General features: G+C 40.1%; 3 protein-coding genes across 3 annotated transcripts; all 3 read right to left on the reverse strand.

The window, feature by feature from the left end:
* Positions 1-16,906: 16,906 nt before the first annotated feature.
* On the reverse strand, positions 16,907-17,638 carry LOC139354095 (uncharacterized). Its single transcript, XM_070998360.1, has one exon. It carries the CDS (start codon positions 17,636-17,638, stop codon positions 16,907-16,909), a length of 732 nt encoding a protein of 243 aa, XP_070854461.1.
* Positions 17,639-18,425: 787 nt separating this feature from the next.
* On the reverse strand, positions 18,426-22,090 carry LOC139354096 (uncharacterized). Its single transcript, XM_070998361.1, has 2 exons — positions 18,580-22,090; positions 18,426-18,463 (listed from the first exon to the last, which is right to left on the reverse strand). Exons 1-2 carry the CDS (start codon positions 22,088-22,090, stop codon positions 18,426-18,428), a joined length of 3,549 nt encoding a protein of 1,182 aa, XP_070854462.1.
* Positions 22,091-40,225: 18,135 nt separating this feature from the next.
* On the reverse strand, positions 40,226-41,557 carry LOC139354097 (uncharacterized). The gene is made up of 2 exons (XM_070998362.1): positions 41,478-41,557; positions 40,226-40,994 (listed from the first exon to the last, which is right to left on the reverse strand). Exons 1-2 carry the CDS (start codon positions 41,555-41,557, stop codon positions 40,226-40,228), a joined length of 849 nt encoding a protein of 282 aa, XP_070854463.1.
* Between the last annotated feature and the right edge of the window lie 30,532 nt (positions 41,558-72,089).

Below are 72,089 nucleotides of genomic sequence, written 5' to 3' on the forward strand. Positions count from 1 at the left end.
AATATTACCGTTTTTATGTCATTGATTTTGATTTTGCAAAGGTCTACGGAAATGGGCCTTCTTTCCATCTTTAAAAGCCCATAACTTGGTCAAATGAACTCGGATTTCGATATGGCATACCTTTATGGGCTTGTGGAATGATTATGTTGTTATCTGCATTAAAATATATAGCTTTAAAGGTAGTAAAAAATATGACCGTTTTTATGTCATTGATTTTTATTTTGCGAAGGTTTACTAAAATGGGCCTTCTTTCCATTTTTGAAAGCCCATAACTTGGTCAAATGAACTCGGATTTCGATACGGCATACCTTTATGGGCTTGTGGAATGACTATGTTTTTATCTGCTTTAAAATATACTCTTTAGAGGTAGTAAAAAATATGACCGTTTTTTATGTAATTGATTTTAATTTTGCGAAGGCTAACAGAAATGAGCCTTCTTTCCATCTTTAAGGGGTTATAATACCTTTTTGAGCGAAAAAATTGGGGGAACTTTGGATTTTTTTTCAGGTGTGTAGCAATTATTTTATGACACTGATGTTATTATTTATGGATAATACATGTTTTTATCGAAACAACAAGCGTTTGTTCTTGAAAAAATATAAATAATTTAATTTAATATAACTTTAAAGGTAGTAAAAAATATGACCGTTTTTATGTCATTAACCGTTTATGTCATTGATTTTGATTTTGCAAAGGTTTTACGGAAAAGGGCCTTCTGTCCATCTTGTTATCTGCATTAAAATATATAACTTTAAAGGTAGTAAAAAATATGACCGTTTTTATGTCATTGATTTTTATTTTGCGAAGGTTTACTGAAATGGGCCTTCTGTCCATTTTTAAAAGCCCATAACTTGGTCAAGTGAACTCGAACTTTGATATGGCATACCTCTTTGTGCTTGTGGTATGATTATACCCGTTACTCGTAGAGTAAAAGGGTATACTAGATTCGTCGGAAAGTATGTAACAGGCAGAAGGAAGCGTTTCCGACCCCATAAAGTATATATATTCTTGATCAGGATCACTAGCCGAGTCGATCTAGCCATGTCCGTCTGTCCGTCTGTCCGTCTGTCCGTCTGACCGTCTGTCCGTCTGTCCGTCTGTCTGTCCGGATGAACGCTGAGATCTCGGAAACTATGAGAGCTAGGCTGTTGAGATTTGGCGTACAGATTCCTGAGCTTCTTACGCAGCGCAAGTTTGTTTCAGTAGACTGCCACGCCCACTATAACGCCCACAAACCGCCCAAAACTGTAACTCCTACGCTCCTATGCTAGATAGAAAATTTTAACTGAAATGTATTGTTCTCATCAATACCTATCAATTGACTTAAAAAAAAGTTTGCCACGCCCACTTAAACGCCCACAAACCGCGAAAACCTGTGACGCCCACAATTTGCATGCTAGATAAAAAATTTTAACTGAAATGTATTGGTGTCGTCAATACCTATCAATTGACTTTAAAAAAAGTTTGCCACGCCTACTTAAACGCCCACAAACCGCGAAAACCTGTGACGCCCACAATTTGCATGCTAGATAAAAAATTTTAACTGAAATGTATTGGTGTCGTCAATACCTATCGATTGATCCAAAAATAAATTTGCCACGCCCACTCTAACGCCCATAACGCTTAAATCTGTCTACCGCCGGTAGGTGGCGCATTTTAATCTCGCTTTGCTGCTTGCATATCTCCATTTCCCTTTGAGTAACGGGTATCTGATAGTCGAGGTACTCGACTATAGCGTTCTTCCTTGTTATACCCGTTACTCGTAGAGTAAAAGGGTATACTAGATTCGTCGGAAAGTATGTAACAGGCAGAAGGAAGCGTTTCCGACCCCATAAAGTATATATATTCTTGATCAGGATCACTAGCCGAGTCGATCTAGCCATGTCCGTCTGTCCGTCTGTCCGTCTGTCCGTCTGTCCGTCTGTCCGTCTGTCCGTCTGTCCGTCTGTCTGTCCGGATGAACGCTGAGATCTCGCAAACTATGAGAGCTAGGCTATTGAGATTTGGCGTACAGATTCCTGAGCTTCTTACGCAGCGCAAGTTTGTTTCAGTAGACTGCCACGCCCACTCTAACGCCCACAAACAGCCCAAAACTGTAACTCCTACAGTTTTGATGCTAGATAGAAAATTTTAACTGAAATGTATTGTTCTCATCAATACCTATCGATTGACCTAAAAAAAAGTTTGCCACGCCCACTTAAACGCCCACAAGCCGCGAAAACCTGTGACGCCCACAATTTGCATGCTAGATAAAAAATTTTAACTGATATGTATTGGTGTCGTCAATACCTATCGATTGATCCAAAAATAAATTTGCCACGCCCACTCTAACGCCCATAAAGCTTAAATCTGTCTACCGCCGGTAGGTGGCGCATTCTCCATTTCCCTTTGAGTAACGGGTATCTGATAGTCGAGGTACTCGACTATAGCGTTCTTCCTTGTTTTTTATTATACCCGTTACTCGTAGAGTAAAAGGGTATACTAGATTCGTCGGAAAGTATGTAACAGGCAGAAGGAAGCGTTTCCGACCCCATAAAGTATATGTATATATTCTTGATCAGGATCACTAGCCGAGTCGATCTAGCCATGTCCGTCTGTCCGTCTGTCCGTCTGTCCGGATGAACGCTGAGATCTCGGAAACTATGGGAGCTAGGCTATTGAGATTTGGCGTGCAGATTCCTGAGCTTCCTACGCAGCGCAAGTTTGTTTCAGTAGACTGCCACGCCCACTCTAACGCCCACAAACCGCCCAAAACTGTGGCTTCTACAGTTTTCATGCTAGATAGAAAATTTTAACTGAAATGTAATGTTCTCATCAATACCTATCGATTGACCCAAAAAAAAGTTTGCCACGCCCACTTTAACGCCCACAAACCGCAAAACCCTGTGACGCCCACAATTTTCATGCTAGATAAACATTTTTAACTGAAATGTATTGGTCTCGTCAATACCTATCGATTGATCCAAAAAAAAATTTGCCACGCCCACTCTAACGCCCATAACGCTTAAATCTGTATACCGCCGGTAGGTGGCGCATTCTAATCTCGCTTTGCTGCTTGCATATCTCCATTTAGCTGAGTAACGGGTATCTGATAGTCGAGGTACTCGACTATAGCGTTCTCCCTTGTTTTTATTTTAAAGTTATATATTTTAATGCAGATAACAACATAATCACTCCACAAGCCCATTAAGGTGTGCCTTTTCGAAATCCGAGTTCATTTGACCAAGTTATGGGAATTTAAAGATTGAAAAAAGGCCCATTTCAGTAAAACTTCGCAAAACTAAAATCAATGACATAAAAACGGTCATATTTCTTACTACCTTTAAAGTTATATACTCTTAAGCCGATAACAACATAATCATTCCACAAGCCCATTAGGGCATGCCTTATCGAAATCCGAGTTCATTTGACCAAGTTATGGGCTTTTAAAGATTGAAAAAAGGCCCATTTCAGTAAACCTTCGCAAAACTAAAATCAATGACATAAAATCGGTCATATTTCTTACTTTACCTTTAAAGTTATATATATTACAGCAGATAACTACATAAACATTCCACAAGCCCATAAAGGGCTTTGACCATGTTATGGGCTTTAAAGATGGAAAGAAGGCCCATTTCTGTAAGCCTTCGCAAAATAAAAATCAATGACATAAAAACGGTCATATTTTGTACTACCTTTAAAGTTATATATTTTAATGCAGATAATAACATAATCATTCCACAAGTTTTTTAAAGTTATATACTTTAAAGCTGATAACAATATAATCACTCCAAAAGCCCATTAAGGTATGCCTTATCGAAATCCGAGTTCATTTGACCAAGTTATGGGCTTTTAAAGATTGAAAGAAGGCCCATTTCAGTAAAACTTCGCAAAACTAATATCAATGACATAAAAACGGTCATATTTCTTACTACCTTTAAAGTTATATATATTAAAGCAGACAACAACATAATAATTCCACAAGACCATAAAGGTATGCTATATCGAAATCCGAGTTCATTTGACCAAGTTATGGGCTTTTAAAAAGGAAAGAAGGCCCATTTCAGTAAACCTTCGCAAAATAATAATCAATGACATAGAAACGGTCAGATTTTTACTACCTTTAAAGTTATGTATTTTAATGCAGATAACAACATAATCACTCCACAAGTTCATAAAGGTATGCCATATCGAAGTCTGAGTTCATTTGACCAAGTTATGGGATTTTAAAGATGGAAAGAAGGCCCATTTCAGTAAACCTTCGAAAAAAAAATCAATGACATAAAAACGATCATAGTTTTAACTACCTTTAAAGTTATATATCTTAATGCAGATAACAACATAATAATTCCACAAGCTCCTAAAGGTATTCCATATCAAAATCCGAGTTCATTTGACCAAGTTATGGGATTTTAAAGATGGAAAGAAGGCCCATTTCAGTAAACCATATAATAAAAAAATCAATGACATAAAACGGTCATATTTTGTACTACCTTGAAAGTTATATATCTTAATGCAAATAACAACATAATCATACCACAAGCCCATAAAGGTATGCCATATCGAAATCCGAATTCATTTGACCAAGATATGGGCTTTTAAAGATGGAATGAGTAAACCTTCGCAAAATTAAAATCATTGACATAAAAACGGTTATATTTTGTACTACCTTTAAAGCTATATATTTAGTACAAATTAGAAAAAAATCATAGCACAAGCTCAAAAAGGTATGCCATATTAATGTCCGAGATTATTTGACCAAGTTATGGGCTTTTAAAAATGGAAAGAAGGCCCATTTCAGTAAGCCTTCGCAAAACTAAAATCAATGACATAAAAACGGTCATATTTTTTACTACCTTTAAAGTTATATATTTTTATGCAGATTAGAACAAAATCATTCCACAGGCCCAAAAAGGTATGCCATATCGAAATCCGAGTTCATATGACCAAGTTATGGGCTTTTAAAAATGGAAAGAAGGCCCATTTCAGTAAACATTCGCAAAATAAAAATCTATGACATCGATTTAGCGTCGCTTGTGACCGGTGGTGTTTATCTTGTGCTCTGTGATTTTTGTCAATTTGTCATTAATATCTGTGTTACTGGTGCCTTGATTTGTGTCTTAGTCCAACATAACCAGCCGTGCTTGTGTTTTAAATCGTCTAATCGTTTAATTGTCTATTTTATTGTTGCAATTTTAACAAAACCTAACTCTGTTTTTAACCTGTGCATTTTGTTATTGTAACTTCTGTAAGCTGCGGTGCATTTGTTTCAATAGCTTTTGTTGTTGTTTCCCATAATCTGTAATCTCTCTCTCTTGTAATCTCTCTCCCGTTTCTTGTCGTCGCAACTGTTGTCGTGTATATTTTGTTTGTGTTTCGCAAGCCACGCTCAGTCGACAGCCACTCTGTCGCGCTCTCTCGCTTTCGCAGTCTCTTCGCGCTCTTATACTTTTGTGTTTTTGTGTGTCTACATTTTTATTGTTTGATCCCAGTGTCAAATTAAGTGAGGTATTTATAATTCTTTTGATTCTTTGGTTTTATAAACAACTTTTTTTCTTAAATTTAAATACGTAAAAATGGCTCTTTTTTGTTCCAAGAAAGATTGTGAGTTTGGATCGTCACCTAATGATGTTTTTATTTACTGTCGTCTCTGCAATACAGTCATTCATCCAAAATGTACTGGACTTGTTGGCAGAGTAAAAGATTTTATTGATCTGCGTGTTGGTTTTTCGTGGACTTGTGCCTCTTGCGTTGAAATAGACCGTGATTTGGATGGCTATGTTGCGCTGACCAATGATCGTTTTATGAAACTTTTTGATAAGCTTATGAGCGTAGTTGCTGATTTTAAAGAGTTTAAGGCGGACCTTGATAATAAAAAAATGTCAGTAGGGTCACCTAAACGCAAAAAGACCGCTCTTTCAAAATCTGCTCCCGTAAAGGCATCAGTTCCAAATCCCAACTTAGCTCCAAATATTTGTACCCGATCGGTAACGGCAGCTATGTCGGCATCTACTGGGTCTGGGGGACCTAAAGTTTCTCTGACAGCAGTACCCATGGGTACCAAAAGCTCTGAAGGAGTTCCTGTTTCTGCTAGTCAGCCTAAGGGGTCAAACCCTATGCAGCTTTTTGTGCCTACTGGTGAAGTTAGCTCTATAGGAGTCCCTAGTCTTGATAATCAGACGAACGATGTTCAGATTGCTAATGGTGGAAGAAAGAGCCTCTCGGTTGTTCCATATAGGAAGCAATTATTTGTGTCTCGTTTAACACCTGAAACCACATCTGCAGATGTTTTGGAATTTATACAACAGGAATTCCCATCTCAAAACATCACAGTGGAGGAGTTTAAATTTCCATATGTTCGTATGATATCTTCATTTAAAATATCTGCTCCTCCGGAAGTATTTAATGTACTAAATTCTAAAAGTTCTTGGCTTAATGATGAATTGGTCATTAAAGAATTTGTTCCAAACAGACGGAGAACTAATAATAGGCCTTCCACGACTGTACCTGCGCCAAAAAACTGAGCAGCTTATTTTTGGCCTATCAAAATGTTAGGGGACTCAATATGAAACTACCTAAGCTTTATGCTGACTCCTCTCCCTTTTCTGAAGACATTCTGGCCTTTACTGAGACTTGGCTGAAACCGGAGATATCAGACTCCGAAGTTCTGTCTAAAAATTTTAATACGTATAGAACTGATCGCTGTCCTCGTAGGGGGGTGGGGTGCTGGTTGCCGTTACCTCTACTTTATCATCGGAGAGAATATACTTTCTTAATCCCAATGACATAGAATTCGTTGGTGTTAAAGTTTCTTTGAAATCTTTTTCTATTTATGTAACTTCTTCTTATATTCCACCTGGATCCGACTTAACAATTTATGAGCAACATTTGTCTGCAATAAAAACTGTTTTATCTCATCTTTCCGAAAGGGATCTTTTAATTGTTTTGTGTGATTTCAATCTCCCTGACATTTCTTGGTCCCTTTCCACTGACTCACTTGTCTCTACCCCTTTATCTGACCATGACTTCGTTGACGGTCTGTTAGAATTATCATTACAGCAAGTTAGCTTTATACGTAATTCACTAAACAGACAATTAGATCTAGTATTTGTTTTAGATCCGTCTGAAGTCACTGTATCTAGAATTGACCCACTAGTTGTGCCTGAAGACCAGTATCATCCCACATTAGAACTTACAATTTGTCTTCCCAGCGTTGATACCCTCTCTCCTTCACTTTCTCCAAATAAATGTAGATGCTTTCGTAAATGTGACTTTAGTAAACTCAACAACTTGATTTCACAATATAACTGGACAAATTTATATAATTGCTTGGATATTGAAAGTGCTACGGAACTATTTTATAGTGTCCTAAACTCTTTTTTCAGTGAATGTGTTCCTGACAGATTTCCTCCTAAGTTAGACAGGCCACCTTGGTTTACCAATCAGTTGCAAAGACTTAGAAACCTAAAAACAAACTTCTATAAAAAGTACAAAAAGTCGGGTAGGCCATCCGATTTTTCAAGATATGTGGTGGCTCGTACTAATTTTAATGTACTTAACAGTCATTGCTATTCCATGTATTTGAACCGATGTAAATTTGAATTTTCAAAGGATCCGAGGCAATTTTATAACTTTGTCAATGCTAAGCGAAAGTCTTCAGGCGTGCCATCATCCGCACGATTAAACTCTATTGAGGCATCTACGGATCCCGAAATTGCAGATTTATTTGCTGAATTCTTCCAATCTACTTATAGTTCTGTTTCATGGTCTAATTCTAGCTACCCTAATCACTTAAACAGGGCAAATTGTATTTTTTCTCCTGTAATCACCGAGAGTTCTCTCTTAAGGGATTTAGAAACTATAACGCCAACCTATTCTCCGGGGCCAGATGGACTCCCTGGGTGTGTTCTTAAGTTTTGTGCCCGAACTATTTGTAAACCCATTCTTAAACTTTTTAATTTGTCTATCTCATCATCTGTTTTTCCTACTATCTGGAAAGATTCTTTTATTATTCCACTCCACAAAAAGGGTGCGAAGGTTAATGTTCAGAACTATAGAGGAATCTCCAAATTGTCTGCAATTCCTAAAACATTTGAACGCATTATTACCTCTCAGTTGCAACATTTGTGCTCCTCTTTAATATCGCCGTGTCAACATGGTTTTGTTAAGCGTAGATCGACCACCACTAACCTGCTCGAATTGACATCTTTTGTACTAGATGGATTTAACAAAAAATTGCAGACGGACGTTATATATACAGATTTTAGTAAAGCCTTTGACTCTGTTAACCACTCTCTTCTTTTATTCAAATTAGATCAGCTTGGGTTTCCGAATAATCTGTTAACTTGGATTTCAAGTTATTTGAATGGTAGATCTCAGAGGGTTTTATTCAAAAACGCTGTTTCCAAGATGATCAACGTGACATCTGTAGTGCCTCAGGGCAGTCATTTAGGCCCTTTGCTGTTTACTATCTTTATAAATGTTCTTCCTTCTATCGGATATCACTCTCGTGTACTAATGTATGCTGATGATGTCAATGTTTGTTTTTCATATTATAATATTGAATCTGGTTTGCAGTCAGACATAAATAGATTCCAGGAATGGTGTCAGTACAACCTTTTGAATTTAAACTATCTTAAATGCAACGGTTTGACTTTTTATAGGGGTACGCCAACGTTCATGAGTTACTCTCTTCAGAACATGTCCTTGGACCGAATATACTCAGTAAACGATTTAGGTGTTCTCCTAGATCCTTAACTTAAATTTGACTCCCACATAACCTCTACTGTAAATAAAGCTATGAGTGTTCTTGGGTTTATAAAGCGTTGGTCTAAAGAATTTGATGATCCATACACTACCAAATTATTATTTACCTCACTTGTCCGACCTAATTTAGAATACTGTTCTTCCGTTTGGAGTCCTTAGTATCAAGTGCACATTGACCGTATAGAGTCCGTAAAGAAACAATTTCTTCTTTTTGCCTTACGTGGTTTGAACTGGGATCAAAACGTCCGGTTGCCTTCTTACTCGAGTAGATTGCTATTAATTAATTTGCCTACTCTAGTAAGCCGTAGAATTATGCTTGGTACTATTTTTATGAATAATCTTATCAGAGGCGATATTGATTCTGTAGATTTGGTAAGCCGCCTAAGTTTCAATGTTCCTGTTAGACTAATGCGAAACTACCATCCTATTAACTTGCCACGATGTTCATCTAATTTTAGTCAGCATGAGCCCTTTCGCGTTCTTTCTAATAATTATAACAACCTGTGTCATTTAATTTGTTCCTCAACTTCTATCCCTGTACTAAAAACTAAAATCTTAGCTCATTTGCTTTAATCTTGTTGATCTATGTTTTGTCCTGTCTTTATTTGTTCTATGTACCTTCCTCGCGAACCGTATTTGCCCGAAATAAAAATGGGCCCGCGCGTAACAAGCACGTGCTTGGTGTCGTTTGGGCCACTTGTTTGTACTGCTCTTAGTGCATATAAAAAAAACGGTCATATTTTGTACTATCTTTAAAGTTATATATTTTAATGCAGATAATAACATAATCATTCCACAAGTTATTTAAAGTTATATATTTTAATGCAGATAACAACATAATCACTCCACAAGCCCATTAAGGTGTGCCTTATCGAAAGCCGAGTTTATTTGACCAAGTGATGGGCTTTTAAAGATTGAAAGAAGGCCCATTTCAGTAAAACTTCGCAAAACTAAAATCAATGACATAAAAACGGTCATATTTCTTACTACCTTTAAAGTTATATACTCTTAAGCCGATAACAACATAATCATTCCACAAGCCCATGAAGGTATGCCATATCGAAATCCGAGTTCCTTTGACCAAGTTACGGGCTTTTAAAAATGGAAAGAAGGCCCATTTTAGTAAGCCTTCGCAAAATTAAAATCAATGACATAAAAACGGTCATATTTTTTACTACCTTTAAAGCTATATATTTTAAAGCAGATAACAACATAATCATTCCACAAGCCCATGAAGGTATGCCATATCGAAATCCGAGTTCATTTGACCAAGTTACGGGCTTTTAAAAATGGAAAGAAGGCCCATTTCAGTAAGCCTTCGCAAAACTAATATCAATGACATAAAAACGGTTATATTTTTTACTAGCTTTAAAGCTATTATTTTAATATATATATTAAAGCTATATATTTTAAAGCAGACAACAACATAATAATTCCACAAGACCATAAAGGTATGCCATATCGAAATCCGAGTTCATTTGACCAAGTTATGGGCTTTTAAAAAGGAAAGAAGGCCCTTTTTAGTAAACCTTCGCAATATTAAAATCAATGACATAAAATCGGTCATATTTTGTACTACCTTTAAAGTTATATATTTTAATACAAATTAGAATAAAATAATTCCACAAGCCCAAAAAAGGTATGCCGTATAAAAATCCAAATTCATTTGACCAAGTTATGGGCTTTTTAAAATGGAAAGAAGGCCTATTTCAGTAAACATTCGCAAAATTAAAATCAATGACATAAAATCGGTCATATATCTTACTACCTTTAAAGTTATAAGCTTTAAAGCCGATAGCAATATAATCATTCCACAAGCCCATTAAGGTATGCCTTATTGAAATCTGAGTTCATTTGACCAAGTTATGGGCTTTTAAAGATGGAAAGAAGGCCCATTTCAGTAAACCTTCGCAAAACTAAAATCAATGACATAAAAACGGTCAAATTTCTTACTTCCTTTAAAGTTATATATATTACAGAAGATAACAACATAATCATTCCACAAGCCCATGAAGGTATGCCATATCGAAATCCGAGTTCATTTCACCAAGTTATGGGCTTTAAAGATGGAAAGAAGGCCCATATCAGTAAACCTTCGCAAAACTAAAATCAATGACAGTTTTAGGTACTGTTTTTTATTACCTTTAAAGCTATATATTTTAATGCAGATAACAATATAATCATTCCACAAGCCCATGAAGGTATGCCATATCGAAATCCGAGTTCCTTTGACCAAGTTACGGGCTTTTAAAAATGGAAAGAAGGCCCATTTCAGTAAGCCTTCGCAAAATTAAAATCAATGACATAAAAACGGTCATATTTTTTACTACCTTTAAAGCTATATATTTTAAAGCAGATAACAACATAATCATTCCACAAGCCCATGAAGGTATGCCATATCGAAATCCGAGTTCATTTGACCAAGTTACGGGCTTTTAAAAATGGAAAGAAGGCCCATTTCAGTAAGCCTTCGCAAAACTAATATCAATGACATAAAAACGGTTATATTTTTTACTAGCTTTAAAGCTATATATTTTAAAGCAGACAACAACATAATAATTCCACAAGACCATAAAGGTATGCTATATCGAAATCCGAGTTCATTTGACCAAGTTATGGGCTTTTAAAAAGGAAAGAAGGCCCATTTCAGTAAACCTTCGCAAAATAAAAATCAATGACATAGAAACGGTCAAAGTTTTTATACCCGTTACTCGTAGAGTAAAAGGGTATACTAGATTCGTCGGAAAGTATGTAACAGGCAGAAGGAAGCGTTTCCGACCCCATAAAGTATATATATTCTTAATCAGGATCACTAGCCGAGTCGATCTAGCCATGTCCGTCTGTCCGTCTGTCCGGATGAACGCTGAGATCTCGGAAACTATGAGATTTGGCGTGCAGATTCCTGAGCTTCCTACGCAGCGCAAGTTTGTTTCAGTAGACTGCCACGCCCACTCTAACGCCCACAAACCGCCCAAAACTGTGGCTCCTACAGTTTTCATGCTAGATAGAAAATTTTAACTGAAATGTAATGTTCTCATCAATACCTATCGATTGACCCAAAAAAAAATTTGCCACGCCCACTTTAACGCCCACAAACCGCAAAACCCTGTGACGCCCACAATTTTCATGCTAGATAAAAATTTTTAACTGAAATGTATTGGTCTCGTCAATACCTATCGATTGATCCAAAAAAAAATTTGCCACGCCCACTCTAACGCCCATAACGCTTAAATCTGTATACCGCCGGTAGGTGGCGCATTTTAATCTCGCTTTGCTGCTTGCATATCTCCATTTAGCTGAGTAACGGGTATCTGATAGTCGAGGTACTCGACTATAGCGTTCTCCCTTGTTACTACCTTTAAAGTTATGTATTTTAATGCAGATAACAACATAATCACTCCACAAGCCCATAAAGGTATGCCATATCGAAGTCTGAGTTCATTTGACCAAGTTATGGGCTTTTAAAAATGGAATGAAGGCCCATTTCAGTAAACCTTCGCAAAATTAAAAACAATGACATAAAAACGGTCATATTTTTTACTACCTTTAAAGTTATATATTTTAATGCAGATAACAACATAATCATTCCACAAGCCCATAAAGGTATGCCATATCGAAAGCCGAGTTCATTTGACCAAATTATTGGCTTTTAAAGATGGAAAGAAGGCCCATTTCAGTAAACCTTCGCAAAATTAAAATCAATGACATAAAAACGGCCATATTTTTTATTATTTTTTATTTTTATTTTAAAGTTATATATTTTAATGCAGATAACAACATAACCATTCCACAAGCCCATAATGGTATGCCACATCCAAGTTTTGGGCTTTTAAAGATGGAAAGAAGGCCCGTTTCAGTAAACCAACGAAAAAAAAAATCAATGACATAAAAACGATCATAGTTTTAACTACCTTTAAAGTTATATATCTTAATGCAGATGACAACATAATAATTCCACAAGCCTTTAAAGGTATTCCATATCGAAATCCGAGTTCATTTGACCAAGTTATGGGATTTTAAAGATGGAAAGAAGGCCCATTTCAGTAAACCATCGTAATAAAAAAATCAATGACATAAAAACGGTCATATTTTGTACTACCTTTAAAGTTATATATCTGAATGCAAATAACAACATAATCATTCCACAAGCTCAAAAAGGTATGCCATATTAATGTCCGAGTTTATTTGACCAAGTTATGGGCTTTTAAAAATGGAAAGAAGGCCCATTTCAGTAAACATTCGCAAAATAAAAATCAATGACATAAAAACGGTCATATTTTGTACTACCTTTAAAGTTATATATTTTAATGCAGATAATAACATAATCATTCCACAAGTTATTTAAAGTTATATATTTTAATGCAGATAACAACATAATCACTCCACAAGCCCATTAAAGCATGCCTTATCGAAATCTGAGTTCATTTGACAAAGTTATGGGCTTTTAAAAATGGAAAGAAGGCCCATTTCAGTAAACCTTCGCAAAACTAAAATCAATGACATAAAAACGGTCAATTTTCTTTCTTCCTTTAAAGTTATATATATTACAGAAGATAACTACATAATCATTCCACAAGCCCATAAAGGTGTGCCTTATCGAAATCCGAGTTCATTTGACCAAGTTATGGGAATTTAATGATTGAAAGAAGGCCCATTTCAGTAAAACTTCGCAAAACTAAAATCAATGACATAAAAACGGTCATATTTCTTACTACCTTTAAAGTTATATACTCTTAAGCCGATAACAACATAATCATTCCACAAGCCCATTAAGGCATGCCTTATCGAAATCCGAGTTCATTTGACCAAGTTATGGGCTTTTAAAGATTGAAAGAAGGCCCATTTCAGTAAAACTTCGCAAAACTAAAATCAATGACATAAAAACGGTCATATTTCTTACTACCTTTAAAGTTATATACTCTTAAGCCGATAACAACATAATCATTCCACAAGCCCATAAAGGTATGCCATATCGAGATCCGAGTTCATTTGACCAAGTAATGGGCTTTTAAAAATGGAATGAAGGCCCATTTCAGTAAACATTCGCAAAATAAAAATCAATAACATAAAAACGGTCATATTTTATACTACCTTTAAAGTTATATATTATATTGCAGATAATATCATAATCATTCCACAAGTTATTTAAAGTTATATATTTTAATGCAGATGACAACATAATCACTCCACAAGCCCATTAAGGTGTGCCTTATCGAAATCCGAGTTCATTTGACCAAGTTATGGGCTTTTAAAGATGGAAAGAAGGCCCATTTCAGTAAACCGTCGCAAAACTAAAAACAATGACATAAAAACGGTCATATTTCCTACTACCTTTAAAGTTATATATATTAAAGCAGATAACTACATAATCATTCCACAAGCCCATAGAGGTGTGCCATATCGAAATCAGTGTTCATGTGACCAAGTTATGGGCTTTAAAGATGGAAAGAGGGCCCATTTCATCTAAATTTTATTGGTACAATATATATATCAAAATGGTTACTAATAGAACAGCCTATCCGATTCTACGGAAGCTGGGGGGAATACAGGCAGGAGATCCACAGATAAGTCTCCCAGACAAGATAGAACTCATCCGACAAGAAGTGACCCAAGGATTAAACCAAACTCATGAACGTGCGGAAAATGCATATAACAGAGTTTTCCGTAGGACAAGTTGTCTATAAAAAGAACTACAGGCAGAGTAACAAAGCTGACGGATATAATGTCAAGCTTGGTCCGAATCGAATTCGCTGTGTTGTACTCCAGTGTAAGGGCAAAGCGCTTTATGAGCTGGGCAATGCAGTGGGGAAAAGTGTCGGGGTATTCCATGCTAAAGACCTGTATGTCGCCTGAACCTCTGAACGTAATCCGACGACTCCAAAAGGCGATAAACTCAGAGCCGCGGGATTGCATGAATTGATAGAAGCTCCCGATCACATGATGGGTAGAACAGTCATCAGAACTACCCCGATTCTGCTATGAAAGCCACAACCAGGGTCCGACCAGTCACCAGACATGATGCAGTCCTCTAACATGTACAACCAAGCCATCCGAGCTGCCCGCCGGCTTCGTCGGCTACAGGTTAGGTACGGGGACCAGGCATCATATCTGGCGCTAATCGTCGAGTGGATGATCGGGCTCTCATAGCACGAACGAGAACTATATAGAGCGAGAGATCCGGAACCTCGATCAGGATGACGATCAGAACCAGTTGCTCCGAGTCCAGGAGCACCTCCAACGGAATCAAACACGCATCGCCCGGATACAACGGAAACGTCGAAAATGAGCAGGCGCATGAACGGCGCGGTCCGACGGCTTTACCTCCGAAGTCCTCAATTTGGTATCCCGGCGAGGCAAGAAATAGCAGCCATCATGAAATTGTAGTATTGTAAATCATTATATTTAATATCAAATGTTAAACAAATAAAAAAAAAAACAAACCACAAAAAAATAAATTCTTATACTTTTACTTTGTTCTTCGGGAAATGGGAAAACTTTTCACATTTCACAATACAGCTAAGTAGCCCCCGGTCAAAAACCGTGGTTACGGCACACACAGCAAATTTGTTCTCAACTTTTTTTTAGCTTTTACACACTTGTGCATTTTATTTATATTATTCTTATTTAACCATATTATATATCAATATGAGCCATATTTATATTTATGTATGTAAGTATGTTTCCGTGCGATACCAGAAAGCTTTTCTTTTTCAGCAATAAATGTTTTTAATAAAAAAAAAATATAATAATCTTAATAATAATCTTAATAAATAGATACAATAATTAAATAATAAAATAATAAAGCTCGACTAAGTAGTGGGTCGAAGCCACACGTAAATGGGCGCCTAGAGGAAAAAAAGCAGAAGAAGGAGATTAAAGGAATGGAAGTACGAAGATTTATTTTGTGAAGTTTTTCCATGAGTAGCCGCATCGATCTATTCGAGCCTGTTACGTACGCCCTACCCACACATAGATTTACGCCGAAACGACTGTCTTAAGTTGAGGGTAGGGGCCGCTAATGGCTAACCACACTCAGATTGATAAGGGCAAAACAGAAATACAATTCGACAACTCACGGGTGTCGCGTGGCCAGAACAACGACCACGATCGACCTGCTCGTAACCGTACTTCAGTAAGGTGGTAAAGTGCACCAGCCGACCGTTGACTCCTAGGATAGGGGAAATGGAGAAACAGTACCTATAGGTGGGAACACCTAGTTAATTCATTCAATATGGGGGTTAGCGAAAGCTCTAGTCCGGTATAAAAGACCCCAGCCAAACAGATAAGACAGAAAGAAATTGTTCAGATCTCCCTGACAGTGGTCTAGAAGTACAACTCCCATCAACACAGACCACGACTGGAATAAGGCTGGTGTCCAGAAGGATGTCTTGACCGTTTCCCTAGGATCAACTTCACCCAGGAGAACGTCCTAATTACCGGTCCTGCAATCGACCACATTCTGAAGGAAGTCAACCTGCAATTCTAAAGGACGAAAAGAACTAGTGAACAAAGTGTATGGCCTAAGGACCCCAAGATGGGCAGCAAACCGTCCAAAGTGGCTGGCAGCACCGCCAATGTGATTAACACCATAGGGATCGTTGACTACAAGGATGATATTCAAGATGTCAACAAGACCATGAAGCTCATCGTTGGAATACTCCTGGTTCTGGAGATCCTTAAGCCAGAACAACGACCACGATCGAGCTGCTCGTAACCGTACTTCAGTAAGGTGGCAAAGTGCACCAGCCGGCCGTTGACTCCTAAGTAGGGGAAATGGAGAAACAGTACCCATAGGTGGGAACACCTAGTTAATTCATCCGATATGGGGGTTAGCGAAAGCTCTAGTCCGGTATAAAAGACCCCAGCCAAACAGATAATGTTACAGCCGACCCCTTAATGAAAGCTTCTAACAGCACTGCTTTATAATCCGATGACTTTTATTAGTTAAATCAAATTACAAAATCAAAATTAAATCAAGAGCTTTAAAAAATCTTCCTCTCCTATTGAGGATCGCACTGTAACTGTATGGTCTTTCGATTGTCGGCGAGATGTTGATTGGTGTCGGATCCAACCGATGAATTTATGTAAATTAATCGACGTTTCAAAATGTACTGGGGCGGTAACATTCCCCCCCACGTAAACAGCTATGGGGTGTTTACATTTACTTAGAAGCAACGTCCAGTACAGCTATTTTGGTTGCTGGCCGTACCATAATACCATGTTGAGTCTTAATAGTAGCAGATCGAACTTGACCATCTTTGGCTGTGACGACCTCTGTAATTCGTCCTTTGGGCCAAAGGTTCCTGGGTAGATTTTCGTCCACTACGATTACGACGTCGCCAACTGCCAGAGGATGTCGTTTGGGAAACCATTTGGATCGCTTGGTGATTATTGGCATGTATTCCTTCACCCACCTCCTCCAGAAAAGATCGGCTAGTTCGTTTGCCTGGCGCCAACGTTGTCTTGGGCTTGACTCGCTTGTCAGTGGAGGCTTGAAGCCGTCTGCGGATCCTAGCAATAAATGGTTGGGAGTAAGTGCATCATCGTCTTCTGCCTCCAAGGAAACGAAGGTCAGTGGACGGGAGTTTATTACGTACTCTGCACTTATAAGAGCATTTTTGAGACTTTCGTCGTTGTAATTGGCGTTTGGGGAAATGGATTTGAGTACCATTTTAATCGATCGAATTAAACGTTCCCATGCCCCGCCCATGTGTGGTGCGGCAGGTGGATTGAAGCGCCATTTAATTTTGTCATATTTTATAACGAGCTTGTCGAACTCAACATTTTTTAGCTCCTCTTTGACAATCTTTTCGGTTGCTTTGAAATTTGTTCCATTGTCAGAAAATATTTCCTTGGGCGTCCCGCGTCGCGACATAAAGTTTGCCAGACACATTATGCAAGAGCTAGTGTCAAGGCTGTGGGCTATCTCTATATGAACTGCGCGCAGAGTGAGGCATGTAAATATAACACCCCACCGTTTTTCTTTGTGTCGGCCTACGTTAACGAGAATTGGACCGAAGAAATCCACTCCAGTGTATGTAAAGGGCCTCTCGAAGCTCGCGACTCTAGCTGGCGGTAGTGGTGCCATCTGAGGTGGTTCCGGGATCGCCGAATTATTTTTGCATCTTTGGCACGCTTTCCGTACGGATTTGTAAATAACACGTAACTGGGGAATAAAATATACGCTGCGGATTAGATTAATTGTTCCCTCGTGAAGCATGTGATGGTTTGTTTCGTGAAATTCCTTTACTATAAGTTGAGTGATGTGGTGGCGCTTTGGCAAGACAATTTGGTCTCGGCTTTGATTTATTGTGTCTGAACGGCCTTGAGTACGCATTATTCCATCACTATCTATGTAAATATTCAGTCCAATCAATACGCTGGGCTTACTTATGAATCCGTTTGATTGAAGAGTCTCGAGTTCCGATTTGAAATGATCTTGTTGTGCTTTCCTGAAGAGTAGGTTTTTGGCCGTCGTCAGTTGTTCGAGCGTAAGAATTTTTTGGAGTTTCTCAGCTTTGCATCTAGCTCGTAGAATGTCCAAGTATAACAGAAAAGTAGCCGTTGCTCGGTATAAGCGCTTCCAATCAGAAAAGCGCTCAACGTATAATGGTACCACTACTATGCTTTCTTTTCTGATTATCAAGACCGTTTTTTTAATCTCATCATGGTCGACTTTGTTAGAAGGGCACAAAGTGGGCTGTTTTGGCCACTGGTCCTTTGAATGTTGAAGAAATGATGGGCCGTTAATCCATTCCTGTGAGTTTGGTTTGCTGATAAACTTTGTCGCCATGTCTGCTACGTTAAGCTTTGTTGGTACCCAATGCCACTGACCAGCGTTTGTGGTCTCCAGGATTTCTCCTACGCGATGCATTACAAAAGAGTAAAAATTACGCGGGTCCATCGTCAGCCAGGAAAGTACTGTCCTTGAATCGGTCCAGTAAGTGTGTTGATCGACGCTTATGTTGCGAATGCTCCGCACTTTGTAGGATAGACGTGCGCCGATTACGGCAGCAAGTAGTTCCATGCGGGGTATGGAAAGTGGCTTGAGGGGAGCCACCTTACTTTTTGCTGCGATCAGTGAGACGGTGATATCATCCCCTTTTCCTATCCGAAAGTAACACACGGCGGCATATCCGTACTCACTGGCGTCCACGAAAGTATGTAGTTCAACAAAATCTGCCATACAAAGTAAGGGCGAGTAATGGCGCGGTACTTGAACAGTTGTAGCTTGGGGTAGCAAGTCTTTCCATTTCGTCCAAAAACTCAGCTGAGGTCCTGGTAAGATGTCGTCCCAGCCTATGCCTGTGCGCCAAATTTCCTGAAGGAGCATTTTGAGGCCAATAGTGTAGCAGGATAAGAATCCTAATGGATCAAATATGGACATCAACACTTGCAGTACCTCGCGTTTGGTTGGCAAGGCTTCTTCCGAAAGGACGTTTCTTTTCATTCGTGCAAATCTGAAAACATATTTAAACATGTCAGTTGCTGGTTCCCAAAACATACCGAGGACCTTTTCTGGATCTCCGAGTTCCTTTGGCGACTGTAGATCGAGGGAATCACCCTGCAAATGTTTCAAGACTTCGGGTGAATTAGAAGCCCAGTTCCTTATATTGAAACCTCCAGCTGCGTGTATGTCTCGGACCTTTAGGGTAACCTCGATTGCTTCAGTTTCGTCGCCTAGGCTATCTATGTAGTCGTCGACGTAGTGTGCCTTGGTAATGGCTTCGAACGCACGCGGGCTTTGCAGCTTGTATTCCTCCGCGTTCTTGTCGCGAACATAATGAGCAATGCATGGCGCACAGGATATTCCGAATGTCATAGATCTCATTACAAAGGTTCTGATTGCTTGCGTTTCGTTGTTATACCATACAAAACGTTGAGCGTGCGCATCTGATTCCAGGATTCGAATTTGGTGGAACATTTCAGCAATGTCGCCACAAACAGCTATCTTACCGACTCGAAACGCCATTAATACTTCGGTAAGTGGATGTAGTAAATCGGGGCCGGTATACATGAAGTCGTTGAGTGACTTCCCGTGGGACTTAGCAGCCGCATCCCAGACGAGACGGACCTTTTGAGGTTTATTAGGATTGTGGGTTATAAATATTGGAAGGTACCACACGCGTTCGGGCTGTTCAAGGAGTTCGGCACTAGACAGTTCGGATGCATACCCCTTTTCGAGTAGATTATTTATTTGCATCTCAATTTTGCCAAAAAGTTCAGGTTCTCGGTTTATCTTAGCCTTTAGACATTTTAGCCGTTTCATTGCGTTGTTATAGCTTTCCGGAAGAGTTGGATTATTCTCGCGCCATAGAAGTCCTACTTGATAATGTCCTTCATTCTTTGAACAAGTTTTATCCAATATTTCCAGGGCTTTCTCGTCATCCACGGAACGAAACGTCTTTGGAGTAACAGTTTCAACGCAAAAACTTTCTTTAATGCTCTTTTCAATCTCATCCCAGTTGCACTGGCAGTGGTGCATGGAAAATGCAGTTTTGGAGCTTGTGGAGCCTTGCAGTCCCCAGCCGAGAATACACTTAGACGCAATGGGATCATTCCATTTTCCTTCTCTGAGCCTTCGTGGTACAGCGAGCTTCCAGTTGTTGGTTCCAATAAGAATCATTGGTTCGGCATTCGAATAAGATTGTAGGGGTATTCCATCTAGATGTGGAAACTTGATGCGCAATTCATGTACGTTCACCGTCTGTTTTGGCAAGCCTAGGTTTTTCACAGTATGGACATTATTTAGCCAATATGTTTTAGTGGCGCCTGCCCCGGCGACTCGAATATTGCAGCGTACGGAATTGCCCTCTCTTCTGGTGGTTTGATTGGTCCACTGCATACAGATCGGTTCGGGGGTGCCACTTATGTTTAAACGCTTAAAGAAGGATTCGTCTATAAGTGTGACCGAAGAGCCTTCGTCCAGGAAAGCAAAGGTGTCAACTTTAATATTGTCACCTTGGACATATATTGGCACGATACGAAAATATTGTTCAACTTCTGCTGACTTGACTTGGTGAGACGTGACAACGTTGATATTGGGCTTGCCTTTGTGAAGTAAGGGATGATGCCTTGACTCACATCCTCCAACACCGCATGCATTAGTAAAAGAGCATCTACGGCCATGAACTTTCAGGCACTTAAAACAGAGCCTGTTGTCGCGAACAACTTGTTGCCTTTCTTCGTAAGTGAGATTTTTGAATTGTTCACATTGAGCGACTGGATGCTGTGCGCTTTGGCATACGAAGCAAGGTGAGTTCTCGGATCGGTAGGAATTGTGTGGGTGCTCCTCCGATTCCGCATGTTGCGGCTGTACATCGTTGTAGCTGGTATGAGTATGTACATTATTCGTCCTTGAGTATGAGGTTGAAACGACTGTGGAGGCTGCTTCTGCGATCTTATACAACCAATCGCTAAATGCTTTTACATTTGCTATGGATCCATCTTTTGGGTGCATTGCCCAGTTCAGCTTATATTGATTTGGAAGTTTGTCAACCAACTCGCGAACAAGCATAGGGTTGTTTAGATGTGCATCTAGTTGACAGGCCTCCATGGTAGCACAGATGTTGCGAACAGCAAGGGCGTAGTCGATAAGTGAATCCAGCCTGTCCTTGTTTACTGAAACTCGTTTAGCTTTGTCAATTAGGCGATCCAGAATTTGATCTGGACGACCAAAGAATGTTTTCAATGTGCTTATAACCTCGGGAACCATGGTTGGCAACAAAAGCTTGTCTCGGACTAGATCGTACGCTTTCCCTTTAAGACATTTTTGAAGTCGAAGCATATTTTCGACGTTTGAAAAGCCGGCAGCAGAAGTGCTGTTTTCAAAGGCGCTTATAAAGGTGGGCCACTCGTCTGGGTTTCCGTTAAATGTAGGTAAATCAGCTGGTAGTATTTGTCGAGCTGATAATTGAACGCTGCTGGGGCCCATTGTCGTGGGTGTCCATGTCATGTTGGGATCATGTTGGCGCGACAAAATATTATATTTTTGTTCAATATATCTCTGCTCAGCTTCTCGTTTTTCCTCTAGCATCTGTAACATAAGAACGTTAGTTGACGTGTTTATACCGGGTGTTTCTTGTAAACTCATTTTCGGCTCTTTTTGCAATCCCTGCGCGGCGGAGCCTTGATGTGCAGTTGTATTGGTCTTCACGATGTCGGTATCACCCTTCTCGCAAGGAGGGCAGGCCCAGCCTTTAAGGTTATTTGCGCTTTCTTCACGCACACAAGAGAAATGGTACCAGGTCTTGCAATTATCACATTGAACCCATATTATGTCTTTCCTGGGTCGATCTTTTTTGCAAGCACCGCATATCGTGGTATCATCTCCCCGTGGAAGCATTTTTAATTGTTCGCGAAATTGATTTCGGTTGTGAGCTTCTCTGCCTGTTGGGGGAAAATTTATTTGCTTTCGCAAGCTATGCCCCTACTCACAGCCTTAGTTGGCAGAAAGGCAAACCGTGGAATCAGAATATAGTTTTGTTCTTTTTGGTTTTTTTTACCACGAAACACTAACACCGATACGCGGAGTGTCTTCGCAAGAATCTATTTGTCAGTTTCTGTCTTCGGTTGGTGTGTATACACTGATTATAAATGTCGCAGTTGATTTAAAGTTCGTGTCACGATTATTGTTAATGTACGGGACTGCGGAACTTTATTGTTCTTAAGACGCAGTCGAGTACCAATTAATAGTTAACCCGATGTTGGAACTAGATTAGGTTTAATATTGTTACTACGGAACTTTATTGTTCAGACGCAGCAACTTGTGGTGTTTTGTTTCTTTGTACTCTCGTATATTTAGATTTTTTAAAGAATGTTACAGCCGACCCCTTAATGAAAGCTTCTAACAGCACTGCTTTATAATCCGATGACTTTTATTAGTTAAATCAAATTACAAAATCAAAGTTAAATCAAGAGCTTTAAAAAATCTTCCTCTCCTATTGAGGATCGCACTGTAACTGTATGGTCTTTCGATTGTCGGCGAGATGTTGATTGGTGTCGGATCCAACCGATGAATTTATGTAAATTAATCGACGTTTCAAAATGTACTGGGGCGGTAACAGATAAGACAGACAGAAATTGTTCTGATCTCCCTGACAGTCTAGAAGTACAACTCCCATCAACACAAGGTATTATCAAATACTCTGTACGCCTTACAAACATGATTTGTATAAATACCATCGTTTAAAAATTATGGGAAAGTTTTTTTTTTAGGATTTTTTTTATTTCTTCAAAAAGGATTTCGGCCAATACTTTAAACTGTATTGTCCTTAAGATTCCTCAAGTTTGGACAGCATTGAATTTTGTACGTTCGTATCCATCCGCTACTTTGGGGTCATGGAATCATTTAGAAACTTGAACTCTACGCCTTTTGGGAAAGTATATTAAATATATGATTGATGTTTAAGTCAAAAACTTCTGATGTGAAACAAAAACATCTCTTAACGATATATATAACGATATATATATATAAAAGTTAAATCATGTACACGAAAAAATCGAAAGGTATTGTGTCTTTGACTAAGTCGATCTTCAGCTTCATCAAAATTGTACAGCTTCTTGCCTACACGGGCTATTCTATTGAAGCATGGCGAATAAGACAAAGTTAGAAAGTGTATTTACTTAGTGGATTGTATAGTACAAATTCATCACAAAAGTATATATCAAAACATATGTACACTGGTCGGCATAAGTATTTTGACGAATCAAAAGTTAAATATACTCATAATTTGAAGTTACTTCTTGTAAACTTTGGCATCACTGGAAAGGTAATTTAAATGCCGTTTGAATGATACAATTCTTTTCTTAACCCATTCAGTACTTATTGAAAAGGACGAATTTGTGTGAAAATCGACTTTTTCTTTCGCCATTCCCACTCTTACTGTGTCTCCTACAATTTTATTGCTAGAATAAAAGAATTTTTAACTGACATTTTCGTTTCTCATCAATACCTATCGATTGACCTAAAAAAAGTTGCCACGCCCACTTTAACGCCCACAAGCCGCACACAAACCTCAAAAAATTGAAAATATAAACTCGGATATCCCGGAAACTATCAAAGATTTCAGATTCAGATTTCGTAATTTTGTACGCAGCGCAAGTTACGCGAATATGCCACGCCCACAAACCACCCAAGCCTGATGCGCCCACAGTTTTCATGATAGATAAAAAAATTGTAACTGAAATGTATTAGTCTCGTCAATACCTATCGATTGATCCAAAAAATGTTATCCATGCCCACTCTAACGCCCACAAACCGCCTAAGCCTTTGGCACCCCAAATCGCGGGTAGGTGGCGCGTTTCAATTTTGCATTGCTTTAGCTGAGTAACGGGTATCTGATAGTCGAGGTACTCGACTATAGCGTCCTTCCTTGTTTTGATTTGGTTTTATAGTGATACATCGAACGTGTTTTGAGAAAAATGGTATGGCACCGCCCATTTTTTACATGTTAGAATGGTCTTCGAAATCCTGGATGTTAAAACTTAAATAGTTATGCTATTGTAACATCTTCTTCGGTGTCAAGTTTCACATCCTTGAACTCAAGTGGATCGTCTTAAGTATCGTCGGAATGGTCTGCAGAGCTTCTTAAGGGACTGTCGAGCAATTCTAACACTTTAGTTGGAAGACGAATTCTGTGTTGTACTTTTATACGATGAGCTAGATTTACCCATGATATGATCGGATCTCTGGTATTCAAAGATCTTTTGAATACGTCCTTCAAAGTGTTGCTTCGACTGCTTTTCCTCGCATAATTCAGCGTATCCGATTTATAGATTTTACCTCATGTTCACGCCAAAAGGGCGTTTAATTTCAGGAGGCAGTGTCGAGCGGCAGTTTTATCCAGATGTCTACATCTCGCGCGCTCGCACTGCCGTCCGCTCTCCCTCTCCATCTCTCCCCTAAGTCTCCGCTCTGCTCTGGAGCGCTTAAGTTAAGTTAGGCTTCAATTATTTCATCGATCAAGCCGCACCACCCCAGCATTTTGGTCCAGTTCGAGCCGGATTTCAAAATCTTTGGACTTTCCTCTCCTGGAGTTTCCTTTGATTTTGTCCCAGCAGGCTTGAAACACTCCAGATAAGTTCCGCTTACTATAATTGCCGGTCATACAGCCAGTTTTTCGAACCCTATTTCGACTAACTTTCTGTGTGATATATTGTCTAAATCCAAAAGAGATTAATCCGACGCAACGGCATTTAATATATGTATTTCAATTCCGTTACTTGTGCCCGACAATATTCCAGTTTCCTTTGCCCACAGTTGCACACTTGAAGCAATTCCAGTAAATATTTCAGTGCTACTATTCAACGAAAATATTTGTCAAATACATTTTTAATTCTAATCGTGTGTAAAATATAACTCAGCCGCAGTAAAAAATTCCCGGTCATAAAATGACCGCGTGTGTATATTTACATAAATATTCTAATACAGTCCACTCTAACTACTCTTTCTAATACAGTCCACTCCAACTACTTTTCTCGACCTACAAATACGGCTAAACTATTTCCAATATTAAGAACAAAGTTACAAATTCCACAAATTTACTCCAGCAAATCGTTTGCAATTTAGTTGTGCAGGTGACAAACAAACGCAGCGACATACAAACATAAGCGAAGTCTTTCCCATTCCCGCAACGTTATTCTGCTACTCGCAATCCACATATGTACGCACATACATACGTATATCGATACCTTCGCCAGTGCACAGTGGGTCAAGAGCTCACAATAAATGTTCCTTCCAAACATACAATATTAAAGTCCGTAATTTTTTACATAAGTCCGACCATCCGATATAATAAATATTTATTGACTCTGCCTATCCGACAGTGTGACCGTACATATTTACAATCTTGATTGGTTCCTAAATTCCAATTGGATTTAAGCCCGTTTCCTTACTGAACTAAAATTCTAAATTATTTTACGTCATGGCAACATCAGTAAGATCCGCTTTAACCCGATTTATGGCCACAGTTGACTATCTGATCCACTTTGAGGCCACTGTGAACGCTCCAGGTGCCCCTACCCCATCGTTATCCGCCTATAAAATCCGTCGCGATCACCTCAATTCCTTGTGGCAAACGGTAAAGGCAGCATACGACATATGCTCCGACTGCATTATAGCTGCAGGCGAGAGCGCCGCAGACACAAAATCCATACTAAAGTCCAAATATTACCAAACGTACTCCACTTACGAAATATTTGCCGCGCAGCTGATGGAACAAATCCAAAAGGGCTCCTCCCAAATACCTCAAGCTCCAGTAACTCCGTCCCAAAATTTCACGTCTTATGGCTGTCGGCTCCCTCCTATCGACACAGAGGTTTTCTCTGGCGATTATCTTCGCTGGCCGACTTTCCGGGACCTTTTCACGGCAATATACATAGACAATCCGAGTCTAACGCCCGTTGAAAAATTATTCCACTTAAATTCAAAAACAAGTGGCGAAGCTCATTCCATAGTTTCAAGATCCCCACTCACCAATGATGGCTTTCGCTCAGCCTGGAATAACCTAACTGAGCGTTTCGAAAATAAGCGATTGCAGGTGAACAGTCACCTGAAAACACTTTTCAATGTGCAATCCATAGTACAGGATTCGGGAGCAGCCTTAAAGGAACTTCAACGCACTTTTCAAGGTTGCTTAACTTCCTTAAAATTTTCCGGTGTTAATATTGAGAATTGGGACCCTATCCTGGTTTATATGTGCTCGACAAAACTACCAAAGCTCACTCTCTCATTATGGGAGCAATCCATCCAAAATAAAGCCGAAATTCCTACGTGGCTTGAGCTTGATGCATATTTGACGGAGCGTCATCTAACTCTTGAGGCCGTCGATAGCTTCCGATCTGCCAATTTCCACCACGTCCAGTCCACAGACATAAATCGAGTGGCAGAATTTCGAAAAATAAATTCCTTCAACACAAGGGTAGTTCCGATACCCAAAGGCTGTGATCTGTGTTCGAAGAAAAACCACCCCGTGCGTATATGTCCACGCTTTCTACAAATGACGGTAAACGATCGCCTAGCCTATATTCAAAGGAAGCAGTTGTGCTCCAATTGCTTTGCAAGCAGCCATCAATTCCGGGATTGCACAAGCGCTCACAACTGTCTCACTTGCCAAGATCGGCATCACACATTGCTGCATCGAAACAGCGGCCCTACTATTCCGACGATTCCATCCGACCCTCCAAGGCCAGTATCCGCCTCAGTTCCACACATCATTTCGTCCTATTCAGCGCAAGTTTCCGTACAAAAAGTCCCTCCTAAGAATACTCCATCCGAATATTGGGTTCCATATCCCGCCTTGGATGGCAGACGTACTCGTGGTATTAAATCCTACCAATGCCAAAAGATCCATCCTCTACGGAAGTGCCACCACTTTCTACGGCTAAGCCCCCAGAATCGGCTTCAGGAAGTACATATCCAGAAGTACTGCTCCAATTGCTTGGCTCACAATCATTCCAAGGACTCCTGCCGCAGTGGTCATCACTGCCACAAGTGTGGAAAGGACCACCACACTCTCCTACATACGGACGACCGATCTATACTTCCAAAATATTCCTGAGCCTACTATCCTGAGGTTCTTGCTACGGGTGTCCTCGCAAGGGGTGGAGAATGTTCACGCCAAAAGGGCGTTTAATTTCAGGAGGCAGTGTCGAGCGGCAGTTTTATCCAGATGTCTACATCTCGCGCGCTCGCACTGGCGTCCGCTCTCCCTCTCCATCTCTCCCCTAAGTCTCCGCTCTGCTCTGGAGCGCTTAAGTTAAGTTAGGCTTAAGCAGTTCTTGTTTCAAAGTGATACAATAAACATCTACGCCCGTCGCGTAAAAACCCCAAAATACTCCCGTGTTTTTTGGGTACCACTCAATCTTGGGGCTTCAATTATTTCATCGATCAAGCCGCACCGCCCCAACACCTCATTAAAAGTTGTTTTTGCTTAAGCCATCAAACAGGGCAACAAAAAGACAAATTTATATACAAAGTGTTCGCAGATAAGAAGTGATGAAAAAATTACAGTGTGCTAGATAAACAAAAAAAACGAGTCATAAACCTTAAAGCCAATGCGCACCGCCTACAACCCAATTTATTCAACTTATTTTTTTGATATGTATTAAGGGAACCAAAATGCAAATTATTAACTGGTGAGAGTATGACCTTCAAAATTGCTTACAAAATAAGTCCTCCTTAATGTGCATGTTATTACAAGAATCAGTTCTTCAGAGCAGGTATAACCTGAGTTATTGCCTTAATAAAAATATAATCTTTATTTTGCGGTTTAAGAATGCTCCCGAAGTGTAGTAGAACTATAGGTGTTTGGTTTTTTAAAATACGATTAATTAAACAATGCTTAGTATATAAACAAAATTGAGATTATTTCATTTCCAATCAAGCGGGATAAGAAATTAATTTGTAATACATATCACTGGAAGGCAGTCCACTTAGTGACGAATCGCACCGGGGTTGTGAGGAACACGACTACCTATATAGTATATATAATTGGAAATGTGCTATGAAAGTCCGATTGAAGCAACTAACACGTCGATCGAAAGGTATTGTGACTTAGTCAAAATGGTACAGCTTCTTGCTCACGCGGTCTATTGTATTGCAGCGTGCAGAATGAGAAAAACTTAGAATGTATACTTATTCAGTGGATCGTATTACGTCACGAAGGTTGATATCAGAACTTTTGTATGTTGAAAGTAGGTAGAATATAATTTACTTGCGTATAACTTAAAAACATTTATTTTTATTTTTTATTCAATAAGTTACAACTTTTCCTTAATAACGACTTTTAACTGTTCACACTTTTCACAATTATTCTTTTATGGAACCGATCTTCTCGGATGCAAAAGCGGACTGCTTGGCCAAGGGCCGATTATCTGATAAACAAACCTTGGATTAAGAGAATTGGGGAACTCATTAAGAGTTGGGCAAGGGTTGGACTCAAGAGAGTCGGGAAATCGGATGATTAAATTCTCTGCTCGATTGCTAAACTGATTAAGCTGCAGTTTTGGGGCTCGCCGGGTGTTGACTGGATGCTTGTGTTTATATTAGCTGGACCCAGCTAAGTTTATGGTAAGAGAACAGCGACGCAATTGAGTCTTAATAATGAGCTTCGAATGAAGTAATGGAGCTAATTGGGATTCTGTGGGAACGCTGAGTAAGGGGTCCCCAGCTAATAATTGTTTATAAGAAATTGTTTACGATTTGGGAAAGGCGGCTGGGCGCTCGAACTGGAAGGCGTTCTCAGCTAAGAATTGTATATGAATAGTTTGTTTATAAATTGGGTAAGGAGGCTGGGATCATGAGCTGGATAACTCTCCCCTTTCTAAATGGAATGTTCCCGATTCATTGGACGTGACGGATAAACTGAATTTAGATAATTTGTCAATTCGACTATAATTTCATCCTCAGTGGTATTTTCATTTTCGGACGTGTTATTTTCCGGGGTTTATTTTAACATGAATTTGCAGTGGTTTGAAAATTAGATATTTTTAGAATTTAAATACAAGCGTGATAATTACATATATTAAAGTTAATATGATCAGTATTAACGTAATTGGAATTTGAGTTTGTTTACTTTGAATAAAAGGGTTTAATATGTTAATGTTATCAAATGAAAGTTCCGAATAATTTGACATAAGATATTCGGATACTAAAAAATCATTATACTGTTTAGTAGTGATATATTCTATTATCTTATGGTCCAGATTAGAGTAGGGTATATTATTTATTGTAGTAGTACTATTAAAAGTAATTAAAAATGACCCATTTAAATGAGTATCATTAACAGTATTATAACCATTTATAAAAATGGGTCCTTCTTGGATTACATCAATTTCTTTATTATATTCCCTGATTTTATTACAAAGGGATTTTTCTCCATTTAGTAGCCTAATAAAACAAGTACTTTCTGGGCTTAAAGTGCCATACTTATTAAATATTTCTGTCTTAAAATTAGAAATTACATAGTACCTATTGTTACATTTTGCGACATGATTATCAATTAATAGTTTTCCATCATTGTGTGAGATGGATCTTGCGTTATACACTTCGCAACGGTTTGTTATGATGGGGTATTTTATATATATCACAATTATTTCTTGGTGTATGGCGATTTTAAATTTTGGTATATCTAATATATCAGTAATTACTACAGGTCTCTGTTCGTGTTTATATATTTCTTGGATTTCTTCAGCGTTCAGAATTTTAGTGTTGAAGACATCTATTTTTGCTAAAGTAATTGTATCCATTAAATTCATCAGATCGTAAGTGAGCAAGCAGAGACGGTGTTTTCTGAATGAAAATTCTTGATTTGAAATAATTGTTTGAAGATTCTTAGATAGGGTTTTTATTTCTTTAAATAATTTAGAGTTAATAACAAATTGATTGTTATTATTTTGGATTAAATCATCAATTTTATTTTGCACCGTTATCAAATCATCATGATCGGGAGTCCCTGCTATCTATTTCCAAAGGGTGCCTAATTCATTAATTCCTCGTTTTGCCCTACTTGGTAAAATTTGTGAGAGGAGCATTTTAATAATATCTAAATCATAGGAAATTTCCCACTGTAAATTATTATTTTTGTTTATGTGTGTTGATTCGAGTTTGATTATGTATTTATATAAACTTAAATTAGTTATATGAAATAGGTCAGCGTATGAATCATAAATAAGAATGTCTTTTGTATCCTTGTAGAGGAAAAAATCATGGTTCGTGTAATCCATTATTTCGGAATTGGTGGCTGCTACTAATAATAATAATACAAATATTATTGAATTCATTTTCTGTAATTTAAGACAAACCCTGTTTAAGATTTGATGTTATCTTTATGAATCGTACGATTTCTATTGTTTTTGATAACCTTATTATGTAAATTTTCCTTAGCTACTTGTTTTTTATATCTAGAGTTAAGCCTATTCCTTTCCCAGTGTTTTTTCTCTTAAATGACTTACCTTACGAGTTAGTCTTTTTCCTTTCTACCTTTGTTGTGAGAATTTAACATTTTCTCTTTTGCCTGTTTTAATAACTGTGGAATAGTATCATGTTCGATTTTATTGTATAAAATATCATATGGTCGTTGGTTGGTAATGGAATGTATAGTCATGTTATATTTCTGAGCTGCTCTAATTATAACTTCAGAATAATCAACTAAGTTAAGTTCATCTTTGATGCAACAAGCAATTTCAGTAAGGGTTGAATGAGCCCTTTCTATTTGTCCATTGGACGTACTATGGCGAGGATCTGCGAAATATAAATTAATACCGCATCTTTGTGCGAAGGATTTAAATTGTGTTGATGAAAAACTAGGCTCGATATCCATCATTAAAGTTTTAGCAAGTGGAAAATGTTGCAATATTTATGAAATTTTGGTTTCTATGTTGAGTTTATTTTGAATCTCCTTTACAACTAAGTATTTTGAATATGAATCATTACAAGTAATGAACATTAAATTCTGAGCGTAAAAAATGTCGATATGCAAATTTTCTCCTTCTTTATTTGGGATGGGTGCTTGACCAATAGGAATTAGTACTTGTTGCTATTACAAATTGTACAGTTCTTTATGTACTCCTGGAGTTTTTTGTTCAAATTTGGCCAATAGTATAGTCTGTTAATTTGCTTGTAATTTTCGTCCAGTCCCCTGTGTGCTCTACGATGAGTTTCTTCTATTATTAATGCTCTGTCTACATCTTGGACGAATATATTTGTATATAGGAATTTATTCGTGCAATTTTCTTTAAGTGGGTTTTGAATTTTGTATAAGTCTTCTATTGTTATGTTAGGAGGGATATATTCCCTTAAGATTGATACCAAATTTTCAGGGGTATCAAATTCTATTATATGTCTGGTATTTCCGAATATATTGACCATCTCATGTATTGTATACCTCCCCGTTGCTATTAGCAATTGTTGCTTAAACTGGTTTAAGGGTTTGCGGGTTTCTTGTATAACATTCTCAAAACTACTCTCTGCAGAATGCTGAGTGTTTTGATCTGAGACCGACTCGTTACTGTCCGTTAGGTTGTTAATTTGAATTCTTGATAGGGCGTCAGCAACTACATTGGTAGATCCTGGTTTATAAATTATTTTGGGAGAGTAACTTTAAATGAATGAGTACCATCTTTTCATCTCGATGTTTGGATTATTTTGAGAGATCGAGAAAGACAGTGGTTGATGATCTGTATAGATTTCTATGTTGTGTGACGATCCTGCCTGACGGCTAGACCGCCACAATATATATATATAAGAAATAGATATATAAGTTTGGCATTGTTATTATTAGTACGTAAGAGATATAAAATGAAGGTTTATGATTTAGTAAGTGGAAAGCGAACATATGGATTTTTGGGTGCAGAACCAAAATAGGACAAATTTGGTTCCGCACCATCCGCCCGAGGTGGCAACCGTAGGGAAAAATACTAGAAAATAGAGAAAATATCAAACCGAGCTGGCAAGGCAAAGGGAAAAGGGATGAGAGGGCCACACGGCGGTTTCCGGGCTCTCTCTGCTCTGGTACCTCGAGGCGAACAGTCGCGCACGCGGACGAAAGAAAAAAAAGAAACACGTGGAAAAAAGAAAGCTCGGTCGGCAGGAAGTAAGGTTAGTGAATCAGTGTAATCGGCGCAGTGAAACCCAGGAACAATTAACCACGATAAATAAAACTGAGTGAACTTATACGAAAGGAAAAGACTAGCCGTGTTGATATACATATTGGGTTTTGCCCCCCCTCGCACCCCTTTGTTCACCGAGTGATTCAGGCTACTAACGATCGATGACCCAATTGGAAGCGGTCCCGATCTTATGAATTTCCTCCACTAACCCCCCCCACGAGATGGTAGACCTCTTCGTGTCCTATCAACCCCCACGAGGTGGTAGACCCCTTCGTATCCTATCAACCCCCACGAGGTGGTAGACCCCTTCGTGTCTTATCAACCCCCCACGAAGTGGTAGATCCCTTCGTGTCCTATTAACTCCCACAGCGGAATGACAGAACTTTCCGACTTTGACTAACCAAACTTGCTTCTAGCCGGCCAACCACGACAGAATCTGGCTGCGGCCTCGCCCAAAGGTCCAGCCCGTGGAATTTTCGGCCTCGCGGGCCTCGAACCTCGGCCACGTTTCAATAAAACCCGGCTGCGGCCTAGCCCGAAGGTCCAGCCCGTGGGATTTTCCGTCTTGAAAGGACTTGGAATTCTGATGTTGCCGTAACCTCATAGGTCCTGGAATATCCCCCGCCCCCCTTGTAGCGGATAGACTCGGAATCTCCGGGGTATTTGATCAAATATCATCGTTCGCTCCGCAAATATTACTTTCTAGCCCTATGTCTCAGTGACCTTACAAATTTTTTGTAAAAGGACCTCTGGATTCGACTGAGACATATATCCTGGCCAGAGAGCATCCTTACAGTTGTTAACGCCGTGTAAATAGTTTCGCAAATTTTTAAATGCCCAAACTATTTCTAAAAGTTCTTTCTTATTGGTTGCATATACTTGCTCGGCTTTAGTTAAAGTTTTTGAAATAAAGGTTAATGGTTTTCCTTCCTGAGAAGGAACAGAACCAATAACTAGATCGGACGCATCGGTCGTTAAAGTGAATTTTTTGTTATAATCAGGTTGTACGATTTCGATTTGTGCAATTAAATTTTCTTTGAGCTCGTTAAAAGCTCTTACAGCTGAATCATCTAACTGTATGGAAGTTTTACGGCAAATTTTTTAGGATATTTTACCATTTTGACCTTCTAAATACTTTGTCAGAGGTTTTGCAATTTTTGCGTAGTTTTGCACAAATTTTCTGTAATAGCCGGTTTGGCCTAGGAAGTTTCTAAGCTCTCGAATGTTTTTTGGAATTGGATATTTTAAAATTGTAGATATTTTTTCGGGGTCTGTTTTGATTACATTGTGGGAAACAACGTAGCCAATAAATGTGGTTTCTAATTTGAAGAACTTTGATTTTTCAAGTGAAATTTTCATATTTGCGTTCAGCAATATATTAATTATGACGATTAAGTACTTGTAGTGTTGTTCTATTGTTTTAGAAAATATAATAATGTCATCCATATATACATGACATGTTTTTCCTTCTTGTTCTCTCAAAATGTCATCCATTGCACGTTGGAATATTCTGGGAGCGTTCGTTAGCCCAAATGGCATTCTCAAGAATTCATATTTTCCGTTATTTATAGAAAATGAAGTTTTTTCAATGTCTGTTTCTTTCGAGAGAATCTGGTGAAACCCAGACTCCAAGTCGATCGTGGAAAAGTATTTAGCTTTTCTAAGGTTTGACAAAATCACCGAAGGATATTGCATTGGATTCCTGTCCGGAATGGTGTTTTCATTTAGTTTTTTATAGTCTATAGCTAATCTGAGTTTTGCGGTACCATCTTCATTAAAACCCTTTTTTAGTACCACTAAAACAGGAGAATTATAAGGGCTCTTGCTTGGTCTTATAATTCCTTCTTTTAACATGCGATTAACTTCAGAGTTTACGAAATCTGAAGCCGATAGAGCATACGGATACTGCTTGCTATAAATAGCTATGTCGTTTTCGGCGTTTATTTCACCGCGAATATCAGTCCTAAAAGAGACTTGCATGTTTATCTTCGAGTGCTCATTATTGATAATATTTATTATCTCATTTTCCAAATCCATTTTTTGGTTTGGAGTTGATTCACTCATGTTGTTTACTTCATTGTTGTCGGATAATTTAACAACGGCGGGTTCAGGATTTTTGAATCCCAAACTTGTTTTGCTTTGATTTGCCTTCAGACTCAGTTCTGATTTTGACCTTTTCATCAAAGTATTTTCGTATACTAAATTCCTTTAATGGAAGAATTGTTTTTTCTTCAGATAAGGAAAGTTGGTTAAAAGAACTGTCCTTATCATCAATCAATATTGCTTTTTTGCCCCCATATCTTATTACTCCTTTTTCTGTGTCTATTGCAGCTCCTATTTTTGTTAATAGGTTATAGCCTATTAGAACGTCCGATTTTAACCCATCGATTTCATAAAATGAGAAACGCATATCAAAGATCGTTACCATGTGATAATATTTAATTATTGAATATCCACTGACCGTATATACTCTTTTATATATAGGAAGCTCGTTTTTGTTTTTATATATCCCTGTTCTGAAATAGCAAGAGGTTGCTCCTGTGTCAATTAAAATTTTAAGTTTTTTATTTATCTTGCTCCGGATTCTCGCCTAAAAAATGGTCCTCTTCGATATTATTTAATCGCATAGTTTTAGTTGCCGGTTTGTTAACCGTACCTGTTGGTTCTCTTTTGTTCTGTCGATTATTTTGCTGAGTAGTTTGTGTCTCTGGCTTTTTATTTTGATTCCACCTATTCTGATTATAGTTGTTGTTGCTTTAATTGTTATAAGCCTGATTGTACTTTGGCCTATTCTGAATCTGTAAAGATTAATCTACTTCCATCGGTTCTGGCTTGTTTTGTTGAGCTTTATTGGAATTCCATTGATTATGGGAAATATATTGAGGATTAAACTGTCTGCCCTGATTCCAATTATGATTTTTATTCTGATTAAAATTGCTTCTATTCTGGCTATCGGGTTGGTTAAATCTTAAGTTGTTAGTATTCCTCTGATTGCCTGGGATTTTTATTTGAGTTTTGATACCCGAATAAGTTTGACTCATAAGTCTTGCGCTGTAATGATGTGAAATAGTTTGCGAATTGGGCCCTCAAATTAAAGCTTTTTAGTTCTTGTACTATTACCATAGCGTTCGGTAAGTCTGAAGGTTTCATAGAAAATATTACGTCTGAGATATGGCGGTCGGGGCCAGTAATGAATACTCTTAGTGCTGTCTTTTTGTGTTTTTCATTCATTTCAGCAGTAAATGGTTTATTTCTGCACAGAGAAAATTCTGACGTTCTAATCTGAGTTGAAAATGTTCTTAACAATAGAACGACATTTTTAAGTTGAAAATGTTTTTATTTTGCTCCAACCAAGTTGAATTGGCGGTATTTAAATAAATTGTATGTACAAATAAACTATTAGTTCAGTCCTTAGTGTATACTTATCAAAAAGTTGTTAAATAAACTCAATTTAACTTTTCTCTTCTCACCATTTCGTTTTTATATTGATACCAAAATGTACTTACACGGTTTTTAAGAACGAATGTTCTCAATTCAAGCGTATTTGTCTTCTTCTCCTTTAAATTCCCTGACTGATTTGATAATTTATTTATTTATTTATTTATATATTTACTTATCGCCAATGGATTAATCCTTATCTGGCTACATACGATTACCTTAAATCTATTATTAAAAATTACTTAAAAAATATTCCCTAAGGGCTTGCCTTAGCATACCTCTATTGGCCCCCCAGCTGAATCTTATGCTACAAGGCAAAAAATTAAACAATCTAAAAGCCCTTAGTAGTGGCTCATTGCGAGCATAATTAGTCCTGACAGCATGGTCCAGGAATGGAACCATGGTACGGAGATTCCTGGCAGGAACATTAAAATTGATGCATCCCAACAGGCAAGGACAATCAATATTTCCTACTATCAGATCGTTCAGAAAGAGAAGGCCAGCAGTTGCACGGCGATCCTTCAAGGAACAAGTGTGAAGCAGGGAACACTGACTATCATAGGGCGGTGCCGGTTCAGTAAAATGCAAGGATTGCAATGCAAACTTCAAAAATTTTTTCTGCAACCTCTCAATCCTATTGATCTGGACACTTCCCGAGGGATTCCAAATGAAGGAAGCATATTCAACCCTAGAACGGACAAAGGCAGAGTATACAGACAATCTGGAATACGGATCTTTGAATAATAAAGTGTTTCGCTTAACAAAGCCGAACACTGCATAAGCCTTTGGTAATATAAAATTCAGGTGCTCATTAAACAGAAATTTGTCATCAAATAATACCCCCAGATCAACTATTTCATTCAAAGCAGAGAGAGGGTGGTTATTGATGTGATAAGTGGATGGAATGGTTAAAGAAAGTTTCGCATAACGAACGATGTGGCATTTGTTAAGGTTTAAAGGCAAACTATTCTTGGAACACCAACTACCGATACTATCTAGGTCAGATTGAAGCAATATCGAATTATTTACGTTACTGACGGTCCTATAAATCTTTAGGTCATCCGCATATAAAAGAAAGCTAGAAAAATGGATACAGGCCCAAATGTCATTTATAAAAATAATGAAAAGTAAAAAGCCAAGGGAGCTACCCTGAGGAAGTCCAGATGTCGCTTTATAAGGATGGGATAATGCACCACCTACTTCAACATGATAGCCTCGGTTATCCAAATACGATGCTATCCAGTTAAAAAAAGAGGAGTGAAAGCCAAGTTTGGAAAGTTAAGCCTTTGGGGCAGAGTGACAAACCTTGTCAAAAGCTTTGGCAAAATATGTGTAAGTCGTGTCCATCTGCAATTGATCCTTAAATGCATTTATACAGTGATTGGTAAAGACAACCAAGTTGGTCGTCGTAGATCGACCGGGCATGAAGCCATGTTGATTAGGTTCGATGTATTTATTTATTTAACAAATTAAGCTAAGCATACGATGACTAACTTAATTGCAAAATTACCGAGCACTGGCTGCGGTGGCCTTCGACTCTGGTTGTGATTCATTTGTTCTATGTATTTTTTATGGTTTTATTTATATATATATATACATTTGTTTTTCAAATATTAACATAACTTTTATATTGAAACCATTGCTTTTTTAATGAATTCGTGCATTTTTTTAATGTTTTCTGCGGATGGGCATTCTAAGGTTTGTGTAGGTTGCTGGGGCCCAAAGAAGTATGATCTGAGGCTAGACAGATCAGGGCAATCATTTAGTAGGTGGACAATGGTTTGAAGTCCACCGCAGAGACTACAAATTGGATTCTTTTGGCCTTTTAATAGGTGCTCGTGTGTTTGTTTAGTGTGTCCTATTCGAAGCCGGTTAAAAGTGATGCACTGGGGTCTACCGGTCGCAGCTGGGAATAAAACTCCTGTACCTATGGTTGAAACTATTCCATTCCAACATTTTTTGGTTTCCAAGTGGTTATATATAAGATTATGTATATCCTTGCAATTAATGGGAGTAAAGATGAAGCGTCTACAACCGCGAATAAGGTTGATTCCGATGTTTTGGATCCGTCGGTATACAGTCAATGTTTTCCCCCGAGGCGCTCTTTTTCGCTTTGAAATCGGGTGCGATTGAATTTTCATGATATGTGTGGCTGCGCACCAGCCGAAGAACGGGAGACCGTAGTCTATTTTGGAGAGCACTAATGCTCTGGTTATGTTTATAAGAGTATTAATATGTACATGAGAATACTTAGAGCTAAGAAATTTAATTATATTTAGGCGAGATTCTAGCTGTTTTCGTAATATTAAGCAGTGTGTTTTAAATGTAAACCTAGAGTCGAAGGTAGTCTAAAACTTTCAGATTCTCCGTATAGCTTATACTTTTGTTCCTGAATACAATTTCGGGAAAGTTACAATTGTGCTTACGACATATATGTAGGACCTGGCATTTTTCAATGGAGAGTGAAGCCCCGGATGAAGTACCCAATTGCTCCAGCTCTTCCAAAACTTCAGAGAAAGTTTCCTTGGCAGAATCGAGATCTTTTTTTTTGGTAGAAAAAAAGGCATCGTCCGCATACAGCGAGATGGATATACCTTTATGCCTGTTAAAGAAAAGGTGTAAAGGTGATTTGCTCAAAGGCAAACATAAAGAGCAACACCGATAAAGGGGAACCCTGAGGTATACCGTTGTGGAGCTTGTGTAGTTTAGAGGTTGAGTTGTTAACTCGGACCCTAAAAGTTGTATTGGTCATAAAGGCTTTGATAAGGTTATAAAGCCTTGGACCAACACCCCAGAGTTTAAGTTGGTGTAACACTGAATGTAACCCTACGCGGTCGAAAGCCTTTTCAAAATCCGTAGCCAGAACGGATACCTGATTTTTTGTAGAAAGGGCCTTCGACGTGAAGTGTGGAAATCTCTGTAGAGCGTCCATGGTAGAGTGGCTCCTTTTAAATGCCACTTGGTAGTGAGAGATTCGGTTTTTTTGGGTGATAAAGCACATGGGTCTGCGAGCTAGGACCTTTTCCTTAAGAAAAGCACTGCATACGATATTCTGTCGTACATTTTTTGCACATGAGTCTGCGAGCTATCATTTTTTCTATTATTTTCCCAAGGCAGGAGAGGAGAGAGATGGGACGGAAACTATTTGTGCTGTGGTCAGATTTCTTTGGCTTCGGGATAGGGGTTACTGTGGCTGATTTCCAGACGTGTGGGTAGGAACCAGTGACAAGAGTGAGGTTGAAAATTTCAAGGACCTTTTCCTTAAGAAAAGCACTGCGTACGATATTCTGTCGTACCCAGGACATTTCCCTTTGGAAGTTCGAATGGCAAGTTTCATTTCCAAGAGACTGAATTTTTGCTCAAGTTGCTTCGCAGCATTGCATAATGAGTTTGATTGGTATGTGCTGTTTACGTAGCTTTGTTTTTGATCGACGTAATTCCGAGAGAAATTACAGTCTGCAGAGTTATTTGACCAGGTATTACCAAATTCCTCAGCTATTTGACACTCACTGGTAACCAATCCAGCTACGGTTTTTAGGCACTTTATGCTTTGCCACGCCCATTGGATACAGGCGAACATTAGAAGGGGACCCGTAAACTGATTTCTTATATTTAAAATGTCGGTGCTGGTAAAAGCCTGAGAAGGGGGAATGTATATATTTATGATAGTAAGACTGAGTTGAAGGGCCGTGCTAAGAATATTTGTGTTTATTTCTTTGTAGGTGTGAGGAATATGCCGCTTTACGAGCACACCAATACCGTGCTTGCTTGTGGTATTTTGTGAAAGGTTGTGAAAATAGCCAACATAGGTTTTTGGGCAGTTGAAGTTTTGGAAGTTATGGGGCAAGTGGGTTTCTTGCAGGCATAAAACATCGGGGGAGAGGTCGTTTAGGATTAGTGTAAGCTCATTGTAGTTGTTGAAAATACCATTTATGTTCCATTGATGAATTTTGAGAGGCATAGAGGATAAAAAGATTATGTTTTAAGTTTACCATTTCATATCATAGTTAGATGTTTTAAAAGTCTTGATCCATAGAAGAATCAGACTCGCTTATTGTGTTTTTTGTTTGGGATTCAGAGTGATCTGAATCTAAGGGATATTTAGGGGAACTTAATTGATCTGTTTTATTTAGAAAGTCTCGTACTTCTTTATTGAGAGCTCGGGACTGCTTGATCAAATCATACGATTTTCGGGTGGAGGTTGTGGGTGGAGAGGAGGAGGTGCGGGAAGGAATTGAAGGTCTGGTGGAAGGGGAGGAGGAGGAAGAGGGGGAGGGGGAGGGTGCCGGAACGGCAGAAATTTCTTGCGCTTTGGATGCTGCTGCGGTTGTCTGGTTGCTAATGGTCTGATTGTTTTGTTGGAGCGTTGCTGTTGTCTTTGGTCTTGTCGATGGTTGTTGTGGGGCGACGACAGTCGCGAAGGTGGCCGAAGTTATTTTTGGCGATAAGGTTTGTTGTTGCTGCTTGTGGATGATTTTGGCTTCGCGCAGGGTGAAGAGGCAGGGTGCTTATCAGCGCAGTTTGCGCACTCAGTTCTGGTGCATGTTGTAGGTGCGTGAGGGGGGAGGTTACAGGTACAGCACATGGCAGTGTTTTTACAGAATTTTGGCGTATGTCCAAGTTTTTGGCAGTTTTTGCACCTCATTGGATTGGGTATATATTCCCTAACCTTTACTGTGTGCCAACAAATGTCCTGTTTGCTCGGAAGGTTGTATAAATCGAAGGTTACCAAGATCACGCCAGTGGGCTTGATGACTCCTTCATTTGTCCGGGTGAATTTAAATACGTCATGTACGTTCTGGGATTTCAATTCGGCCTTTATCTCAGCTTCGGGAATGTTGATTAAGTAAGGCGCATAGGGTATCCCCTTAACAAAGTTAAGTGCTTCGTGGTACTTAGCTACAATTTCGCAAATACCGTGTAGACGATCGGTTTTTAGAAATTTTTCGGCTACATCTTTGGTCTTAACCAGAATCAGCAGATTCCCGTCTCTGAGGGTGGAAATGGAGATTATCTCTTTGCTGATGATGTTGAGTGCTCGATGAACAGCGAAACAGGAGAACTCGGAAATTGTTTTGGTTGAGTTTTTTGCGGTTATGATGATGAACTTTGAGTTATTTTGCACGGTTTCTGGAAGTTCTGGGAATTCCTCGGAAAACTTTTGATATGGTCGTTTTTTCTTTTTTGTTTTTGAGCTTTCACTGAGGATTGGGGGGCCCGGGGTGCATGGTAACTATTTGCTTGCTGTTTGGTGGAGTTCGGGTGTTCGTTAGAGATAAAAAAAATTTGATCGTAACTCGCACGAATAGAACTGCCGGGAGAAAAGTTACAGACGTCCGCACTCGATGAGAGGTAGTCGGCGACTGAGGTTCGATGTAAGACCTTATTAAGAAGATAATTTTTTGAAAATTATTCTTTCGAACAACTTAGCTATGTTGCTGATCTAAGCAATTGGCCTATAACTAGAAATATCAAGTTTACTTCCTCCTTTATGGACCGGCATGACTCTAGAAATTTTTCATCTAACTGGTAGTCTTCCTTGAGACACGGAAGAAGAGAACAGAATTTGCAGGGGTAGGTAAAGACTGGCAATACAATTCTTAAGGAAGAATGAAGAAATTCCATTAAAGTCTAGACTTGGGGAATCATCAAAATAACTAATTGCTTCAGAAATGTCATCATACGATATGTCCAGGCTTCCAATGTTGCAAATGTCTGCAACATTTAAAGTTTCCAGGTCATACCAATAATCGGAAGGTTCCATGTTTGAGGAAAAAAAGGCGGCAAAAAAATTTGCGATATCGGCCTCAGTGGAAGCAACAACATCACCATAAGACATTGTTGAAGGTATAGACGAATGTGATTTTTTTGAACTGACAAAGCGCCAAAACGCCTTAGGGTTGGCCTTCAAACTTTGCTGAACTTCACAAATGTATTGGCTATATAGAAATTTATTAAGAAACTCAAACTCACGTTTGTGCATCCTATATCTTTCACCATCGGCCAGGTTATGTGTTTTAGAAAATTTTTTGTAGTATTTGTTTCTAAGGATTTTGATTTTTTGCAGTCCCTTAGTATACCAAGGAAGCCTGCTGTCAAGAATATTTCTAATCGTTGAATGGAAGGTTTTATAATTAGTTTCTATGCAAGGGTTCGATAGCAAGGCACCCCAATTTAAGGATAGCATGCAATCCCTTAGGGAACTCAAACTAGGGGGATCAAATATATATCTAGGATTAGAATCATTGAATGGCAGAAAGCTGTAAAATTTGATGTTTAAGCACAAGGGCTTGTGATGTACAACACAATTTGAAATCGTAAATTCAGCCAGAGTTACGTTAGAGTGAACAATAGAATTAATGAAGATTAAATCAAGAAGCTTATGTAAATCATTGAAAACATTATTAATTTGGGTGAGGCCCATACTAAAGCAGTTATCAATGACAATTATTTCATGTGAATAATGAACATTTCCGGGCACCATAGCAGATGCTTGTGTGTCCCACGTCCAGAAAACAGAGCTGAGGTTGAAGTCTCCTGCCACACATATGCCATCAGAGTCCTCCAAGTTGGCATGGATGTTAGAGATGTTGTCTAAGTGAGCCTGGTAAAGCCCAGAATCACTGCCAGGTGGAACATTGGAAGCCACAATCGATATCTTCCCGGATGAGCCAGACACCGTCACCGCCAATTGGTCCAGAAGGGAGTCATCGTTAAGGAGTCGATTTAGAGTGCAACAGAACTTACGGCTAACAGCCACGATGACACCACCTTCTCTTTCGCACTGCATTCTGCCGAAGTCTCTATCTTTACGAAAAACTTGAAATAATTTAGGATCGAAGAATTCATTCGAACTAAAGTTAGAATTTAGACAAGTCTCAACCAGTATGATAATGTCATAGTCAGTGTTGGAAGTATTCATAAAGACAGACTGCGTTTTAGTTCTCATGCCAGATATATTTTGAAAGTATATTTTCAGGCCATTATTTCCTGACTGATGGCTGTTTGAGTTTACTGCAAGCCCCTAGCAGGCTGCCAGTCAGCGCATATTGTTGAAGAGGAATTCTCAACATCCAAATTAGATGTCGGCCTCGCATGATCATAAGTACTATTAAGTACCTTGCGCAACGTATCCGTACGTATTTTTATAGGCAGGTTGAGATCGTCGTTCCATGGAATAAGAGTGCAGTCGAATTAGGAATATGTAAATACTTTTTTTACGGACGCATGCCTGTTCTGTAACGGCCATCCAAAGAGCGTAGAAGAAATTGCATCAATAGAGAGAGGCGGTGAAGAGCACAGTGAAGAATGTATCCGACTACTCATAAAAGAGAGCGCTATCCCAAAAGGCGCGCTGAGCTCATTAGTATCAGAATCCGAAGATAGCAGCATCCGATGTTGGTTTAACTCCAGCGGCGAATATGTAGAGAACATATTTTCAATGAGCGGGTTCCAACCTAATGAAGAGTAAGAATCCAGCCGATGTTCTAGGTACTTCGGGAGAGAGGCGCAAGATGATGAGAGCGCAACTCCGAAGAGCGCGCCGATATTAGAGCCAGGCGGACGGCGAATGTCGCGCAAAGCGGACAACAAAAGCTCCGGCTGATGTTGTTGATGTAGCGTCAGGAGAGCAACGGAAAATGATGTGAGCGCAAGTCCGAGGAGCGCTCCGATATTAGAGCCAGGCGGACGGCGAATGTCGTGCAAAGCGGACAACAAAAGCTGCAGCTGATGTTGTTGATGGTGCAATGGGAGAAAGGCGCAAGATGATGAGAGTGCAACTGCAAGGAGCACATCGATATTAGAACCAGGCGGACGGCGAATGTCGCGCAAAGCGGACAACAAAAGCTCCAGCTAATGTTGTTGATGGTGCAACGGGAGAGAGGCGCAAGATGATGAGAGCGCAGGCGGACAGCGAATGTAGCGCAAAGCGGAAAACAAAAGCTCCGGCTGATGTTGTTGATGGTGCGTTAGGAGAGAGACAGAAGATGATGAGGGCGCAGTGAGAAATTCAAGAAACTGTCGATGCTGTTGCGAAAGCGACTCCGACAAATGAGGAAAGGCTTGCAGAGGATGTCCCGCAAAAATATCGACGCCAGCGGCGTCGAACACTAGGGGTTTTAGATAAGATTCTATCCCCTACCACAATGGCCCGTTCTCTGTGAATAAATCTTTTGACCTTAACTGAGTTCGGCCAGAAATCGTTTTTGAAGACTGAATCGTATACCAAGCTTGAAATTTACAAACTTTAAGGTTGTAACGTCAACATCTTTTTTTTTACAAGTTTTACAACAATGAGAGAACTAGCATGCACCTTAAGCTTGGTGGGCACATATTTTAAGACAGCATTCGGCTCTGTATCAGTTGCAAACTTTTCGACATGCAAAAATTTCTTGGTCGGCAAAACATGAAGATCTTCGGCATTAGGAGCCACTCCAACAACATGTTTATTGAGCTTGTTGTTCTTCCTTCTCTTCTTATTTCGAATCTGTATGAAATTTCCTCTCTCAAAATCCAGAGCATGATTAGAAGGGTCAACGACCGCCGAAGTCGTAGCAGCAGCACCCGCATATGACTGGGGAGCTGCAGCTACGTTGGTAGGCCTCGGTAGACGAGGTTTGGGATTAACAGAGTAAATTCTGAGTCAATGCATCACCTTTAGGGGGGAATGCCTCCAAGAATTTGTAATGAAGGCCCTGATATAAGCGCTTCAGGGCTTTCAATTTATCATCAAATTCGTCAATTTTAGAATGCGAATCATTCGCAATCACACAGCTATCACATTGCCACAGTATGTTTGGATTCAATATAAGTTTGAGCACTTCGTCCGGTAGGGCTACGCAAGAAGTATGATAGGCGCGACGGCACAAAGAAGAACAGCGAACAGCGTCCGAAGCGCGGAGCTGGGCCAATGTAACATCGGTATTGCTTTTGGTACAGCGGGGAAGTAACATAGCGAGAATTTTAAGCACGTCTGAACGCAAAGAAAGCTAGATGACGACTGAATTTCAAAGGAAGTTTCACATTTAATATTTGGGTCAATGACTTCTACTTGAAAATCATCAACCTTCTTTATATATTGATTTAGTGGTTCTTTTAAACTCACGATCTTATTCCTTAAGGGATTCAACTCATTATTGACAATATGTGCAATTCAATCGCACACTTGGTTATTAGCTTGGCCGGTAGAAGCCATTGCACGTTGGGGTAGAGGGATGGTGAGAATTCTTTCAAAATCGTTAATTACAGCTGTGTTCATTGATATAGCAGTGCACACGACCTGCACGTTTAAAATCGAAAAACACTATTATAAACACATCATTAAAAAAACAGAACTAAAATACAACAGGTATAAATATTTATTTTTAAATAATTTAGCTGTTTTTACCTGTTGGGTACTTCAATATTTTAGCAAATAAGGATAATAACAAAAAAGAAAGACTGAATTATGGTGTTCATTGAAATAGCAGTCTTAAAAGAAAAATATGATAAAATTCAACATGGCTCATTAATAACTTAATCCTACTAAATATCGATTTGATTACGACCAAATATTTTGTTGTATGGCCTTTATTGGCTATTACAGGCTAACACCTACGCGGCTTGGAGTCCACCAAGTCCTTGCAACGTTTGCGGGAAATCTGACCCCATCCCTCCTGCACAACTTGCCAAAGCTGGGGCTAAGAGGTCGGGGGTTTCTTGACAACAAAACGCTTATGTCCCTCGATAAGTTCTCAATCGGATTTAAATCCGGAGACTGTGCTGGACACGGCATTACGTCAATTTGTTTTTGGCTAAATGTTGGTGTGGCCAATATGTTGGTGTGTTTAGGATCATTGTCCTGCTGAAATGTCCATATTAAGGACATTTGATCTTCAGTATACGACAGAATGACGTTTCTCAGTATATTTACGTAAACATGTTGGTCCTTTGGTGGACTTCTAGCATTCAAATTTTCATCGAACAGACTTCGGAGAATACCATCCCTGATTCCCAAGCTCACATCCGCTTTTATAGTCCTTCAGGATGAATAAAGATAAGTTTTGCTGAAGCGCACTTTGCGAACGTCCTCTATAATTGTGGTTTTCCCTATCGCATAACGTTTTTCGGGCTTCGGATCATAGCTTATCGCATTGTAACTCATATTGGCTGTACAATTTCAGGGACTTTGAATGTATTGATACGTTTTGCCCTCCTTTCTAAGCTCAATCAATTTTTCCTTTCTCCCTTGAAGCAATGAGGTCCTCTACCCATTAAATCTAATTTTTTTCTATAGTTATAGTGTATTATGGTTCAATTTATAATAATGGTCTTCATTAAAAACCTATTATTACCACAAATTACAAACATTTTCGGGACTTTTCCTGAAAGAAAATCAAAAACTGCTATTTTAGTGAACAGCCGAAATGTTGTGTCCGTGTGCAAAAATATGAAAGAAACCCATAAAGAGACCAAATCTAATGGGGTTTTAGCTTGTTTTGTATCTCTATGATCCATTCTACAAACGAAATGTACTAGCGATTAACTAACGAAAAGGACTATGCAATAAACCGTTATATAGTTTCGCTTCTGTCGCACTGCTATTTTAATAAACACAGCTGTAGGTCTTCCACCTTGTTTGATTTTATTAAAATTTTTTGCTTATAGTACTTCAATAAAATATAAAAAAATAAACAGTATACGCTCACTAACTGTCTTATTTTCTTCATGGGTTTAATATGATGTCTTCTGTTTTCCTTGATGATCCTGCTGGGGTCGTCCTTCTTGGTTGTTGTAGCGAGGGATTGCCCTCAGCTCCTCCTTCGGTTTGTTTTCTGGTCGTCACTGTTTAGCGAGGGATTGCCCTCAGCTCTTCCTTCTTGTTGGATTTTGAATTTAGATTTGTAATTGTTTTTGAATTTTGTTTCTCAGTCGATATTTTTTGTATCAGCTTTCACTTTCACAGTTTTTAAATTTTTGTTTATTGTTTGTTTTTTGTTAAACAGAATGTTTATTATGTCGATTATTATTTCATTTATTAATTTTTTTCTTTACTTTCAACGTGACCATTTTGCCGGTTGGTAAGGTTTTTATTATTATTATTATTATTATTATTATTATTATTACTATTTATTGTTTAGACATCCTAGCGCTAAAATTTCTAAAACTTATAAATTACTGCGCTAGTCACAACTGGTCAACATATTTAAATTTGGACAAAATTGGTTCTTAAGTCTAATGACATACATTATTACATTAATTGTTGAACATTTAGAATGACAAATAGTTAAATCAAAATTTAAAAAAAAATGAGGAAAAGGTTTTGTGGATAAGTTGCAATGTTAAGATAGGATATGATACCTTGTAGCAGACTAGAACTGCTATTTTTTAGGTGTGAGAGAAGTTTTGTCTTAAATAGTGCTGCGCTCCTAGTTTCTTTTATGTAGTTGGGAAGCTCGTTCAACGTTCTAATTGTATTTATAAAAAATTGTCTATTTGAAAGCATATAATATTCTTTGTTCTTGTATTTCTGGAGAATTGTAATTTTTCAAGTTAGTATGATGGCTCTCTGGTGTATATAACTTTGTGTAAAAAGTCTACTTTTTATATAATCTGCAAAGCTTATATCAAATATCTTGCAAGCAAATTGAGTTACATGGTCAGATCTATGCAAATTAATTTATTATTTATAAAACGCGCAATACTATTGTACGCTATTTTCAGCTTATGTTGACTTGCTACATCACAATTTGCATAGATCTCTAGACCATATAAGAGTGTGGGTATTATACAAGACTTCGCAACTAGAAGACGCACACTAACAGGTAAGGAACACTTAACTAGAGACAAGGATCTTATTAGTCCGTATGTTTTGCTACAGCTTTGTTTACGTGGTTATTCCAGTTCAAGGTTTTATTAAATGTGATACCCAAATTATTGGCGGTTAATCATTAGGGGGGATAGTTCAATATTGCATAATTTCTTCTTAAAAATGATTAACCACTTTGATTTTAACGCATTAATGGCAAAACCGTTGTTTCTTGCCCATTCTATTTCTTTTGCAAGCTCCATTCTACAAATATCTAAACACTCACTAATTCTGTTTAAGGGACGACTAACATACATTTGAACATCATCAGCATATAAATGGACATTACATGTCCACAGAACAGACGGAAGATCATTTACATATAGTGTGAATAATAGTGGTCCAAGAACCGAACCCTGGGGTACACCACGCTTCAGATAGGCAAACGAAGAACAAATATTTGACGATACAACATATTGGCGACGATTTTTAAGATACGAACTTAAAAGTTTTAAAAGTATTGGAGAAGAAATACAAATTTTTGAGTTTTGAGCACAGGATTTCATGATTTACTGTGTCGAACGCTTTGCTGTAGTCCAGCAATAGTAAGAAGGTGACATACAAGTTGTCCGTCTGTTGTTTCTAAATCTAGATTGATGGTCTGTATTTATTTGTGATGCGACAATATTTTCAAACACCTTCGAGAGGTACGGAAGAATAGATATCGGCCGGTATTCTTTGTTTGATTTAGGTATTGGGATAATTTTGACGGTTTTCCAGCAATCCGGGAACGTAGAGCCGTGGTAAGAGACGTGTTAAATGTGTGCATAAGGTAAGGGATAAGTTTGGGAAGTAGAATTTTTATAAATTTAGGATGAATGTCGTCAGGTCTAATTGCGTTAGACTTAATTTTAAGAATATTATCTAAAACATCACATTGGTCAACACACATAAATCGAAAACTAGTATCACAGATGTTTTCAGGTACTGAATTCAGGTACGTGTTGGTTGTGACCTCAGGAACTTGGCATTCTGCTAATTTAAGGTTGAGTTCATCTATGTCAACATCTAGTTCCTGTGATGTCTTTTGTTTACCTATCCCTAGAGCTTAAATCTGTTTAAGAAGAGGTTGAGTTTTAAATTTTTGGCTAAAAAAGTTTGATTTTGCAGAGTTGATTAGTTTGGTAACCATTTTTGTATCTTTTCCACTTCTGGTATGCTTCATTACGTTTTATAATTGCCAATTTTATATTATTGTTAAACCATGGTTCTTCGGACGGTCGAACTGTTTTACTTTTAACTGGGACAAAACTATCGTATAAGTATCTAATATTAAGTTGTAGAAAGTTAAGTTGACGATCAACTGTTGGAAGACTGTAATATTGTTTCATCGAATGCTTCGTTCAACAGTATATCGTTAATATTCTTAAAATCACGGTAAGATATTGTATGGTACCTGTAGTTAAGGTCAAAGTTACAGGTCAGGTATTTAAGGTCATGTTTTGAAAAGGACGGAACGATTAGCTGATCATACAAATATATTTTATTAACATCACTCACAAAAAACAAATTTAATAATTTGTTACGTGTTCTGATGAAGTGGGTTGGAAATGAAAGATTTACTGGTTTCAGACCTAGCGATTCCATGTTGCTGGTAAGGTGAGATTCCCTCAGAATATCACTATTAAAATCGCCTGCAAGGATTACATCTGTGAAGTTTACTGTAATGTCTGTCAGAATATTTATTAGATCATCATAATATGGTTGCAATGCGGACGATAAATGCAGCCAATTAAGAGATTTTTCTCCATAATCGGGTTATGTATTTCAAGAAAATTATATTCTATTGCACTGTTTATTGTGTGTTGGCAATTAATTTTGGCTTTTAATTTGTTGTTTACATATATAGCAACTCCTCCCCCATGACTAACACGATCAGAACGGTACACATTATATCCATCACACGATATTAGCACATCACATAGACTCTTGGCAAAACATGTTTCAGACACGCATACAACATCAATTTCCGAATTTACAAACATGTACCTACTCTTCAATTTTCTTTGGCAGACTTTGGGCATTTATATGTCAAATCTGGAGACAAGGTCTCTGCTTTTCCAGGATTCACAGAAGGGCATGACTATTTGCTGTTGAATTATTCAGGTTTTTTTCCATTGTGAATAGTTTTAAATTGCAAAGTAAAAAAACAAGGACTGCACACCAGACAATACATTAGGCAAACTACTAAATCAACAATGCGACTGATCCTAAACATATGACTAACAGGAGTTAAAGATATTAAACTAATTTGAAATCCTAATATAGAGATAGAAAATATTTTAATTACGAAATTAATTATTCTCTAAAGCGGCATCTCTGCTTGAGTTGATTTCGCCCAATTCACTACTCAGATCAGAAAGCTCGTTAGAGCTTTGCACGTAGTAAGCCCCTCCTCCGTCTATAGGCTTAACAAATACGGCGCTTTTGTTTTTCAGCTGCGATTTGGTTGTTTGTCGGTGCACTCCAATCGCCCTTAGCAGCGCATCTTTTTCGCGCACGTGATCTATTTTTGTTTGAGTTTCTTTGGCGCGGTCGGCCTCGAAAAGTAGACCTAACTCGCGGAGGAAGGGGTCAGATGTAGTGAGAAACAAATTCGGTTGAAAAGGGTGTTCAAATTTTCGCCCTCGACTTGCGGTACACCATGCCAGCGCAGGTTGCGTGCAACATCCGCGACCTCCTGTGCATTGCACTTAGCTGCCAGTTGAGCATCCAGTTCACACACTTGTTGTTTCAGTGTATTCACCTCTGTTTCCTCGGTTTCCAGCTCTCGCACTCGTTTCGTAAGGTTGTGTATTTCTGTGTTCATTGCAACGAATTTTTGCCTGTAGAGTGTTGAGAAAGCGGGCCTCGCTCTCTCGATACTCTCTACCCAGTGACTCCCTTTGCTCCGCAAATTTATCGTCGATCAGCTGCAACAGTTCCATGTTAATTTCCTTCCGTTGACTCGTGAATTTTGCATCAATTTGTTGCAGCAATTGTGTGTCCGATGTGCGAGCTACCTTGATTTCGGCATTTGACTTTTCACTCCTTAGTCGCTTTGTTGTTTTCATAAATTTTGAGTTTGAGTGATTTGTGTAAATATTTTTTTTTTTTTTTTTGTGTTAGTGGTGGTTTTAAGCCAACTCGGAGCTGAGCTAGCTTGCCGAAGTCTGGAACTCTAACCCAGTAAGAACTCCACCCCCTCCCCGCTTCCCCGGCAGTACTGCCGTTAGGTATTACTTCGCCAGGGGGGGAATGCCCTTAGGGCTCTCTAGGATTCTATCCTATTGGAATTTCGCAGTCTTTCTGCGATGCGCAGTTTTTTAAGTACTATTGTGGCCATGTTGCATACCGCAGACCAATTTACTTCTGATTCAAGCATAATGTACACCAGGTTACAAGCGGCTGGCGTCCTCCCAACCCCTATGCTCAGATCTCTTCGTTCATTTTCAAATCTCGGACAGACAAAAAACACATGTTCTGCGTCTTCATTATCCGACTAGCAAAGTGGGCAGTGCGGATAACGTTCATGCTTAAACCTATTCAGATAGTATTTAAAGCATCCATGTCCCGTCAACAGTTGCGTTAAGTACATACGTTAACTTTCAGTGAACGGTCGTGTTTTTGTCTTGCGCTCCGAATTTTTGTTCTTTTTGTCCATAAACCATCGGGGTTTAATTCATATTTTCATACGTCTATATAACTTTTTATGTCCCTAACAACATTCTTTCGCTTCGCGAGTGCATAGTGATTGTTTTGTGTTTAAATTAACAAAATTAGTTTGCACGTCTAATCTCTGTGCAGTGTTTGTTGTTATTGTTTTTTTCTAATTGCCTTCTTCTTTTCTTCCAAACGCTGTTTGGAGCGGTAAGTGTCTAAACGGTAGTTACCCGCTCTCCCGCACTCCCGCTTATAACTTTGTTTTTGGAACATCTAAAACTTACGCTCCCCCAGCTTACTTACTCCCGCTCATTCTCTCCCGCTCTCTAACTCTCTCTTTTACTTGCGTAGCTTTATTCTCTTGGCACTGTGGTTCGGAATATCGCGATAATGGCTGTCTGCAATTTAAAGAAATGCAAGTCGTTAATTTCGGCTGGACAACAGAGCATTCCGTGCCATTCGTGTGAGAATATTTTTCATGCAAAATGCCTTGGCTATTCGGGCCTGGTACGCGATGCAATCGACATGAGAAGTGGCTTGCGCTACTATTGTGATGAATGCATTGCTTATGAAACCCAGGCACTCTCTATAAGGCGGCTTACAAAAAGCACTGTTACGGAATTAATCCGGAACAGCCGTAAAAATACGGATCTGCTTGTGGCGCTTGAGTCGCAGCTCACTAGCCGTATGCTATCTGAGCCCGATTCTCCTAAGCGTAAAAAGATCGCGGTCGATAGACAACCCACGGTAGCCGCTAGTGTAACTCTCTCTGGCGATCTGGGGTCTGCAGCACAGCAGTCGATCTCAGCCGCCGCACAAATGGTACTGAGATCGAAAGCTAAAAAAGATTCGGTTTCCGAATGCAAAGGACGCGAGGTTTTGCCGCATGAGACGCCCGAAAAATCTGCTATAAACAATACTTTAATAATTCCAACGCCGCATGTTGACTTAACGTCCGGAGTACCGAATGAAACTGGTAGTGCAGCCGTAAATGCCGTAGTACCAAAACCTGTCACATGCGTGGTACCTAAAACAGTCACCTGTGTATCGCAGCGGAAACAAATTTTTGTTTCTCGGCTAAATCCTGACCTTTCATCGCTGGACATTACGGCCTATATCCGTAACAAAGTTCAGATTGATGATCTAAAGGTTGAACGATTTAATTTTCCATATGCTAGGGAAGTATCATCTTTTAAGATCGGTGTTCCCTGTGCTCATTTTGCAACTATGTGCTTAGCCAATTTTTGGCCTGTTGGCATTTTTGTTAAGGAGTACGAAGCTAAAAAAAAGAAAATTCGTTCAAAGGAAGTTGGAAATCCCTTTAAAGAGCCATCTACATCTACATCCTCATCTATCTCAAAAAACTAGATTCTTTTCTTCAGCTTTATTATCAGAATACAAGAGGTTTACAAAGTAAGTTGACCAAATTGTATACTGATAGTTGTTCCTTGTCTTCCCATGTTATTGTTTTTACTGAAACCTGGTTAAAACCGGAAGTTCTAAGTTCCGAAGTTTTTCCAAGTAAGTACACAACTTACAGGCTTGATCGTCCGTCCCGACGTGGAGGTGGAGTTTTAATTGCAGTTGACGCAGAATTAACGTCTGAAGTAATAACGTCCGAAGAAATAAATGACATTGAATTTCTGTGTATAAAACTATCCCTTCCGGGTATTTCTATATACATAACATGTTCATATATTCCGCCATCATCGGAATTCTCGACATATGCGAATCATCTGTCCGCTATCCAGTTTATTTTAAGTAAACTATCAGATAGGGATCAGTTAATAGTTTTAGGTGACTTTAATATACCTAGGGCGAAATGGTCCACCGTCGAAACCTCAAATATATTGTTACCTTCAACGCAGCATGATTTTCTTGACGGTTTGCTTGATATTTCATTGTCTCAAGTAAATCATGTATTAAATTTCTTAGGACGATTACTGGATCTATGCTTTGTTTCCAGTCCAGATTGTGTCTGCATAGCTAGAACCTCTGCAATTACTTTACCAGAAGACCCTTATCACCCAACGCTAGAGCTGACTATTGACACGGGTACAAAAGTGTATGAAGTATCTGAAAAAATAGCTAAACGCATCCCCTGCTTTCGTAAAGCGAACTTTGCACTCATTAATAGCCTTATAGCTTGCTCGGATTGGTCCAATCTGTACTTAAGTACTAATATAAATGAAGCGGTTAATATATTTTATAACATATTAAACGAAGTTTCTGATACATGCGTTCCTACGTATTATCCTAAAATTTCAAACCAACCTCCGTGGTTTAACAAAGAGCTGGCACGACTTAAAAATGTAAAGTCTAGACTCTACAAAAAGTTTAGAGCTTCAGGTTCACAAGCTGCCTTTTCCCGATACTTAAATGCTCGGTCTGATTTCATCGTGCTTAACGCCCAGTGTTATAAAAACTATTTAGCTCGTTGCAAAACCCAGTTTACACTGGATCCAAAACAGTTTTATAATTTTGTTAACACAAAGCGTAAATCTTCTAGTTACCCATCATCACTTAAATTTGAAAATTCGGCTGCTAGCACTAATCAAGCCATAGCCGATCTTTTTGCACAGTTTTTTCAAACCACCTATTCAACATCAAGTCCTCCAGATCAGTCTTACCCATATGTCATTCCTAAATCAAACCCTATTTGTTGTCCTGTTATAAGTAAAAGCTCACTTCTTTTAGAATTGCAAAGGGTCAAACCAGTCAACTCTCCGGGTCCTGACGGAGTCCCTGGATGTGTGCTTAGGTATTGCGCTGAGACTTTGTGTAGACCATTGCACAAACTGTTTACTTTGTCTTTAGAAACATTCGATTTCCCACACAGATGGAAGAAATCGTTTGTTATCCCGCTTTATAAAAAAGGGAGTAAATAAAACGCATGTAATTACAGAGGTATTTCAAAGCTATCAGCTATACCGAAGCTCTTTGAGAACATTATTACGCCTCATTTACAACACAGTTGTAGGTCCCTTATTTCCTCTTGTCAACACGGATTTATAAAACGTAGGTCAACGACAGCCAACCTTTTGGAGTTTACTTCATTTGTTATAGGAGGTTTTAGAAAGAATCGTCAGACTGATGTGGTCTACACTGATTTTAGTAAGGCGTTTGATTCTGTAAGTCACCCGATTTTAGTCCGGAAATTGGACCTTTTAGGGTTTTCAGGTGATCTTCTTAGGTGGATTTTAAGTTATTTGAATGATAGGACTCAAAGGGTCATTTTTAAAAACACTTTGTCATCCCTAATCCGAGTTACTTCCGGTGTACCACAAGGAAGTCATCTTGGTCCGCTCCTGTTTACATTATTTATAAATGACCTTCCATTAGTCTTAACGAAGTCACGGGTTCTTATGTACGCAGATGACGTTAAGTTGTGCCTGCAATATGATGACCCCGCACAAAGTTTAGCTTTACAATCGGATCTAAATGCATTTCAAACATGGTGCATGGATAATGAATTGAATTTAAATGGTTCTAAGTGTAAACTAATGACCTTTTTTCGTGTCAGCCCCCACTACTCAACGTATACTTTGAGTGGTTGTGCGTTAGATAGGATAACGCATGCTGACGACCTTGGAGTCTACATGGATCCCAGACTTAAATTTTCCGATCACATTACTACTATGGTAAATAAAGCCAGGGGCGTGCTTGCATTTATCAAAAGGTGGTCGAAGGAATTCGATGATCCCTATGTCACAAAGACCTTGTTCATTTCATTAGTCCGACCAATTCTTGAGTACTGCGCTCCTGTTTGGAGTCCCCAATATGGGGTGCATATAGACCGGATTGAGTCTGTGCAAAAAAACTTCTTAATATTTGCCTTACGGAGACTTAACTGGGATACAAGCCTAATACTACCATCCTACTCTAGTAGACTACTTCTAATTAACTTACCATCGTTAACTAACCGTAGAACTATGCTTGGTATTACGTTTATTAGAAATCTTATTCATGGTGATGTAGAGAGTCCCGAGTTACTGGGTCGCCTGCATTTTAATGTGCCAAATAGATTCACTAGAAACTATATTCCTTTAGTATTAAATCACTGTATCTCTAATTACGCAATGCATGAACCTTTTAGAGTACTTTGCAATGATTATAATAGACTATATCATCTAATATCTACTACTGACTCACTTCCTATCTTTAAATCAATAATACTATCCTCCCTAGTAACTAATTAGTTTTACTTGATGTATTTTGTCTATTCGTATATTGACCTGTATTTTTAATTGTCTATTGTTACATTGTCTTTTTCTTTGTCCGCGATTATGTTTACTCGCCCAAAACGGTGATGGGCTCCGCGCGTAACAAGCTTTGCTTGGTGTCGTAGGGCCACTTGTTTGTACTGACCATAGTGCATCAAGGTCCAAAAAAAAAAAAAAAAAGTTGAAGTCCACATGTCCATGCTTACGTCCCAGCCATCTCTGCAGCTCTGGGATAAGCTTATACAATGGTGAGTTCTCTGCACCTTTTCCGTAGGGATTCTGCAGTTGCGACCCCTGTGCTGCCTGCGCGGATGTTAGCTGATTCCACAGCCAGCAGATCAATCGGTATGCCTCCCGATATTACCAGTGCCGCGTCATGGGATACCATGCGGAACGCACTGCATACCCTTAGGGCACACAATCTCTGCACGGGGTCGCCTTCTTGCATATAACTTCCATTTTTTGTGGCTCGAGCCCATATGGGAGCAGCGTACATCAGCGTAGATGTGACAGCACTAACCAGTAATCTACGTCCTGGTTGCCTTGGTCCCCGAGTGTTCGCCATAATTCGCGAGATCGCGGCCGTGGTCCTACTTGCCTTGCCACTAGCGTACGCTAGATGTTCTTTGAAAGAAAGCCGGTGGTCGAGCATGACGCCCAAGTATTTTAGGCTTGGACGCGATGTAATTGTGGCTTCTCCAATTTTGATAGTAGCCGCCTCCACTTTCTGCCTGCTACTTATCAGGACTGCTTCAGTCCTGTGCGCTGCCATGCGCTTGCTCGTTTCCCCGCTTCGTTGCAAATTCTTTCCGCATCTGGTAGTTTCTTTGCCGTAACCACTATGGCCACGTCATCCGCGAAACCAATAAGTCGTGCCCCTTCGGGCATCGTGATCCTAAGTATCCCGTCGTACGTGACATTCCATAACAAAGGACCTAGGACTGATCCTTGGGGAACTCCCCCGGTGACCCTGTGGGTCGATTGCCCATCCAACGTTGCCGCTATGCAGTACTGCTTAGTGCCGTACAACCACCTTTTCCCCTCAATGGCTTTATCTGCGATTTCACACAGTTTACCGACGGCGTCGATGGTGGATAGCCCCTTTCGAAAACCATACTGCATCTCTGAGAGGCCGTTGGTCTCGACAAGGGCACCTTCTAGCCGGGAGTGGATTATTCTTTCGAGAATTTTACCCACCGTGTCCAGCATGCAGAGTGGCCTATACGAAGAAGGCTCCTCCGCGGGTTTTCCCACTTTGGTATGAGTACCAGCCGCTGTGTTTTCCAGCGGCTAGGGAACTCACCTTCCGTTAGGCATGCATTATACATGTCAACGTACTCTTTAGTATTTGCTTTTATGGCAATTTTGAGAACTTAATTCGGGATTCCATCTGGTCCCGGTGCCTTGTTGTCCAGTATTGTCTTCAATACCTGGAGGACGTCTTCGGCACTTGTGAGCTTTATGCTCGCCCTGTTCACGATCAGTGAGGTTCGCGCCATACACTCTTGCTCTGGGAATTGTGTTTCCACTATCCTTTTTAGACTGACTGGGCATGTCGGTGATGGCCGACTAAATACCCGCAGCCGTTTTGTGACGAGTTTATATGCGAAGCCCCATGGGTTGGAGTCTATTTCTTCGCATATATTGTTAAAGCACCTGCGTTTGCTCTCTTTTATAGTTTTTCCAGGGCTCGTCTTTTTTGCCTGAAATATATTTGAAGTGCCTCAAATTCGAGCCTTCCTCTTGAGCGTCTTGCCCTGTGGCAGTCTTTCCTGGCTTCCGCAATGGATTGGTTCCACTAGTATGCAGGTCTTCTTCTTGATGGGGTTTTCCCCCTTCTCTGCATAGATGCATCACAGGCTACTTTGCTGTATTCTGCGATGTGGTTTGCCCTTTCTTCAGCTGAGCCGCTTGTGGAGAGGTCCTCGAACAACATCTGTACCATCTCCACGTCCAGCGTTTCTATTTTGTAACCTGGCACGGTCTTAGGAACTCGTGGTGGGCCACTTCTAGAATTTATCGTGCAGATTATTGCTGCATGGTCACTACCCGTGTAGGTGTCACTAACCTCCCAGCTGGAGCCCGAGGCCAATCCAGCGTTCACAAACCTCACAAATGTGAGGTCAATGATAGAACTGGTGCCGGCTCTTGAAAAAGTCGGTTTTGTTCCAGAGTTCAGGAGCACTAGGTCAAGTGCGGCGAAGCTCTCAAGTACCGCCTTTCCCCTCGCGTTGGTTCGGGGGGAGCCCCACTCCGTAGCCCAGGCATTAAAGTCCCCGGCAATTACGGCGGGGCGATTTTCCCGGGCATCTTCTGCAATCTCTTCGAGCGCAGATATTGCCTGGGGAAGGCTAAGGCTTGGCGGCAGGTAACAGCTATAGAAAGCAATTTCCGCATTTTTTCTTGCTAATCTGTCGCTTTGGATGTCGCCTTCCTATGTCGGGCATAACTCTTAGGGTGGCGGTTTGGATGCCTCCGTATGCCACCCTTAGGTTTACCACCGCGGATTCTGGCAGTTCCACATCGAACTGTGACTGAACCGCACGTAAGATGTCCGCTTTGTCGGTGGTCTCATCGATGTCTTTTACCTCGATCAGCATTGTCTCAGTCAGCGCTCTGACGTCGACATTGTTGCCCAGGACAGCCTTCATTGTGGTCTGAAGCTCTACGGTTTTAGGGTCAGAGACCTTGTTTAGAATAACTAGGAGTTCCCCCTTTGCTGTTCGCCTAACGGCCTGCACTGCTTGTCCTAGCTCCTTAAGCTGTGGTTCAGCCTTAACCTTTTTAAGGATGTCGGCATAGGACCCTCCAGCGGAGGCTGCGATGACTATCGCGTCGTTCCGTGGCGGTCACACCTTGGGCTTCCTAGCCTTCTGCTTCACCTGTGTCCACTCCTCTGGCTTCTTCCCAGGTTTTTGGGGCTTGCTGGTGCTCACTGTTCCAGCATGTTTCCCTTTACTTGTACCTTGACTGGCCTCACTTGCCGGTGCCTTATGCATCGCCTTTTTCGCTGGTACCGCTAACGTTTCTTGACCCCTAGGTCGCTTGCTGGTGCCGCTCGCGAGCACTTCTGCGCAGGTTTTTTTAAGCTATCTCCTTAGCTTTTTCTTGTTCTTCGACTATGCATTGCACAGCCGACAGGACTTCCCTCTGGAGATAGTCAATTTCGTCGACCATGTCCCTCATGGGGTTTGTTATGGAACGCTTTCCTTCCATTAGCTTCTTCAGCTCCCTGGCCTTTGATCCCAGGCCAGTCAGCTGTTTCAGCATATCCCCCTGCTCCTCATCAGCAGCTTTTGGGCTGCTTTTTTCTCCTGCTGGGGGGGGTGCCAGGCTGCCTGCCACTGCACTCCACCCTTTTTTCTGGCGATCTCGCCATTACACTGCTTTTTTTAAACGGGTCAGCACCCGTGTTGGCCCAGTCAGGTAGACTGGACAAAGGCGTGTGGAAGCCGTCGGCATTAGCCGGCGCCGCCAGGCCTTTCTTTGCCGGCGTGCCTCTACTATTGGTTGGCCCAACCCCTAGGTTAGCGCCAGGGTGTTGTGCCCCCGATCCCTTGCCCCCCATTTCTCCGCCTGGGGATTTCGATGGTACTGCAGGAAACTTGGATCTTTACCCGCAGTATCCTGCTGTTCTTCGATCGGACTTTGATATTTTTTATAAATTATTTAATAAGAGGGATACATCTTAGTACTAAGGTTTATGGATTTTATTTTCTAATTTTTTTAAAATAGCCGCCCAAAATTCTCTACGTGCTACGGCACGCACTTATGTGCTTGGCCTGCACCCTGTCCGAAGCTTGCTGCTATAGCACCCGCACCCCCTTTCGCACACCACGATCAGCTGGTCGCGCAAGCACTTTCCACCACTTATTCAGTGTTTGCGAAAAAAGAAAGCGCGAGTGAAAAAACTCGCAAACGCAACTGCTAAACAAACAACGAGAGGAAAGTAATAAGAGGCAGAGATGACTCCCCTCCCTCACCTACGACCGGCCCCTGCCTGGCCGCCAAACCTGTTGGGGATAGAATCCCAAGCTGCTCCTGGATGTCGTCCACGGCCTCCCGTCCACCACCTGATGTCCAGGTGCGTGTCCCAAGTGCTCCACGCCGGATGGCCGGCTGCACTTCTGGCTTTATGCTGAAAACTTTAAGGAATAAACGGAGCGATTTAAGAACGCGTCCGCACTCTCTGCTTTCACAACTCTCCCCACAAAAAAACTTGGATAGCCCCCGAAAGCAAGTGTGCAAGTTTTTGTAAATGTGCACTGCAGTGTGTGTATGTTTCCTTTCTTTTATCTTTGCACTTTCGACCAAAAGAAATGTGTTTTAAGAGTTTTTATACAGAAATATGAAGATTACACGCACGTTTTGACCGCTGAATGATCGCAGACCACAGGCGGCTTATAGTCCGATAGAAAGTGTTTATGTTTATGGACTTAATGTACTTTTTGAGCAACTGTTTCGGGAGCTTTGCAAAAACGCGACTTTCCTTTTGCTTTCACAAACCTAGATGACCACGCAAATTCCTTTTTACTAGAAAACCATTAGCTATTTATTTTAAAGCTTTTAATCATAACAAATTAAGCGTGGCCCCACGTTGGGCGCCAATTAATTAATTCACTTGCGTATAATTTAAAAAAATATATTATTATTTTTTATTCACTAAGTTACAACTTTTACAACTTTTCCTTAATATCGTCTTTTATTTAACTGTTCACAATTATCCTTTTATTGAACCGATCTTCTCGAATGCAAAAACGGACTGCTTGACCAAGGGCCGATTATCTGATAGACAAACCTCGGTTTAAGAGAATTGGGGAACTCATTAAGAGTTGGGCAAGGGTTGGACTCAAGAGAGTCGGGAAATCGGATGATCAAATTCTCTGTTTGATTGCTAAACTGATTACGCTGCAGTTTTGAGGCTCGCCGTGTGTTAACCGGATGCTTGTGTTTACATTAGCTGCACCCAGCTTTGTTTATGTTGAAGTGGTGGAGCTAATTTGGATTCTGTGAGAACGCTGAGTAAGGGGTTCCCAGCTTAGAATTGTTTCTAAGAAATGGTTTACGACTTGGGTAAGGCGGCTGGGCGCTCGAGCTGAAAGGCGTTCTCAGCTAAAAATTGTATATGAAGAGTTTGTGTATAAATTGGGTAAGGAGGCTGGGATTATGAGCTGGATAACTTGCACACGATCGTTGAAGGCTTTAAACATTTCTTTGTTATATTGTTATATTATATATTATAAAATATTCCAATGTACACTGAAAAGAAACAATATTTTGTTTGACACCCTCCCTCTTCCCCTTCACCATGCACACGATCGTTGTGTCTAAAGTCTAAATAAATAACACGCCAACATCAATAGAAAACGCTAAAGTGAAAAGAACGCGATTTGGCGATAAAGTCATGCTCACATGTGAAGACTTTGTCGTCTTTCTGCCAGAGCGTTTCAGCCCGCTGTCCAAGGTAGCCGTGGAGCACATTTCGAAGGGGAACTTTAAATTCGTTAATCAAAGAACTGCTGGAGACAATTATACTCTCAACTTTTATCAAGAAGAGGAATAAAACCGAAAACTAATAAAATTTATATCAATATTTCAAAGCAAAAAAAAAAAAACCAAAAATCGTTGCATGGCGCCTCAGAAAGGCGACACATAAATTCGAAGCATATCAATAACAACCCTGTGTCTAGTAACAATCCTACGTCTAGTAACAATCCTATGGCTAGTGAAATACGTTATTGTGATGTCTGTAATCTAAATGTTGCAAAAATTAGTTGGTCGCACCACTTACGCATTAACTCGCATAAACAGTTATCTAGTGCACAAATAAGTGACTTAAGGTGTATAAGAAGTGCATTTCGCAATCGCATTGAAACGTATATAATCACAAATCCCAATAAAGAGTTCTTGAATATCGCATTACTTCAGCCATCAATTAAAGACCAAGTGATCAATTTACTCCAAGACGTTAAAAAAAAACATCAATATAAAATTTGATTTCGAATAATTTTGCAATTATGTTTTCATTAAAGAGAGTGAAGATCCTCGCCAAATCAATCTTAAGTCAGTTCAAACGAAAATGCAAACTTTAAATCAAACAGTGTGTGAGAATGGAAATCTACATGGAATAATCGATGATTTATATAACCATATAAAAAATGATAAGAGTGAATTTCAAGAACGAGAATGTGTTTGATCATTAATTGAAAAAGTGCATTTGGAAGTGAATATAAATAAATTTGAGCCCATATGAGGTTCAAATTACACTTGTTTACCGAGCAAAATATTAAACAAAAAAGCCTGCATCAATGTACAAAATAAAGATGTTTATTGCTTTAAATGGGCATTAATATCGGCTCTAGTACTAGTCTAGACTTCGAAGAGTAAAGACTGTAAGTAATCTGCAACTCTTATCTACCAACTTTGTCAAAACAAATAAGACCATAAAGCAAACTCGCCAACTAAAGCAAAAACAATTACTGCATCTGAACAGTTACAAAAGTGCAAGTGCATCGGGCAGCAGCCAAACAACAACAACTATGACACGACCACCAGACATAAACCGAACCACACCTCGTGAAAAAACTCCCTACCATACACCCAAATTCATCGTCATTAAAAGAAAAGGCAACAATGCATCCTTTGAAAAAGTTAGTCCATTCATCATCAAAAAAGTTATTGACTATACATGTTGCGGGGAAGTAACGTCATTTTCAAAGATAAAGGCGGCTACTCTTATTGTCAAATGGCTATGGTCAATGGCTAATGAGATTCACTAAATTCCACGACTTTGAAGTTGAAATATTTGAACACAAAAGACTTAACTATTCAAAAGGAGTCATCTATTCCAATGACCTCCGATACATAAGCAAGGAAGATATTCTCAATGAACTCAAGGCGCAAAACGGCACCGAAGTAGATAAAATAATCAGAAAGAAAGATAATAATCTTAAAGAAACCGGACTCATCATTCTCACCTATGCCACCACCACCTTACCCGAAACCATAAATATTGGATATGAACATGTTAAGATTCGACCACACATTCCTGGACCTCTTAAATGCCGAAACTGCCAAAAATTTAATCACCCCACCAAAGCCTGCAATAACGAAAAAACTTGCTCTAACTGCTCTGAAGTTCACTCCCCCGACGACGAAGACTGCACCAAGCCTAAATTCTGCATCAACTGCAAACACCTCGACAACCATCATATCCCATTGGACCAGAATTGCCCCACATTTATTAACGTCCCAGTTCTGGATAAATCGGATACTCGTGAGATCACGACCTACGACGACATCATGAAACCTACCTTAAAAACTCCAAGCGAGAACGACATTGAAATGGATACAACAGAATCTTACAGAACCAGTAAGAAAACCACAATCTCAGACCGTTCTCTCAGAAGCCACAACAAAGAAAAAACCAACCCACTGGTTATACCCCTCAAGGCTAAAAGCAAAGCGGACAAGTCGAAACCAGTAAATACAAACCAACTAAAACACTCGAAGGAATCCAAGCAACACCTAATTCTTGCCCTACAAGAAACACACATAACCAACTTTAAATCTCTACCCATTTCCATTAACTACACACTCTGCATCATTGTTGCTGCACCAACTCTTACGGGGGCGCAGCTCTCCTGATACATAACTCAATATCGCAAAGACAAATCCCAATCACCCAAGACTTCGAAGCAACTGGAGTCTCAATAGATACAAAACTTAAACTAAACATAATATAAGCCTACATTTCACCAACTAAGTCCTTTACCAGAAGTAACTTAGAAAACGTCCTCTGCTTCGACAACTCACCCACTTTAGTCCTCGGAGACTTTAATAGTTGGCACCCCTACTGGGGCTCTCCTAGCCCTAATACCGTTCAGATTACATTTTATTAAACGACAAAAGCACCACCCACTTCTCCACTCACAACTCTTTCACACATATAGACTTATCCTTTTCTTCATCCACTATAGCCCCAGAATTTCTCTGGGAAACAATGGACGACCTCTACGGAAGTGATCACCTCAATGAACATTTATACCTCCCCCTCATCCTACACCACCAAACCCTCCTTTAACTTAAAGAAAGCAAACTGGGAAGCATACATAAAATCTTTTCGAAACAATTCTACTGGCAAGCCACCGAGCGAAAGTGTCAATAAAGAAGCAGCTATGTTAGGAAAAATTATTATCCACAGCGCGCATCAATTAATCCACCAGAACTCTACTTTTCAATTTCCTAGAACAGTCACTTGGTGGAATCAAAACTTATCAGTTTTAAAGAAAGCCAAATCGTCTAAATGGTCAATACTAAAACGTAACATTACTACTTATAATATAATTGAATGCAAAAGAGAAAAAAGCCATTAGAGAAGCCAAACGCATCTCAATTTCCAATTTCACATCTGATATTAGTCCCTTCTTATCTCCATTTCGTTCATCGAATTTAGCAGCGCACTCAACTCCCTGAAAGGCAAAACTCCAGGCCTAGATCGCGTCTCTTACATTATGGTCAACAACTCCTGGTACAACTGGTACTTTCCATTCTTAAACCCCAAAAACTCTAAACAGACATTAAATCGTACCGCCCGATATCCCTAAAATCATGCCTTGCCAAAACACTTGATAAAATTATCGCGAAGAGACTGTGGTGGTTTGTTTAAAATAACAATCTAATCAACAGCAATCAGATTGGACTAAGAAGGGGAAGATCTGTTATGGACAGTCTACTCTTAGTAGACCACATAGCAACAAGATACCTTTCCCTCAAGAAACGCATCACATTGATCTCTCTTGATTTGAACAAGGCATTCGAGAAATTTGGCATCCACTCCGTAATTAACCAGCTGAAGAAATGGAAAATAGGCAAAAGCATATTAAATTACGTCCTTAACTATACGACAAACAGAAAAATAATCATTAAATCCGGCAACAACCTTTCAAGCTTTTTCCCACTCAACAATGGCAACCCCCAGGGGTCTCAGTAATTCTCTTTCTCATAGTTTACAACACACTCTCCCATATTATCTCCTTACACAAAGAAATAATACTAAGAGCATACGCCGATGACTTCCATCTTATAATCAAACACAATAAACAAAAAACCCCACTATGTTACGTACGCCCTCCCCCATACAAAGATTAACCCCGGCAAAACAACTGTCTTAAGTTGAGGGTAGTGGCCGCTAATGACTAACCACCCTCAGATTGATAAGGGCAAAACAGAAATACAATTCGACAACTCACGGGTGTCGCGTGGCCAGAACAACGACCACCATCGACCTGCTCGTAACCGTACTCCAGTAAGATGGCAAAGTGGACCAACCGGCCGTTGACTCCTAAGATAGGGGAAATGGAGAAACAGAACCCATAGGTGGGAACACCTAGTTAATTCATCCAACATGGGGGCTAGCGAAAGCTCTAGTCCGGTATAAAAGATTCCAGCCAGATAGAGAAGACAGACAGAAATTGTTCTGATCTCCCTGACAGTGGTCTAGATGTACAACTCCCATCAACACAGACCACGAATGGAAGAAGGCTGGTGTCCAGAAGGATGTATTGACCGTTTCCCTAGGATCAACTTCACCCAAGAGAACGTCCTGATTACCGGACCTGCGATCGACCACATTCTGAAGGAAGTCAACGAAAAGAACTAGTGAACCAAGTGCATGCCTAGGGACCCCAAGATGGGCAGCAAAACGTCCAAAGTGGCCGGCAGCACCTCCAATGTGATTAACACCGTAGAGATCGTTGACCACGTTGAACAAGAAAGTGGAGCTGCACCGACCAGCCCCAGACCGAGCATTGGAACTGACGTGTGCCGCAGTGGAACTTTCATACGATGCATACATACATACATATCTATACAGCCATAGTGTTATTTTTTTTGTGTAACGTAATGTTTGTATTATGCTTTTGTGAACCGCCATCCAACATTGGACGTATATATATATATAAACCAATTATAACTTCTTCCGAAGACCAGGATCCGGAGCGTCGAGATCTCATTGCCCAGGATTAAAAGGAGGGTAAGTTTGTCGGAACACGGTTCCTTTCTTATAAATACATATATATATTTAGCCGTGCACCATGATCACTTCAGAAGCTTTAGCAAAGACTATAGACAATGATTCACAACTTAACGTAAGAATTCTATACTTGTTATCAAAAGTAACCCTACCAATAACTGTGAATGAATTAGAGTACTTATATATTGAGACCTTCCGTCTAGATATTTTACCACTTGCCCACTGTAACAAGACCGAAAAGGCAATCATTATCTCCACCGTTCCAACGGTCATTGTCCTCTCCCGTTTAGATAAGCATTTATTTTTGGGCACTGTTAATACCTTCCTAGTTAAGACCAAGAATTAATCTTTAAGGAATTCATATATTAATATTCATATAATAATTAATCATATATAATCATTTAGATATACATTCCTCTTTTTATACATGCTTACATTTTTATATATAATAATTAAATGTCAATTTTTCAGCGGCGAGTATCAGCCTTGTAATGGTATGTACAATTGCAAGAGCCCTCAGAGCGACGTTTGCAGTCGTGAATAGTCATCATTTTTGCTGATGTGTGCACCTTCACAGGTGGTAAATTCGATACTCTCCGCTAACAAAAGTAATGGTCAATTAATTTAATTTCCATATGAATTAGCCAACATTATGTTACTCATCCACGGCGCACGCCGATATAAATATTACCCAATAAATTTGTAATGTAAGAGAATATCAAATCATGAAGTGCTAGAACATTATTAAGGGGGGTGCGCTGACGCGAGAAGTGGAGTAGGTCAAGAACAATGACATAACTTTCGACGGACAACCTTGACAATAGGGGATCGTATTGCGCGGCCCGCAACGATTCATTGGCACTCGAATGTGTGAAGGGGAGGGAACATGGCCAAAACACAGCCCGATCGTGTGGCGATCAAGCGACAGCTCTTCTCGTTATGTTGGAGAGGAGAGAGGCTTACCAAGATCCCACGACCCGAATACGACGCATTTATTTTTGGGCACTGTTAATACCTTCCTAGTTAAGACCAAGAATTAATCTTTAAGGAATTCATATATTAATATTCATATAATAATTAATCATATATAATCATTTAGATATACATTCCTCTTTTTATACATGCTTACATATTTATATATAATAATTAAATGTCAATTTTTCAGCGGCGAGTATCAGCCTTGTAATGGTATGTACAATTGCAAGAGCCCTCAGAGCGACGTTTGCAGTCGTGAATAGTCATCATTTTTGCTGATGTGTGCACCTTCACAGGTGGTAAATTCGATACTCTCCGCTAACAAAAGTAATGGTCAATTAATTTAATTTCCATATGAATTAGCCAACATTATGTTACTCATCCACGGCGCACGCCGATATAAATATTACCCAATAAATTTGTAATGTAAGAGAATATCAAATCATGAAGTGCTAGAGCTTTATTAAGGGGGGTGCGCTGACGCGAGAAGTGGAGTAGGTCAAGAGCAATGACATAACTTTCGACGGACAACCTTGACAATAGGGGATCGTATTGCGCGGCCCGCAACGATCCATTGGCACTCGAATGTGTGAAGGGGAGGGAACATGGCCAAAACACAGCCCGATCGTGTGGCGATCAAGCGACAGCTAAGCTTGTGGGGCAGTGTGGACTGATGACTGACGAACTTTTAATATTTATTCTCGTTATGTTGGAGAGGAGAGAGGCTTACCAAGATCCCACGACCCGAATACGACGTAGCTTATTCCGGCAAATGGTGCCTGAACATCGGACTCCTCTCCCTCGACTTAAGTCCCTGTCAGGACTCGGGCACTAATATGCCCGCGTACCAGAATTGGCGCACAACGCTAGGACTTTTTCTATTCCTTAAGGAATTTTACCAGGGTAATTTAGGTAATTTGACTGATTTATAGGATAGGGAGATTAAATAATTTTTAATGTACGCGTACCTACTTATTTGTCGAGCTAGTAACTGTAAAGTCCCCAACTTCTGTGACTGTCAGTGTTGAGCGGCCGCTCAATCAGAACTTCGTCTCAGAATAGTGGCTTGACTTTAGGATGTTTTATTCCCTGTTTTGTTCATGGGTCAGTTTACCACAATTTCCTTAAATCCAGAATTATGAGTTCTCCTTTTTATAATACTAAGAAACTACGTGCTGAACGACTATTTGTTGAAATTAACGTAAATTCAATTTATTGGTGCTTTCTGGCCGACGCCCCTCGACGTAGTAGGCATTTGCCAGGTCGTTTGATTGGTTCGAGTCTTTGCTGTTTCCCTTGACATTTTAGGACGATTTTAGGTTTGTCTGGCCGACGCCCCACAACGTATTAGGCTAGTTGGTCAGCTCGTTTGCTTGGCTCGAGTCCAGAGAAATAGGATACGGTTGTGGAGCCCGAGAGAGATCGGTCATGGCGGTGGGATGGCGTTTTTGGACAGATTAAGTTAGTTAAGTAAGGGCATGTAAGCTTAGCGGAACCCCGTTGTGTAGAAGCGGCTAACACCCCTAGTAAGGGATATTTATATTGTTTTATTTTTGGGGCGTAAGTACCGAACAGTTCTTGACCGAAGAGAAACTTGAGAAGCAGAGAGAAGCACGCCCAGTTTATAAATATTTTATTGTCGACTTATTCAGCGTTTACGTCGCTGACCGGGTGTTTTGAAAGGAATCACGTGATCCTGTTATACCAAACGCAAAAAGTGAAGCCAAATTTTAGTGCCTGTATTAATCAGCACAACGTGACAATATGTTAAAGAAAGCGGAGGCCTTAAAAGAAGGACCAACCATATGAATAAAGGGGGCCAAGAAGAACGTCTTATTCCAAACCAGCACCGGAAGAGTAACCCGAGCATCAACGCGCGGAGAAAGTCACCAAGCCCTGAGCGCGAGCGCGCCAAGGCTAGGAAATTCACCTGAAAGAGAGCCGTGGGAGCTCCCACAGAATCAGCCAGGACAGGTAGATACCCTGTCTGAAGAAAAAAATCTGGACCAATCCACGGAAATGGAAGGAACCGCCGCTGGGGAGAATCTACCCCTAGGAGTGCCGAGAGGAAGATCAAGCATGCTTCCCCAATTTCAGAGGCATGAGGAGGACAACTTAGAGGCTGCCGAGCGGCGTGAGCAAAGATTGATGGAGCTCTTAAGGTAGAGCAACGAAATGCAGCGTGGTATGAGCGCCCAGATAGAAGCTCTGAAAGAACAAGTAACAGAGTTGCAGTCTCCGGCATCCAAGAGACCCGAACAGAAGGGACTGCTTTCGCCGCCCCGAGCTGTTCCGAATCCAACAGACAGATTCTTGAGATACCAAGAGACAACGCCTCTGGAACCGGTAACGCAGGACTTGCTCAAGGACACCCCGGCGTCACACAGGCAATCCAGAAAAAACGAAAGGGAGGCATTTTACCAACTGAATCCAGAATCGATCGGAACTCATCATTTCAGGGACCAAGACCAAAAGATGTCAGATTAGACAGGGGGAACCTAAAGTTCGATGAAAGTGGTCATGGCATGACAGTTGAAAGTTTCCTGTTCCGTGTGGACCGATTGCAAGAATTCTATGACCTCACCCGTCAACAAGTCTTTCGTGAATTCCATCTTCTGTTGGAAGGTGCAGCCACGAAGATTACGATTTTGACTACTACTCATTGACACAGGAAATGAGACGGGCATTTTCCACTACCGGAAGTGACCTTATGAAAGTCAAGGAATTAATGGAACACAAGCAAGGCCGCACGAAACCTTTAGCGATTATGTCTCGGATATGCACAACTTGCATTTCAAGCTCAAGCACAAAATCGCTGAAGATGAATTCGTCGAGCTCTTGAAGGACAATATGAACTTCCAGATGGGAGGATTGCTGTTAGCATCCGCAATAACCTCATTAGCGGAGCTCAAAAGAGAGGGTCTCCGAGTTGATCGCTGGTTGAGAAACACAGGAAGAAACATGCGCAGCCTAGCAGCGGTCAACGAAATAGAGGAATTCCAGACACTAGAGGACTTGCCGACGCGGTCACGGCAGCGGAAAGACACACGAGGGCGTTATGAGGATGGACAAGGATGCCGAGACCCACACTCGCGCTGGTGTGCTATAGGTGTGGCAAAGGAGCAGACTTCTACAGGAAGCATCCTTCGAAAAAGGATTCTGCCCGATCAAATTCCACGATGTCACTTGCAGGTTCTGCAAGAAAGTCGGGACGGAGGCAGATGCTAACCCAGCGGCTTTTGCGCGGAGTCCGTCAGGCAAGACCGGGATAGCCAGGCGGACCAGGACCAACCCTTTCCGGTAAAAACACCGAAGCCCAAACGAGTCTCCCCTCATAAGAGCCTAGAACAACGAGAGAGGGAGTACGAACTCGCTCGCGAACGTATCTTCGCCGGCTCGGAAGGTGCAGATAGCGAGACACGAACAACCCGGAAAACACTACAGTTATATGATGCCAGAGCAGACTATCGCCGGCTCAAGCAAAAGGTGGTGGACACGGTGGTGAGCATGCAAATCGACAACCGTTTCTTTGCCAAAACGAAGGTCGATGGAGAAGAAATACTCGCATTACTGGACACAGGCGCCAGTGCGAACTGTATTGGCAGAGGAGCGAACGCTTTCTTGAAAGACCGGACGTGGCCGTTAAGGAAGCTAAGTGAAGAATGTGTACGCACAGCCAGCGGTGGTGAGACCCAAGTAACCGGAGCAATAACGTTACCTGTGGAATGGGAAGGAGAAACCAAGGACCTAGAGTTTTTGATAATGCCAGGTCTGACACAACGATTTAATTTCGGAATTAATTTCTGGGATACGTTTGGCCTCACATTCCTCGGTAAAGGGGGACGCGAGGTTGCCGCCGTTGAAACAACACCGGACTTCGACCTTATGATCGGAGACCTAGGCAATACGCTCAAGCCCGAGACCGCCTGTACCCCACATCAGCTTACCCCAGAACAACATTCTAAGCTGCAGCAAGTGATAGACACATATCCCTCCTGTCTGGAAAAGGGATTAAAAAAGACCAGTTAGAGCAACGTATAATTGAAGTGACCAACGGGGACCAACCAATCAAGCAGCGACATTACCTGATATCCCTAGCTAAACAGAAGCTGGTGTATGCCGAGCTAGATTGCATGTTAGGTCTAGGCGTGATCGAAGAGAGCAATAGTAGTTGGAGTTCACCGGTAACTCTGGTGCAAAAAGGGCCGAAAAACCACCTTTGCCTCGACGCACGTAAAGTCAATTCCCGGACGATCAAAGATGCGTATCCACAACCGCATATCAAGGTCTGTTGAGTCGACTGCAGGAAACGTATTACATTTCCGCAGTTGACTTAAAAGACGCCTTTTGGTAAATACCTCTCGAGTCCAAAAGCAGAGAGAAAACCGCGTTTACCGTGCCCGGCAGGCCACTGTATCAGTTTACAGTCATGCCGCACAGCGAAAGTGCCGACTAATGGATAAAGTTATACCAGCGGTGTGTGTATCTGGATGACTTACTGGTCTGTTCACTGACTGGCTGGTACAGGGGGTTCATCCAAAACTACGCCCAGACAGCGGAACCGCTTTACGATTGTTTGAAGAAAGACCACATAAAGAAATTGTAATTGTCAGAAGAGGCAGTCAAGGCGTTTGAACTTTTAAAAACCAGCATGGCAACAGCACCTGTACTCGTCACCCCAGATTTATCAGGCAGACTTGCGCGATGGAGTCTGAAGCTAAAAGCGTTTGACTTCACCATAGAACACAGGAAAGGGTCACTAAATGTAGTCCCAGATGCTCTCTCACAAGTTCATATGGACGAGCTACAGAAGAACTGGACATACCCATCAACCTCGATTCGACAGCGTTCCAGTTATCGGATTGTGTCAACCTAGTGCAGGCGGTGGACCAAAATTTAGGTAAAAGTCCAGACTTTCAAACATCAGAAGGCTATGTATATAAACGGATGGGATTTTGCCTAAAGGACGCCGTGGATGAAACCCGAGCATGGAAGCTCTGGGTTCCCGCCGAGCTGCGACCCGATTTAGTCTGGAGAGCACATCATGTCATAACCGCAGGGCAGGGGGGGTTGCACAAATAACTAGCCAAATTAAGACAGTTATACTATTGGCCAGGGATGGCTGTAGATGTCCAAAAAGAAGTGAAGGAATGCGAGGTGTGTGGAAATTCTGTGATTTTTGTATGCCTGGACCATTTCTCCAAATCGGCTGCAGCCGATGAGACATGCAGTAGCTGCAGAAGTCATCAAATTCCTGGAGACTAAAATTTCCCATCAATATGGTGTCCCCGAGTTCATACACTCGGACAACGGCAAGCAATTTGTGTCTCAATCTTTTGGCGAGCAATGACCCGCTGCGGTATTCGACACGTAAAGACTGGTTGAGAGGGTAAGCCGATCGTACTCCAAATTTGGCGAGCAAAAATTGCCACCGATCAGCGAAATTGAGATACCCAACTAAGTCGAATAGAGTGTGCCCTTAGGAATGGCCTACACGAGTCGATAGGCATGGAATCATATTACGCCATGTTCGGAACGCCTATCCGATTCTACGGAAGCTGGGGGGAATACAGGC

This window comes from Drosophila suzukii, assembly GCF_043229965.1.
Source record: "Drosophila suzukii chromosome 2 unlocalized genomic scaffold, CBGP_Dsuzu_IsoJpt1.0 scf_2c, whole genome shotgun sequence".
NCBI classification, from domain to species: Eukaryota; Metazoa; Arthropoda; class Insecta; order Diptera; family Drosophilidae; genus Drosophila; species Drosophila suzukii.

What these genes read in the sequence shown, in the direction of transcription:
- LOC139354095 (XM_070998360.1), bottom strand. Translation starts at nt 17,638, where the DNA reads ATGTGTCTGGCAAACTTTATGTCGCGACGCGGGACGCCCAAGGAAATA.
- LOC139354096 (XM_070998361.1), bottom strand. Translation starts at nt 22,090, where the DNA reads ATGCTTCCACGGGGAGATGATACCACGATATGCGGTGCTTGCAAAAAA. An exon ending in CCTGGAGACCACAAACGCTG is followed by an intron (nt 18,464 to 18,579) that starts GTCAGTGGCATT and finishes CAACATTCAAAG; the next exon opens with GACCAGTGGCCAAAACAGCC.
- LOC139354097 (XM_070998362.1), bottom strand. Translation starts at nt 41,557, where the DNA reads ATGGAACCTTCCGATTATTGGTATGACCTGGAAACTTTAAATGTTGCA. An exon ending in ATTGGAAGCCTGGACATATC is followed by an intron (nt 40,995 to 41,477) that starts GTATGATGACAT and finishes CCCAATCCTCAG; the next exon opens with TGAAAGCTCAAAAACAAAAA.